This window comes from Embiotoca jacksoni, unplaced genomic scaffold (genome assembly GCF_022577435.1).
Source record: "Embiotoca jacksoni isolate LCO1_2020_lvr unplaced genomic scaffold, fEmbJac1.0.p SCAF_1, whole genome shotgun sequence".
In the NCBI taxonomy this organism is placed as follows: Eukaryota; Metazoa; Chordata; class Actinopteri; family Embiotocidae; genus Embiotoca; species Embiotoca jacksoni.
The window spans coordinates 13,801,979-13,874,067 of record NW_027185229.1 but is presented as its reverse complement, the minus strand read 5'-3'; the positions used below and the strand labels follow the sequence as shown (position 1 = coordinate 13,874,067).

Sequence of the window (72,089 nt, the reverse complement as noted above, 5' to 3'; positions counted from 1 at the left end):
TCGTGACAGGGCTGTCACACTCCCTCTCATTACTCACACATACCTCCTCCAGGTTACACCAAAGGTAGAGCTGTGACTGAAACTACAGCTACTTTTAAACTACTTTGTACACATTCTTATGTAAACATCCTACAATACTTAGAATTACAGACAAAAAGATTGCAAGTGCCTTCCAGAGGCCATATTTACACATTTCAAGGATGAGATTTAGTACAGGGCAGATACTTCAGTACCAAGTTAATGCAAAAATTCTGAAAACATGACAGTCTTTGTTTTTCTCGGCTGAATATGAAAAATGGATGGAGCCTCTCTATGACATCACCCATTGGTTTCCTGAAGGTAGGTTTTGAAGTTCAGTTCTGGGTGTCTCTGGCCGTCACTATCTTTGCAATGGCTGACTTAGCTATACTTCCAGCTCATCCAAAAATGAGCAAAGAGCTTGAGCGCGGATGGAGTTGAGGCGGGTCGAATGAAGCCTGGTTGCTGAAACCTGCAAGCAGCTGGCCAACTGTGACGGCACCCACCTGTCACTCAACGCAATCACGCTTTCTTCTTTGAATTCTCTGAATCTTTTAATGATATTATGTACTGTATATGATGAAATCCCCAAATTATTTGCAATTTTACATTAAGAAACATATTTAGATTGTTGCACTATTTGCCCATGCAGTCTTTCAAAGGGTGGTGAACCACTCTCAAGCTTCACTGCTGAGAGATTCTGCCTGTCTTGATGTTCTTTTTATACCCAATTATGTTACTGACCTGTTACAAAATTAACTTGACTGGCTGTGAGATGTTCCACCAGGTTTTACCCAGCGTCCCAACGTTTGGAAACAGGGTTGTGTTTATTATACTCTGAAAACCTGGGTAGCGCTCAACTAAATGGTACCACCTTAGCAACAATGTTAATGCTAAACTTATACAGCTTATAAATAACTACACACACAAATATTGTAGAAGGAAAAAATATTTTTCCTTTTCTGTCTGTCTGTCTATGTATTCTCTAAAAGGACTATTTTGTTCAAGTCCATAAGATGTTTTGTCAGATCATGTTCAGAATCAGAAGTGTTATAGCTTTTCTGAACAGCCAAAGTTGAAAATTAAGTGAATAGTTGTAACTACAACATAGAGTACAGTCAGTGTCAGTGATTCCCAGCACAAACCCATCTGTAACTGTTTTGCTGCTAGTTTGGGGTGAACCACTTCTTGGTGGGATGCCAGGTGCTGTATTGCACTCCTATTAATTATCACTCGTCGCCGTCATATCAACAGTTTTTATGCCTGTTTGCCACTGAGAGCACCTCCACCTGCCTCTAAAAGTCTGGTGACTAAGATTGACCCCTGGTGTTTATCTTCTCTGCTGTCTGTGTGAGAAGCTGTGATGTATAACCGGGTACCATCAGGCTCTATGTTGTTGTCTTTGCTGTGGCTAATCTCTCAGCCACAGTACTCCCAGAGATTTCAGGAAAGTGACAGTGCTTTCATCGCCTTCTTGGCAGGAAACAGGGGGAGGACTCGTGCGTCACATTAATGATGTACCGTTCCTCCCCAGACGGCCCTTTTGACTGATGGGGACAGCTCAGTAATTTTCCTGCTGTCTGAGTCATCAGAGTTCATGAAGACATAATTATCTCCTTTGCTGTCAGACGAAGGGCAAGCTTTGGTTTTTAGACTGGAACAACCACCACAAACATTTCTCTTTTTAACTTCTCTTTGACAAACAGGTGTGGAGGCACATCTCACTGCGGTAGATTAGACGATTGAAATAATTTAATTCAGTGCATTATTCCTTTGTGAGTGTGTTCACCTGCGAGTTTCCTTCTCTCAGCACATGCAATAATAACGACATCAATTTAGCTCCAAAATACAGCTATATGCAGGTGGTGACAGAAAAGATAAAACACTTTTTAAATGCACTCTATAATTCACATCATTTATGTCATTAAAGCCACCAGGTGCAGATGTGAACTGTGACCTTGATTTCTCATAATAGTCCTCAACCAATTTCACTATTATCAGCATTACAAAATAATTGGAAGATTTGTAGCCATATAAGCATCTATGCTAAATGGATGGTTTGCTTTTGGATTGTTGTTAACACCATATCAATTGATTTGAACAGCCTGTAATTGTGACTTCTTGCTTGATGCAAATTCCAAAAGATTTGAGGTATTGACTGTGGTCAGAAACAACAAATTACTGTTAGGTAACCTGTCCAATTCCAATCTAACTGAACTGCTTTGATAATTGGTTATATAAATTCTTACATAACTGTGCAGAAGAGAGTGTACACATTTCTGAAGGTAGGTAGGTAGGTAGGTATTTACTTTATTAATCCCTGGGGGGGGGATTTTCGCTACAGCAGCATACAGAAGCAATAAGATAATAATAGAAAAGTGAAGTCTGTATTCTGATCATTTGGGAGGTAGAACTAGTTTTGGGCAGAGTGAGAAAATTGTGGGCAACTTTTTTCTTTCCTCATGGTTCTGTTTCATAAATGTGTAAATGTCTAACAGGTTATTCTCAGGGTTTGACCCTTCTGAGGCTCTTCCTTGGCAATCTGAGACAGATTTCTGCACTCACTGATGAATTAGAAAGAAGCAACAACACAATAAAGCCCCTCTAAACCCCTCTCAGTGTTCTAGGATATCATCAAGTGCCACCTGCCGACAGCCTAGGATCTCCATGAAGCCTGCAACTGCTGCCTTCGTTGGCAGAACCATCCTGGGCTGGCTCACTCAGTGGTACGCTGAGCTAATTGCTAAGGAGACTGTCAGGGTCCAAACTATGACCAAAGCTGCTGTCTTCCACATGTAGGTGTTTGCCATGGATGAAAAGTCACATGTTGCACAAGCTAGTCACCTCTAGCTGGGCCTGTCTAGTGTGAAGGAGAATGAATGAACAGTCCCTGTTGGTCCCCAACATCCAACTCATGATTGACTGGCTGGAAATGCTGTCAAAGGGATTTGCACAGTTGGTCTTCCACGTCCGCTCCAAACAGCCTCCAACTTGGCAGCAGCAGCCCTGGGTGGATTCCACCGACAGAAAGTTCATCTATATTCCAATAAATCAGCCCCTCCTCGCACAGCAGCTGTGACTAATCTTAATGGGGCATCCAAAATCTCATTTTAGTTTATCCAAACTAGCATGTACTTTTTTTCTCATTCTAATTATCATTCTGACATGCCTCTATCATGGAACAGATATAATTGAGCACTTCCAGTGTTTATTGTAACAGGAACTAAAAAGCGTGTATTTATTTTTCAAGTTTTACTTTATGCCTTCTGTGTTACATTATGCATAATCTATATTATTATTTTTTTCTTTATCATTGAGTTTAATAAATTAGTATAGGAGGTGATAGGACTATTAGTCTTTTTGTTTATATTCAAGTTTGTTTGAGGACCTGCCAGGATTTAGGCTCTTATTAGGCAACTTGGTGTTCGTTAAAATGGGAAAAGCTGGATTCATGTAGTTTCAACTGACACAAGAATCACAATTTAGCTATATTTGATGCTTTAAACACCCATCCATTATCTATACCTGCTTTATCCTGAACAGGGTCACTGGAGCCTATCCCAGCTCACTTTGGGCAAAGGCAGGGTACACCAGGTTGCCAGTCTATCACAGGGCCAACACTTATAGACAGATGGAAACAAAGACCATTCACACCTAAGAGCAATTTGTAGAACCACCAATTAACCTGAGGTGCATGTTTTTTGATGGTGGGAGGAAGCTGGAGTACGTGAAGAGAACCCAGGGAGAACATTCAAACTCTGCACAGAAAGGCCCAGGCCTGGATTTGAACCCCTAACCTTTTTGCTGTGAGGTGACAATGCTAACCACTGCACCACTGTTCTTTCTACACAAATGGTATATTTAATTATGTCACGTAGTAAATGTATGAGATGGAACTAATTCACAACCTTTACCTGCGCAGAAAAAGAGGGAACAAAATCCAACTGGTTTAATTTCAATACATATTCTAATGATTCAATATCTCAGCAAAAATCCAAAAGCCAAAAACTTCAAATCACTGTTGCTGTAGATGGCTAGATGCTTCAAAAACTACTGGAGGAAATATCCAAAACAGTTAGTTTCAACCTGAACATCTGGAGATATACTGACCAGGTGAAGAAAATAGATCATCCAAAAACAATGCCAAAATCTACCCTGAAAATTGGTTAGTTGCAATTATTGGAGATTACCACCATATTTTTTTACTCAAGGGCATCAAAGAGACAATCCTAATCCTTCACGGCTTCTCACAGGTCCAATAAACAACTGCAGTTGCTTCTGATAAACATAATAAGGTTAAGTTGTTTTGCATTAGGAAAACAAGGACCCCAATATATGGATCCTAGAGCTTCAGGCTAAATTTCTCCTCATTTGTAGAGTTCAAACTCACGTATCCATGCTGTTTTAAATTCCTATATTATGTTCCATTTGGTCAGTTTAACCTTCTTTGCCAAAGTGTGTCTCTGTCCAAGGTGCTGAAAGGTTTGGTCTACTTTATATGTTCTCATTTTCTTAGCCACTTAAGGTTGAACACACATTGATGCTAATGTTCACATATCTGAGCTACTTCTCAGCCCTAATGGTTCAATGGCCACTGCTCTGGTGTCACCTGCACCGTCATTGGTGGTGAAGTATGGCGAGCCAAGAGAGATGGCCAATCCAGCAAATGCTACATCATTTGTGCGAGTTTGAAGGTCTCACCTGACATTTTTATAAATGTTAAATGTGTGAGCGGAGTGTGGTACTAAATACCCAGGCCCGAGTGGAGGAGGGCCTTGAAAAGCTGAGAAGGAAACGTTTGTTGTATTTCTAAGCATTTATTGTAATGGCTGAATGGAAATTGGCTGAATAAATCAGTTGAGAGCCTGATAAGTAAAAGAAAACAACAGTGAAGGCTCTCGGAGGCTCCTTTCAGCCCTTACAAAAGGCTCAAAAGTTTAGTCCGCCTCCCACTAGTATTCATCTCTTAAGGCAGCCAATTGAGCCGAGTAACGGCTGATGTTGGAGCAGATAAATGTGGGTTGTGTTACAGACATGTCTTTCCCTGAGAAAGGGAAAGTGGGGTACCAAAAAACAAAAGAAAGAAAGAAACCTTCAGGAAAAAACTGATAACTAATTTCTTTCAAAAGAAAGCTGAGCAGAACTGACACAGTTTAAGAAATGTGTCAGCTGCAAATATCAGCAGCTCTTTAGATTGAAGGCAGCCAGGAATCTAGCTTGGAGCATATTTGCATTTTGTGACAAATTGTTTCGTATCATAAATAAATCAGCATCATAGCTACAATGTTATATGATATACAGTATCTATTAATATTATCTAGCAAAGTGTAACATCAGGCTCTCCGTTTGAGAAATAGACACAGAGAGTGGAGCAGCAGCAGGTTCCTGATCCCCCCGATGATGCTACTGAGAGGTGAAACAATGTGAGCTCATATTGTGGCAACTAAAGTTATTCCAAACAATCATTTGTAGAGTTTCAAATGAGAGAAACCTACCATCACTAACATCAGGTTGTCTGTTTAACTAAATCAAACAAATGTTTTGTCTTTTACAACTAAAGCATGAATGAAATATTGTTCAGTTGTCGTTTTTTATGCAGTAAATTTGTATTTTCCCATTGTAGGGGTTAGAAAACTAAGATTGCATTTTTTTTTTCAGCTGTGTCTTATGGGTTGGGACTGATAAATAAACATGAAAAACTGAATTTTCTCTTAACTGTCACACTCCAAGTAAACCTCATTCAACCATGGTAAAGCAATTGTGGGCTACAGTATGTTGAGAAAGGAGGGAAGAAATGTGATGAGATTTTAAACTGCAGATTTAAGCATATATCACAGATTATCATTACTTGTTTAACTACTGGCAAATGTTCAAAAGTAATTGGGCACTCCGTGACTAAATGTTTCTATGTGTCAGTTCAGCATTAGTTCATGCACAACAGGGCTCACATGTAGTAGAGACTAATTGAGGGTTGTCATTTAGATTGAGTTCAGGCACTAAATCAGTAACTCGAAAACACTATTTAGATGTAGAAAGACTCTCATACCTCTCCAAATGTTTTTATTTCATAGAGACAAAATTGGGTTGTCTAAAAGAGAACTGATTGGTCGTAAATAAACATAATTTTTAAACAGGCAGCTGGAAACTATGCACATATTTACAGGCACAAAAGTAATGCACTGTAATAGCGTTTCTCACGGGTGACATGCCCTGAATATCACGTCTCCAGTTTGTATCATTGCACCATGATAGTGTAAGAACAGTCCACACGCTTCTGTCAGTAATTACTAGCAATCATGTTAAAACTTACCATCACCAGCGGTGTAACAACATCCTGAGCCCTCTATATATAAGCAGTATCCGTGGGCCCTCTTCCTCTTGTTCTTTTGATTTCTTTATTTTTTACACATATTTTGGCTCACAACTGTACTTATGAATCTGTAGTGGGTATTTGAGTGATCACTAATGAACTTTCCATAGTACAATTAAGTCTATACAACAGTAATAAAACTAACAACCAAGATTAATTGATTTTTTTTTTGATTGTGTTTTAAATTACATATTTGAAAAAGAGTTGAATTACTTTGATAAGAGCGTCTGAGTGTACTTGCCATGCTCATGTAGTGGATACACAGTTAATTTTAAACATTACATTTTAGTACAAAGACTTGGTTCAAAGTTAGGGTAAATTAAGACTAAGACCTAGGTTAAGGATAAGGTAAATTTGAGGATTAGGCTATAGTAGCTATGGTTAGGGTTAGGGGAAGTCAATGCAATGTCCTCTGAAGTGATTGAAACATGACCATGTGTGTGTGAGAGTGTGTCTAAGGTGTGGACAGGTAATGTGTGAGTGATGACACAGGATACACACAGCTGCCTGGATGGTGGTTTGACACTTGAGCTTTGAGGTGATATCCATTCCCCAATATTTTGTCTGAAGCTCTTCAAAGAACTTTAGCTCATGAAACACCTTCAGAGCTCTTTACAATACACAAAACATATCATCCTCTCCAATAATAAACACAGCTCAACCATCCCCAAACTCAAGAGTTAATGAAGAACACGGGTTTTTTTTTTCTTCTGGCCTCTAGTTTTCTTTATCTGTAGTATGTTCCAGGTATTGCATGATTCTTTTGTGTTTTTTGACAAGTAAGCAACAAACACTGAATCATATTTGATATGCATTTTGAAGCGTTACCAAAAACATGATTTACTCGTATTCATTGGCTTTTGGATATTGTAACCAATTTATTAACTGCAATATATTGATAACATATCAAGTTGAAACAATTTAAATGATTAAACTTGTAGAATGAATTAGCTTTAAATTTACAGTTTCATCTGATTGCAACTGACAAAAAAAAAATACAGCTTTTTGTTCTTCTGTCAAATCACTGGGCCATCCCAATCATTTCTGGCTTTACACTTCATGATGAAATAAAACTTAATCAACCATTCACTATAACTTCATAAATTAAGTTCATAAATGCAAATCAATCTCCACAGATTTCAATTGTGTACATCAGAGCATGTGTGTGAGAGTTGTGAATAGCCCTCAGTAAGTGAGCCTGCAGATGGCGCTCCAGTTCCTGAGCCCCCTTGATAATTGACCCATGTGCTGAGGATGTTACAAACAAACTCATGCTGGGAATATAGTCGTGATCAATCCATTTTCAATCAATCATCAGAGACATAATCAGAGGTAGCTTGATAATATTTTGACCCACATTATCAGTAAATGCACCCTTAAATCACCACTCAGTGGGAAATGGTTACTGGTGTTTTACTGGATAAGCTAGATGGACACATATAAATCTGCACTGCTGTGATATTTTTATTTTTATTTTTATTTTTTTTTTGCAGTCAGCTGGTCCATAACCGTATCCCTGTCCCTAATTTTAACCATAACCTTAACCCTCCCACAACAATCCCAGGCAGGGTGTCCCACCCGCCGATCCAATCTAACAGCAGCCATAATTGCTGGTCTTGCTGGTAAAATATTTTTCAACACTGAACAATGTATTGAAAAATAAGGAGAAGAAGCATGAACATGTGGCAATGTGAATTTCTGTCCCACAGCATGTAAATGGAACTGTGTTTGCTTGTTTTCAGATAGAAGCATCCTGTGTCATGCAGGGGATTAAGCCAATGTCAACAGAGAGCTGAGTTTTAAACAAACTGTGCTTTAGGGACTGTCAACTGGTTGTAATCCGGGGCCAACAACCAGAGAGTAAGGGTCTTTCAGAAAATAAACCCTTCAGTGCAGCAGTGCATACATTTAAGAGTGAGCCGCAGCAATCTTGACTGTTGTGGCTGCTTTCTGCACACTTATTATTGATTACTGTTAGTTGTCTAGATGGTCAATTCAGCTACTTTTCCACCATTGATTGGTTGTGGACTAAGCTTACCGAGGGCTGGGTAGGAGGTGGGACCTCAAAATCATCTCTCCTTACCCTCAGGAGGTACAGCACAGGTTGCAAATGACATCATCAGAGCAAGATGGCTTCTCTTATTTCTGAGATCTATTCAGACTTCTCGGGTGCTGTTATGTCTTCAACTTTAAACTGTATACACTTTAGAAGTTACACATGAGCCCCACATAAAGTGATGGACCTACAGACCTGTCATTGTCATGGTTTACATTGCCACAATGTACATCAGAGGGAAGATCATTTGATGTTAAATAACTTTTTTAACGCGTGAAAAAAGGAGGATTTCTGAGATATTTTAACATAAAGCAAGCTTGGATGTATACAAGTTAATAATGTGTCTTTTAGGGACATTATTAATGTTTGATAAGTTAAGTAAACAAACATCTTAGTCAACTGAACTTTTGATTTCAAGATTAAGTTGAAAAGTGCAGCCTTATCTGATTTTACTACATTAAAAAAAATAGAAATGTTATTTAGAGATTTATCATGACATTTTATACTGCAAAGGATAAAATAAGAAATAAAATTCGTTTTGACTAAAGACCACAGTTTAACTGAAGTTTCTGTTTAAACAGTTGAGGAGTTTAGAACCAAAAGTGCTTGATAAATGTCCATACGTTTGAATGTCTTTCGTAATTACAAATAATTAATTTTATGGAAAAGGCTCCAAACAATTATGCAATATACAATAAAACAGCAGATTTTTATTTGCAGCATTTAATAACTGACTGTGGAAAATACAACCGTAGCTTTACACTTTAGAGTAAAAAGGACAGTTACACTAGTGATACCACTGCTTAAAATCTAACCCCCCCATTGCTAGGGAGATTTTGCTCCCTGGCATTGGGAGGACATTATACTGAATGACTAACCTTGTCTGTGAGCTGGTCACCATGGCTGGCTAGCTGCCATTGGGAACACTGGAAGTGTGAAAAGGATAGCAAAGCCCCTCAATTGGCTTCCAAAGCTGGGCTTATAGAGGCCTCTTTTCTTCCTCAGTGTGACTAGTCGACGAGGCAGGATCTCCGAGAAGCCTGTCACTTTGACCTAATCCGTTTTCTGCCCAGCTGTGGGGGGAAAGTCACCTCTTGGTTTTATCACATTTGAATGCAAACAAGGCCGGAAGGGTGCTTGTGTGTCACGTCGGAGGGCCTGAGAGCTCCTCTGAAAGGGAGTCCCCGTAGTCAGGGAGAAAAATGTGACAAGCAGCTCTATCATTGCTCACCAGCCAGACAATCTGAAAATATTGCCTCTTCTTAAGGCGCACTCTTCTCTTTAGGGGCCTAACCCAACACACCAGACTGTTTAGCATCTCCACAGCCATAAGTCTGCTTCTGATAGCCACACTACAGGGCCTCATTGTCAGTGTTTAACATTATGTTGGAAGATTAACTAACAATCCAGCAGTCAAGAGGCACATACGTTCATTCATATAGAACCTTTTAAGCATAAATCACAGCACAGTCTTCTCTGAGGAAAAATCTGACACCATGACATAAACTTTTTGAACTTTCTGTCAAATAATATGAGAAGATGATGTAAAAATGTGCTTGATTTGTTACACATTTTGACACGTGTCTTCGTCTCCATCTCTGTGACATAGGGTGCTGCTTATTACTCATCGCATGTGCTTGTTCCACTGACATCAATGTATAAGCTTCTCTATAGCATTCTCTGACTTAATTATAAAGGAAAGCATGAGTTTGTTATTCGGACAATGATCGTGTGCCCATCGATCTGTCAAAGACATAATTGTATCGAGAGAATGATGAGGTCATTAAGTGGGAGTTACTTGAGGTCCAGATGTGGGGGCTCTGTCGTAAATCATGATGCAATGGACAAATTGGTGTCTATATAAGCCATGTGTGTTTCCTGTGAGATTGCATGTTCATTCCTTAGAGGTTTGATGACGACAGATCTAAAGTGTAGTTCAAGTATTTTTACTGTTATGTCAACATTTCAACACATTCAAATAAAGATCCACACATCAGTGACCTTCTACTTGCCTCAGACAGAAACAGAAGGAAAAGATCATTTATTTTCACACAAATCAAGACAGAATAAATAGGAAATATCAACAAATGCTGATTGTTCCATATCAAATTGTGTGTTTGTGCTGCAACAGTCTGCACTGGGTAAAATGATGAATGGGTTCAATAAGTCTGTGGCTCAAGGTTACACAACAGGGAGATGAGACAAAACAAACCTGTGTTTCCATGTGTTTTAAGTAGCATGTAGAAAACACATGTACAGACTAGCTTTATGGCTCTCTGGCTGCCTGTCTTTCTCAACTACCAACAGATCTCAAGTCTGCACTGCAAAGAAAGAAATTCAAGAAAGGCGTAATATATTAGTTCAGGGTGAATAAATCTTACGTTTTTCTCATGTTAATCGATAATTAATCTTGTCAAGCACCACATGCACTTCATTATTCGGCAAAGTGGCAACATCATCACGTGACACACACTAGGCCAAAAAGCAATTTTTCCCACATACAATCATTGGAAAAGAAGAAGCTGTAAAATAGTGAATACATTTTTCCGGGCATTACAACCCTCCAAAATTAAAGTTTTTACTGTTACAATTTGTTCCATTTGGCCTGAGAACATTTCAAAAGTTTCCAAGAGCTGTATAATTATATTATCTAATCCCATGCATGTCTGCAGTTGGTGGGATCTTCAGTCACACATACATATGAGCTTTTTAATCAGCATAAATCTTCATAGCCACTGTGACTGAATAGACAAGTAGAAGTGCGCAAGCAACAAAAACTCCAACGATACAGCTGCAACTATTTATCGGTATAAAGAGCAATGGCCACTGTGACAGAACAAACACATGAAAGAGTATAACTGCAAAAACTCCAACTATATCAACAGAAAACCTACCAGAGTTTTGAGGGAAACTTGGAGAGCGGAGATCTATGGCTTTAAAACTTTGTATTAGAAAAGATATGTGCATATCAAAGAAGGCAAAAGGATTAAATTCTTTCATATATATCTCAAAAATATTTTGTACGCGAACTGAGGACTGATTTAGACAAAGGAGAAGTCTTTGTTGTACCTGCAGCTGTAACCAGAGAATCCTTGGACCTCTGGAACTGCAATTTATTGTGATCGCACAAGTATCGTCTAACGGTGTCTTCGCCACATTTTATTTCAAAGAAGTACTGTAGCTGTGTCAATGGCTACTGGTAATAATGGCATGGCCCTGTGGGAAAAAAAGTGAATGCAATCTTGCCACACCATCTATCTGCTTTTAAGCCCCGCACACACTACTGACATATCACACAAATGCGTCTTTTATTACTTGACTCTGATTGTTTGCTGAATGGGAAATGGCCTCTAGGAAGCTGCTAAGCATTCCAGGGGAGCGCTGCATTATTCCAGGGGGAAGAACAGCCATTGTGTCTCGACTAGGTCAGCCTATCATGTGGCCCAAAAATTAGGGACTAGAGTGTAAATAGCTGCATTTGATCTGATTTTCTCTATCAAATCAGGTGCACAATTAGAATGCAGTCTAGTTTAATCTCCTATAGCCCTTTTTGTGTGGGACTGTTTAGGTCAACATTCGATTCATTGGCATTTTCTGCAGCAGTACTACAACGCACTTTGCAGAGCAATATACATTTAAGGGTTGGCTCACCTAATTTTGCAACATTGTAGAAGAAAACTGACGACACTTTAAAACTATGAAATAGCACATGGCATTATGTAGTAAACTAAAAAAAAGTGCAAACATACAGTGTGGTCAACAGTGTCACCACCATAGCCTCCCCACACCATCAAACCTCCTCCTCAACATAGTGGGAACCACACATGTAGATACCACAGGTTCACCTTCTCTGCATCTCAAGACCACAAGACTTTAACCTAGTATTAGCAGAGACAAATTCACTGTGTGAATCTATTTCTGGCCACGTTCTATTCAGGATTGTCGTGGCATCCTACTGGGCGTAGAGCTCGAGTTCATTTTAAAACTACTGGAGCAGTCTTGAACCAATTGGCATTCATCACCATGTACCATGTTGTGCACCAAAACCCTTTGCCATTGTTGGAACTACTTTATCATTATTGCACTTACTGGTCTCTGATTAGTCCACACTTTAGAGAGACTGAGCCAACCCTAATGCAAACTGGTTTTCCAGACTATAAATCATGCACAGGGGAGACTGAAGCTATGAGCAATTGTCAGATGGAGCCAGGCTCCAAAGTTATGGTAGCTACAACCTAAAATCTCACATTTAGACACAAAGTCTATATGAACTGGTATAATGTCCATTCCTTGATATTTTGGTCAAACAGTTCTCTTCTTATTATTATTGGTCTCCCTCAGTGGGTTTTTTTTCCACTTCCACCATGAGGGCCTAATTCACTCCTCCACCCAAAATGTTTGAGTTGAGATGTGTCTGCTACTTGAACTCCGGGAAGCAGTGACGTGAGCTTTAATCCGACATGCCATTAACTGCTGATTTCTGATCCTCCAATGAACTTCTCCTCTGCAGCAGAAATAACTCCTGAGGGCGATCCTCATGTGAGCCACTTTCATCACAGAGTTTGATGATTTTTGTGACTGCACTTTCAAAATGTTCTTGACTGACTGACCGTCTCGTCTTAGAGGGTGGCTGTGACTCAGATGGTAGAGCTGGTTGCCCACTAATCAGAAGGTTGGTGCTTAGCAGTTCAATCCCCGGCTCCTTATGTCCACATGCCGAAGTGTCCTTGGGCAAGATGCTGAACCCCAAGTTGCTCCCGAGAGTGTACTATTGGTGTGCATAATATTTAACTTGCTCTTGAAATGCCATCGTTTCTCAAGGAACATAGTACTTAAAATGAGTGGGACATTTGACTTTTTTTTTTTTCCAGATGCAGCAGTGAAGTCTCGTCTCTTCACCTGCACAGAACGTCCCCAACACGACAGCAGCACCTCGGGTGACCAGATCTCAACACACCAAATGTGGGGCAAAGAGTATGTTTGTGTGGGGAAAAAAGTAGGACATGTTATCAATGCTGAGAGGTAATCTTAAATTTATCATGTCTATCCAACTTAAAAAAAAATAATAAAAAAATAGACCTTGAGGGTTACAGGCTTGGCTGTTAGCATGTAAAGGACTAAACAAATGTCTTTCATTTCAACGAAACTGTCCAAACTCCCACGCGAAGTAAATACAGTAAGAATGTGTGGCATGCATCTTCTTACCATGGGTGGGTTCTCACAGCACGAACGACAATAGTCAGCTGAAGTCTGGTTTCCAAGGTGTTTTATTACACCACCAACATACAATATATACATCCACAATTTCTGTGTCATTCCCTGTCTCGTAGCCAACCTGCTACTCCATGTCCTCTCTCTCGTCTGGTGTCCTGCCACTCCCTTTTATCCAGCCCGAGAGGGACAATCAGGGATCAATTTCAGCTGGGGCCAATTAAGCCTCTCCCAGGCACCGTTCCCTGAGCCACTCCCCCAATCAAGGGACTGGTCAGATCTGCAAAGTTCGGGATGAACCGTCTATAGTAACCCGCCAGCCCCAAAAACCCCCTCACCTCTTTTTTAGTCTTCGGCAGGCTGCGATAGCAGCAGTCTTGTCCACCTGAGGGCGCACCCGTCTGCCGCCCAAGTGGTACCCAAGATACCGTACCTCCCTCCGTCCAACTGCACACTTTCCTGGGTTGGCGGTGAGCCCAGCCTGCCTCAGGGACTCCAGCACTGCGCCCACCCGCTGCACATGCTCCGCCCAGGTGGTGCTGTGGATGATAACATCATCCAGGTAGACGGCAGCATATGCAGCATGTGGATGCAGCACCCGGTCCATGAGGTGTTGGAAACCTCTGGCCCCAGCTCCTCTCTCCACCTCTCTCCATGCTCTTAAGAGGTTGAGGTGGTAGATCTGTGTAGCTCCGCCCCTGTCAGAACGCACCACCTCATAGTCGACATCCCCTACTCGTCGTGTGACCACAAAGGGCCTTTGCCACTTGGCGAGGAGTTCCGAGCTGGAAGAAGAAAGCAATACAAGTACCTTTTCTCCCGGTGTGAATTGCCTCAGCTTGGCCCCTCTGTTGTACAGCTGTTGTTGACGTTCCTGGGCCTGGAGCAAATTCTCACGTGACATCTGACCCAGTGTGTAGAGTTTTGCTCGCAGGTCCAGGACGTATTGAATTTTGTTTTTCCCGGGGCTCGGACCGTCCTCCCAGCTTTCTTTAAGCAGGTCGAGCACCCCCCGTGGTTTCCTGCCGAACAGCAGTTCAAAGGGAGAAAATGCTGCGGAGACCTGGGGGACCTCCCGCACTGCAAACAACAAGCCATTTATCCCAATTACGTTCATCTTCGTGGATAAATTTACGGATCATGGACTTTTAAATCTTATTCAGCCGCTCGACCAGACCGTCGGTCTGTGGGTGGTATACACTGGTCCGAATAGACTTAATGCCCAGTAATCCGTAAAGTTCCCTCAGTGTTTGTGAAATGAACGAGGTGCCCTGGTCAGTCAGAATCTCTTGCGGGATCCCGACTCGGGAGATGACCTGAAACAGAGCCTGCGTGACACTCTTTGCAGAAATGCTGCGCAATGGCACTGCCTCGGGATATCGTGTTGCGTAATCCACCAGAACTAATACAAAGCGATATCTGCGTGCACGCCAGTGAAATGGCCCGATGAGGTCCATGCCAATCCACTCAAAAGGGACCTCCAATAATGGTAGAGGACGCAAAGGCGCCCTTGGAATGGCCGGCTGGTTTACCAATTGACACTCCGGGCAGGATGCACACCAACGGCACACATCCCCCCGGATCCCCAGCCAATAAAATTGGGTCATTATCCGGTGCAGTGTTTTTTCGTATTCCATGTGGCCAGCCATCGGGTTATAGTGAGCCGCCTGTAAAATAATTTCCCGGCGGCTTTTTGGCACCAACAACTGGGTGTTCTCCTGTCCTGTCTGAATGTCACGACTCACTCTCTACAGCCTGTCCCTAATCAATGAAAAATGCGGATATGACTGTGCTGCGTCAGGGCGCACCAACTGACCATCAATTCTTATCACTTGGTCAAAGGCAAAGCGTAGAGTATCATCACGAGACTGCTCAAGTGGAGTGTAATTCGGGAACCGGCGGAGTCTCCATGGGAGGCTCCGCCGGTTCCCTCTCCCCGTCTGCAGTGTCGGACAACCTTGCGTCACCGCTGAGCACAGCACACATATCGCATGACCCTGTCTGCTGTGAACGCACCCCCGCACACTGCCCCATTAACTTATGAAACCCGGGCCAATCTGTTCCTAAGATTAGGAGGTGCGTAAGGGGGGAGCTAACCACAACCTTTACGTTATGCTTTTTCCCCCGAGTATCAAATTTCCACTGACACTATGGGATACTTGTGAACATCCCCATGCACACACCTGATCTTCACCCACAATGCCTCCACCAAAGCCCCGGGCCGAACCAGGCTCTAGTGAATCATAGACTGTGTACAGCCCGAATCCACCATTGCCTGATGTACACCCCCCTGGATCCTTGCCGGAATGCGGTATGTCGCCCCTGGACCGGGGGAGGGTGTTGGAGGGCCGGTAACCCGGATCATCTACGTCCATGAGTGGACACTCCTTCCGGCAGTGCCCGGGCTGGCCGCACCTCCAACACTCCTGCCCTGATGTCTGAGGGGCCCCCTGTAGGTTGGGAAGGGTGCCTGTAGCTGCTGGGACCAGTTGAGACAAGATGGGAGGGAGAGGGGGAGGCCACGGCACTGGCTGAGCCGGGAGCTGGGGCTGGAACTTCCTCCGAGGGGCAGGAATCGGCCGAGTGGACCCCGCCGCTCCGTCTGGCCCTGCAGCGCCCCCAGGAACTCCCGGTTGGCCTCCGCCTGGTTCCTCTGCATGGCCACGAGCTCTTCCAGCATCTGACCTAGGGCACTGACCGGCTGTGCTGGCATGCCCCTCCGCTATCCGTCCCTCTCCTCGCTGGGCCCCACATTGGGCGCCAGTGTGGCATACATCTTCTTACCACGGGTGGGTTCTCACAGCACGAACGACAATAGTCAGCTGAAGTCTGGTCTCCAAGGTGTTTTATTACACCACCGACATACAATATATACATCCACAATGTCTGTGTCAGTCTGTGTCAGTCCCTGTCTCATTGCCAACCTGCTACTCCATGTCCTCTCTCTCGTCTGGTGTCCTGCCACTCCCTTTTATCCAGCCTGAGAGGGACAATCGGGGATCAATTTCAGCTGCGGCCAATTAAGCCACTCCCAGGCACCGTTCCCTGAGCCACTCCCCCAATCAATCCCTCCTGCAGCTGAGCCAAACCACGCCCCGCCACCACAGAATGAAAGTAAGGTGAAGTTTCTCAGTAAATGGTTTTATGTGGTGCCAGATTACCACCACAGTCTGCTGACATGTACGGTTGGGATGCTGCAGAGTGTGTAAGCACGAGTTATTTCACCTACTGTTTCTTTATCTTTCTGGGAATCATCTTTGGGTTTCAATGTATCCACAGTTTAGCACATCTCTTTTTGCGCCACACAAATAATTGTGAAACTCATTTGTACTGAGTCACTTCATAACATGAATTTGAGACATAACTCAAGCTTTTTACTGTCTTCACCCAGTTATAAGTAGTATTCCAGCCACTGCATTTCCTTTTCTTTCTGGTAGTTTACATCGTATTCTGCACCTTAGCTTGTGACTTTGTGGTCATACTGATGGCAGCAAAGATGGTGAAAAACTAAACTGCACTTGATTCACGTATACATAGTTTGACTGACATTAAACAGCCCCATGATAACAGCCTTCCTTACTTTCTTCAGAGCCTTTAGACAGACTTTAAAAAAAGCTTCTGCCCTGCAGTGTTTACCAGAAATGAGAGCCATTCAAAATGTGGGACATTGTCTTAATATGTGGGACAAGGGACAAGGCATAAAAATGCTTTGCAGTCCAACAAATGTGACATCTAGTCACAGCAGGTGGAAGAGGGAAGGAAGCAGATTGAGACAGGCAGAGGGAGGAAAGCAGTGTGTTAATCTGTCGTTAACCAAACTATAAAATCAGGAAAACATCTGAAATTCACAAAGAACTGATGGGATAAAGAAACACACAACTACATTTGAATCCTTATTACAGACAATAATAACAGACCTAGAACGTGTCTCCTGTGTCATAACTGTTGCTGTTAAACAGTGTACATTTTTTCTCACCTGGGCCTGTTGCATTTATTACAGGTGCTCCAGTATCTTGAGATGTCCCACTATTATTTTTTGCGGTGGGTACATCATCTTCACCAGGCATTGAATTGGAGATCTGACAGTAGAAGGCAGTACAACATACCTGGAGAGTTTGTGCAATGCTCAAAAACTGTGTTGCTCTTCCTTGCGGTCTTTACATAGAACCTTGCTGTTGTGAGATGTTGTTCAGACCAGTTGTAAATATTTCCTGACACTCATAAAGTCTACTTCTGCTGTTCTGCTCTGACACTACTCTTGTGACATCATCAGATCGTCTTCTGTGACGTCATCAGATTTTCTTCCTTTAATCTCAGATAAAGTCCTAATGCTTCAGAGGCAGTTCTTTAGAATTCCAGGTTTTCTCTCATTACTTTAATAACACAATTTATTCAGTGTACTTCTCTGTGGATTATAACATGTTTACATTGTGATAAACACTGAGATAAGTGGAGACATGTGGCTGTGGCTCCATCTCCATCTCCTCCTGTCCACAACATGTCAAAGTTACCTTTTGGAAAATTCTGAACCTTAAAAGATGACCAGGGCCTTACATGGTAGCTCCAGATATCGACGTTTGAGTCTGTGTGGAATTGAAATTGGATTTAATACAAACAAGTGGAACACATTCACTCTTAATAAAGTTTTTATTTCCCAATGAACATACATTTGGTACATTTTTGATCAAATGATAAATAAAGTTAGTTATTTTTGTAGTTGTTGCTTTCATTGGTATGTATCTCTAGGTTCCTACTGGATGACCATTTTTTTAGTGCTGTGCTTTCCTGGTTTCCCTGTGTATGTGTGTGTGCACACGTGTGTGTTATGTGATGTATAAAAGCTATCATCAGTACCTAGAGTGTGGACTCTATGTCCTGTCGGGCTGGAGTTCACCATGAGGAAGAATTGTGAAATTGAAGCTAATATGACCAAAAAAGATAAACTCACACGGCTTCATCAAGACTGCACAGTGCTCTACGGCAGAGACGACTCCCTTCGGTGACGTAATGAGACATTGTGGGCAAAAAGGATTTTTAAGAGTACTGCATGAAATTCTTAGTTTCAAATGATTACTTCCTAAAAAGGTTCATGATAAATTTGGTGAAAAATTCAACCTGCAAGTTGCTCTTTAAATTAATGATGGATTGTTGTTGTTGTTACCATAACATGGATTACTACGGTATTTAGATCATGCTATTTGTTCTATACCAACATTTCCTCAACACAACACAACTGATGATCTCAAACATATTAAAGAAGTTTTGAAATTCCACCAGGTACGTTTTAATTAGTCTCATCTGTGAACTAAAAACTATTCCAGGTGATGACCTCATGAGGCATATTGCCAACAATGTGCAAAGCTGTCATCAAAGCCAACAGTGGCTACTTTAAAGAATCTAAAATTAAAAAAAAAAAATTGTTTTACTTGTTTTAACGTCTTCAACTTTGTTCCACAGTACCAAAAATAAATACAAATACCCTTGAATGAGCGAGTGTGTCCAAATTATTGACTGGAGCTATATGTCAGTATTTTGTGGATTGTCGCACATGTGGCCAAAAAATTGTTATTGCAGCTTATAATTAGAAGAGCTACATTACTTCCTTCATAAATCCAAAATTGTGTCGATGTGTGTGTGCAAACAATGCTTTGCAGTGCAGTTATTGTACCTTTTCTTCACTCATCCTCTGTCTCCTCGCAGCATATTAGCTCCTTGTCAATCATCCTAGCCGGCATCAGTTATTTAATTATCATCCTCCGTGTGACATCACTGGTCAGGCCAGCTGTGTTTTTCTGGGCGGAGGATGACACCAACAGACACCTCTGACCTCATGCTGAACCACACTCTCAGCCAATCAGGCAGCAGCAGGATATGCTCCCGCAGTTAGCTATCACTGGAACACACTCAAGGTCTAAATGGAGATGGAACATCTATCCACATCTATTGGAAAGAAAGATGAGCACTAAGAGGAACTTCATGGAAAATGTGTGTTAGCGGAGTGTTTGGTGACGCAGCCTGCCAGAGCTTGTGGGATACAAAAGACCCTGAGAAACCTCACCTGTTTTATGTGAAGGCCACCGCCTGAACCTTGTCATTTATTACCAAAGAGCTGTGAATAAAAGTTTGTGTCAGTGGTTAGCTGCCGCTGTCCGTGCAAAAGCATCTCCTGCTTATGGTCAGTCCAAAAGCCTCAACATAAATATCAACTTTCCCTTCTTGAAGAGGCCTCAAGCTGTCTAAACAATGATAGAGGGGGGACAGCAACAAGCAACATGAGGCAGCCATGGGAAAGCAGAATACACATCTCAGGGAGCAGAGGGAAGAAATAGGCTTTATTTTTGTTATTCTGAGAAATATGAACTGAGATCCCACATGTGTTTGTTTGAAACGTCTTACAGTCGCCAGGTGCAGAGCTTCACTGATCACGACATTGTGTTATTTACACGTAAACACATCCATGACCTACATGAACATGTAGGCACTGTGAGGTTGACAGACTCTTGTTTAGAGGGGCAACAATTTGCGCATTTAACGGTTTAAAAAATTCTTAGATGGGCTTCTATCAACACTGCAGGTGAGTGAACAAGTTAATCTTGTTTTAGGGGGTTCTATATTATTGATCAAGTGCTGGCTGTTGTTTGCAACACTGGCAAATTTATTGGTCTGCCTCAACTAAAGCATTAAAAAACATAAACCTATGGTCAGACAAAAACGTCGATTATGGACACCTCTGCAAAACCCCCACATCATATTTGATGATATTTTGATACCCACTCCTACGTTTTAAAACTGTCACTTTCTATAATATATGTGCATGGCAGCCAAAAAAAAAGGTCAACAACAGGTAAAATGTGTGATAATAGCAAATAAGCCACAGTTTAGGTGTGTCTAGATTTAGACTACTAAACAATTGTTTTAAAGGGACAGATCATGCTTGTTATTGTCTGTCTTTTACAAACTGTTACACTGTCTGGAGTCAATGTGACAGGTTATGTTCAAGATAACAGATCAAAACATATAATTATGCCACCTGACCAATACATTTTCTTGGAAATGGCATTAAAAATCAATGGAGATCCCGTGGAGCTTAGTGCATAAATAGTGAGACGGACTGTGTGGTCTTTTCCTTTACAATTTTTATATGAAAGATGTCGATGAATATAAACCCTGTCCTTGAGCTGTTGTATTACAGCATATCATCCTACAACAAAGACTGACGGAAGCACTAAAGGTTTGTACTTGTTGGATTTACAAGATGTGAAATTTTAAATGTATTAATTTGCTCCAAAGTCTGTTTGACACTTTTGCGGCTGTGGCTGAAAGAATAAGGCTAAAAAGGTTGTACACTGTAAGGCTACATGTATTTATTGCAATACATACACGTAATTATTGTCAGGTCCTCTGTGCTCTAATGAGGTGGCAGTGATATTATAACCCTATTAATTTACATATTCACACAGTCAGTGATTTTTTTTTTTATTTTTTTTTTGCAAGCTTTCCTTCCTGCATTTGGCAGCTGTTTTGCTTTTAGCCTGATTATTTGTTTAACTTCTTCGTGTTTTCCTAATATTATAGCTTGCTCTTGGTTTTTAAAATATGCCTCTCTGCTGCCAGTAGACTTGTCCATGTTTGTAATTTGATCAGATGCTGCAAGCACCACGGTTTAATGTGAAAGCGTTTGTGGCTGGTTTGAGAGACTCAATTGATGTAGTGAGTTACTGTAGAAGCAGGATAGGGGCTTCTGGCACAACTTCCCCTACTGCTAAGGAGCACTATGCCTGATGTTTCCTGATGAGGACCACAACCCAAAGCGTGTTGGTCTAAAATGAACAGTCTTCTATACACAATAAGTATTGCTGGAGTTTTGAAATCTGTTGACTTAGCAAGTTCACATAACCACTGTTGTGTCACCACTTAGCATGGTTATGTTTGTTTGGTTTAGTTACCTTCTGGGGCTTTTGAACCTGCTTTGTAGAATATGCCTCTGGAACTGTACAGGATATGATGACTACATGATATGATAGTTTCACCAGTAAATGTCTTCTCTTACATAACTTGCCACCTACTGCTTAGCAGGCTTAGCAAAAAGACTGTCAACAGGAAGAAACAGCTAACCCTTTGTCTGAGAGTGAAAACATCAGCCTACCATGTCGCTAAAAAATGTACATGTAAAAGCTATTTTTCATTGGGTGCTATGGTAAGCTAAGCTTACTGGCTACTGGCTGTATGTACATGGGAGTGCTATTGATCTGTCATCTAACACTCTGCTAGAGGGAAAATACAAATATCAGAAATGTTGAACATTTGCTTTAGAGTTAAGATTGTGCTCATGGCTAGTAAAAACATGAAATATCAACTGCACATCTGTCACAGGAAGCAAACTCACCTGACCTGCTTGAAAGTCAGCTGTGCTATAAGCCCACCCACCACTCTGACCTCCTCACCTTTATTTTTCCACCAGCATAGGCACTTCTACTGACTATGGAGAGTGGAATTGCCAAATATGGATTAATTCCATTGAATACTGCATTGAAAAATCGACTTGGTGTGCTGAATAGTGAGTGCCTCAAGCTCCTTCTCTTCTTAAAAGATTTCTGTAATTGCTCCCTAAACAATAACGAGCAGTAGAGCAATTCCACCAGCACTAGCTGCAGGTTTCAAGGACAGAGGCCCATACAAACTACAAGGGAATCTCTTTCAACTTGAAAAAAAAAAGTTCCAGAGCATAATTGCATTATAGATCTTCAGAGGGTTTTGATGTCTGTCTCCCTTTTTACCTCTGCCAGACTTTGTCTGAACATCAGAGGCAGCAGAAAGATGAAAGGTCACCAAACCCACAGGTACAGTAATGTTGTTGCTATTGTTTTCTCTGCAGTATCATTACCCTAACAGCTGACATGTAATCTGGTTTTTCATGTCACAGAGACCAACGGGGGAACTGCATAATGCTCACTGCCAACAAGTAGTCAGGGCTTCCTTGGCTTCCAAAGGATGACATTTGATGAACAATTGAGCTGAGGTCTTTTTCTCCCCTTTACAATCCATGTCTTGTCACTTGTTGAAACTTGTTGTTTTAAAGCAACACAGTGGCGAGCTCAACAATCCAATCCTGGGATATTGTTGCCAGCAGAAATGACTAAGCCTTGCAGTCATCATTATTATACAAATCTCATGGTTTCCACAGCCTACAAGCCTGTGTCATTGTAATGGCCTTGCTGTGAACCTCAAAAGTGACAAATCAAAAGATTTTTATTCTGAATGTAAAAATAAAAAAAAATAAAAAGATTGCTTATACAGTCAACATCTGGGCAGAAAAAAATGACTTCCTTTCACTGTAATAAAGAGCTCTGTTACAGAGGCTGCTGCAGTTTTGGTACAAACTCCAGAGTCATCCACATTTACAATATGAGCATGTCTTATCTCAGTAATTCCTCATGTAGCTCATAAAGATATGTGCTTGATGAATGCAAGCAGAATAGTTTCCTAACTGAAGCAATTCATGCATGAAAACAGACAGATGATTGCACATAAAGATATGGAATCACACCCAGGACACAGAGGAAAACAAAGCTCAGGTTTCTTGCCTTCTGCTGATTCTAAGGAGGAAATGGGGAACAGTCCCTTGCAGGTTTTAAGATCTGGAATTTGATCTGTCAGATGTAACTGAGTCTTGTCTGCTGTCTGGAAAATGATACACCTGACTATGCTATAAAAAAAAAAAAAGTAATGCTTACAAGGTCACCAGAACTGTTTGCCATTCAGTAAACAATAGCAGGAATCTGCAAACACTGTCTTTTAAGACTTTATAAGAATACATTTTGGATGACAGATTTTACAGCAGCTATACTTGATCTGTTTTTCACAACCTAAGGTATGAAATAAAAATGTAAAAGCAATTTAACAATATGAAAAGGGTTGCATATATTTGAACCCTTTTGTTTGCTTACCTTTTTATATGTAGCGACCATTACTAATGTTAACTACCACGATCCAATGGACATGGAGTAACGCAAGCAACTTATGTTTCTGTCAACCCAACAAATGTTAGTTAAATATTCAATTAAACTCTTTTTTGGTTTCCACCAACCCCTGAGAAAAACACATTCCTCTTTAGCTGCTTACGGTATAGTGCAGCGTTGACCAAATACACAAAAACGGAAAGTACATCAATCACAATAGTATGTGCATATTTTAAAAGCTAAAGAGTCTCAAAGAGAAAGTGGAAATGTCAATCAAATGTCAACTCCAATAGCTTTAATTTTAAAATATCACAGTACAAAGGTTAAATTGTCTCCTATTTTTGCTAGCATTGCTGATGCCACCAACCTGTTGTATGATTTGTCACCTAGCTTACTGTATGTTTATTATTTATATATGTACGTTTTAGCTCTGTTTTGGTCTCTACTAACTCCTTTATCACTTTAGATATTAAATACTCCATTATGTTTATTGTCTCATTGCCAAATTTGTTTGTGTGCTGTTTGGCGGCAGCACTCATTGGGTTTTTCTGAACTTTCTCAAGAGTTGTTTTTTTGGTTTTTTTCTTGTGAAACCAAGCCAAAAGAAAAGAAAATTCTGAGGGGAGTCATTTTCAGTGGCAATGAAGAAATAGTGTTAGATATTGTATGGCAGAGATTTATGTAAAAACAAAAGGGTATAATATAACATAAGTCAATAATTATATTGAGTAAATCTAATTTTTGAAAGAAATAGAGTTTCAGGCCAACTGTAAACAGTGTAAAATAATACCTATCTGTGTGTTAGAACTCACTTTCTAACAATGACGTTACTCTAAATGGCACTACATTTGCCTCCAGCATGAATGTGAAGAACCTCAGTTATTTTTGACCAAAATGTCCTTTAACTCACACACAAAGCAAGTCTGTTCTGCAGCCTTCTTTCACCTGTACAATATTGCCAAACCTCCCATGGCGCACTTATGTCCTCTCCTTTCCTTTCTTTTTCACTTTCCGTGCATTCATATGCCACCATTGCATGTCATTATCATTATGCCCTCTCTCTCCCAGAGCTTTGTTCTTTTTCTGCAGGTATCTGATCTGGGGTTACTGGCCCCCATCAACCTATCCAATATCTACTACTATTTGTTGTTTGTCTGTTCTGTTTTTGACTCTCTCCGCTCTCCCCCCCACTCTAACTAGTTGAGGCAGATGGCCGCCCACCTCTGAGTCTAGTTTCTGTCGGAGGTTTGTTCCTGTTAAAAGGGAGTTTTTCCTTCCAGCTGTCACTCATATGGAAATTGTTGGATAGTTGTGTTAATCTCTATGATGTTGTAAGGTTCCATTGTAAGGGCCTTTTTAAGTTTATTACCTTGATATGACTTATATTGGGATTTGGCAAATTAACTAATTTGAAATTCTACCAATCAACAAAAAACAACATAAACATTGACGTGTACTGACAGAAAACATTGCTGATAGCTTTAATACACGCTCTTTGTACGTTCTCTGTATGCTCTCTAATTATGTAGTTAATGTTCCTTGCAATGCCTTTCATTCATCTATCAAGAGGGCTCAGTCGTTCTAGATGTACTGATTTAACATTAGTCTGTCATCAGGCTGTTCATTACTCTAACTAATTTAACATACGACTGTCATGATTGTTTGCAGTTTCCAACGCCTGCCCTCTCTGCTTCAGGATGATCCACTGCATTCCTCGGCCCAAAGCAACTGTGAACGGTGCGAGGTGATGAAACCATCAAAAACGAGCCAATTCTACACAGGAATTTATGCACCAGTTAACGCATACCTTGTCCCTCTATATAAAACATGATCGCTGCTATGCTTTATCAGAGCTAAAATAGGAAACAGCATTTTGGATTAGCTGTTGATTCAACCTGTGTCTGCGTCAGGCTTCAGAAGTCAGAGTTTTCTCATCATTTAATGGCTCAATATGCTCCAAAAACCTTTAACATCCTATTATTTAGGGGGAAATTATAGCTTACTTGGCGTGAAAGAAGGAAGTCGTTTGTGTAGCTGATGCTTGCTTATTTGGTTTTCATGTCAGCATGGCCACAGGGACATACCGCCCATGTGCTGTCAGTACAGCGGTTCATACGGTGCACACCATGTGTCATTATTGCATTCTTCACACATTTTTACAGTCAAAGGAGCCCAGGGTGTAGTATCTGATGTAAACTTTTGTAGGGACAACTCATAATTTAGTTTCCCCCCTGTGCTGTAAACTCTAATAACAGTGCAATACTCTTCTATATACTCCACAAATTGGTATGAACTGCAAGCCAACACAAGCATGAAAATCATTTCTAATCCTTTTTGTACGTGGAATGTAATTTAAGATACACGCCACACATGTGGTAGAAAGCCCTGCAGGAGAAAAAAAAAAGTGTAATTAAGTGCATCTTGATGCTATTTCCTTTGGATTCTCTGGGATTAAGCTGCCTGTCAATCACTGCAGGAAACAAAAGAGGCCTGGGACCTCCAGCATGGCTTCATGTCTCAGTAACCACACCACAACTGCATGAAGTCTCAGTGCAGCATGCAGGAGATCTCTGCCTGCCCCACACACTGATCTCTGTTCAGACTGGGATGGAAAAAGTAACTGATACAACTGCAACATTAGAAAGACATATAATCCTTTAAATGTAGCTCATATATGTATGTATATTATATATGTATACAGAATATTTAGTATTCTCAAAATCACTATGAGAGCATTAGAGTCCACATTATGACACCTTTATATAGGGTAAGTATAAAGTGAATGTCAGTCAGGGCTGTAGAGAGAGTCTATATTAATGTAACACACAGGTTCCATTTGTCCTTTAAAGGAGTTATTAACGGCTGCGATCTCTCTTCCTGTCCATACTGTGTAAAAGCGATTGAGCCCCTGCTCAACTACACTGTAATGGATGGACAGAATCCATAATTCAAAATGCATTCCCAACTAGCAGTCTCAGTTAACCAGTTATGATATATTTGGTACCCTAAGTGTTTTGTGGTTGAACCACAGGGAAGGAATACCTCCTGGTAGTTGGTTGTATTGTTTGTGTGACGTTGATACTAATTATTCAATTATTGCAAAAGTAAAACCAAGCAAAAGCAAATTAAAAGAAAGTAAAGACAATCATAAGCCAAACCAACACCAGAGGATATAAATGAGCAGTCATTGATACCTTCAAATTTGAATTCAAATTAAATTGGGCCTAATCGGGAAATGCCAGCGAGAATAAACGTGTTTTAAATCAAGATTTGAACTATAATGGTGAAGTTGAGGAACTGAGAAAGTAGCTGGCAAAGTCCAGTAAGCTCTAAGAGCCAGTCCAATTCCCTGGACTACAGATGAGGGAGATAGAGTTCTGACAGAAAAGCCAGGCTGCTCCATTTAAGCACTCATAAACAAGCAATACAATTTTAAAATGAATCCTTTTCTGGACAGGCAAACCAATGTAAGGATGCTAGGATAGGGGAAATATGTTCACACTTGCATGTACCAGTCAGGTCCTCACTGCAGCATTCGGAACCATCTGCAACCAGGTTATCAGGTCATCCATACAAAGAATTGGAATAATCCAACCTCAAAATAATAAAAACATCAGTGATCTTTTTAAGATCTTTAAGGGAAAGCTAAAACTCCCAATTGAAAAGAAAATTGCAAAATAAAGAGCCTAAGGGTTTACAATGGTGGGGTTTGGTTTTTAACAATGAAATAATATAATCGTAATGATAGGTCTTTGTCAGCACCTTTTCAAATGAAAAATAGATAAACTGTTCAGTCTGCCTGCTAGTATAGTTGTCACGTTGCTTGTTTTGATCCACTTAACAGGGGAAAACAAGCACTCAACTCAGCAGCTTGTCAGCACAAGAGTAATGAGTGCTCAAAGTAAAAAAAACAAACAAAAAAAAAACATTTGGAAAAATGTCTTTGGGACAGGAGTAGAAAACCTTGATTAGTAAGGGACAGGAATGACCCCTTCTTACTTTTCTATTCATTTGCTGTACAGATAGTCAGTTCAGGGCCTCCAACAAAGAGTCCATAATGTGCACTTGGTGACCGCAGTCCCGTCTCTGGCCAAATGAGTTCCATGTCTACGGCTTACATACTGCAGCTCCGACCATTCCATATCAATTGCTCGTGAAAAGGTTCCTTAGTTCCAAAAGCTGTTTGTCCAGCAGAGTCATCCACAAAGAATAAATCCGAGTTGCACTGACTGGGTGCAGGTTTTCCAACTGTAGATGCGACATGAGACCCACTATACCCGGTCGAAAAGCTTCCTTTGCCAAGTCCCAGTTCTGAACATTGTCCTTTCTCATCACATCATCAGTAGGCCCAATGATTCTCTTCAAAAAGAAACATCTGCGTTATCTCTAAAAGTTTTAAACTCTCAATCAGATCAATGCATTGACACAAACAAAGACTGGAGGCTCATGGTTGCAAAGTCACTGACACTATACTCTGGGAAATGCCACAAGGAGAAGGAATACATCTTTTTTTTTTTGTTATTGTTGTTGTTGTTAAAGGAGACTCTTTATCCATTTTGTTCTGGCCAGAGATTTTTGTTTGCTCTGCTAGTGTCTCTAATCGTTCTAAGTTAAAACTCCACCCAATTAGTCCTCGTTGATCTCCATCTAATATCTGTGGAACATTCAAATTCAAGGCGAGGCCTGTCTGGGTGAAGTTCTTTCTAAAAAAACATGCATGACTGTTCATTCCTGTCATGATGTGATGCAGTGAGTTGAGAGCTTTCACACTGGCAGAAGTGAGAGATACTATGGACTTAGAGTAATGCAATAGATTTAAGCAGTGTTGGTTACAATGTGCGTACACTCTGTCAAGGAATGCGCCTGTCAGTATTATATACCAAACCTTTACTGCCAGCCATGACGGAGGCGCTGTCACAATTGAAGCCCACACTTTTCAGGTAAATGGTTTCAAAACCTTTCAAAATCTTATGTGACAAGTGTGCTATGCTTTAAGGTGAGATGCAGGCTGTCTGTTGCTGATAGAGTTATAACAGTTACAGTACAGTGGCATCTGAGTGTCACAGGGCCATGGCTGGAGCAGTTAATACTAGGCGGAGGGTGAAGGGTGGAGGAGCATCCCCAGCATCTGTGTCAGAGATTTCCCTCTACTGCTCTTTTCTGTCTGTCCCAGAAGAAGGGGCCGAAGCTGACAACACCTGCTTTACGTCCCCCAAAAGGTGCGTATAAGTCGGGCATGCATGTATGTGTGTTGGTCTGGTGAGAGGTGCTCGGACGATAGAGGGGAGGGGGAAGCTGCAGGAGCCAGGCTGTATTTTCAAATTCTGGCCTTTTTTCCTTTTCTAGAAAACCAAGTGAGAATTTTTCTTTCAAAACATCAAGAATAACACATAACCTCTCAAATATGGACAGCATATCATATTAGATCCATATGTGCTATGCTATCCATGCAGTTTTTATTAGATTTGGTTAAAGACTGAAGACATTTCAGCACTAAAAACATTTCAGAGCGAGACAGCAGAAGTTTCGCTTAGGGCTATAGATTTATCATTATCTGGCATGCTCCAACCCTGGCAAAGTTTAACCAACAAATACAACACGGCATTCATTATTCAATCACATTTGAGCCAAGTTCTGATTTATTGTCGATGCAGCGTTTAAAGTGCATGATTTAAAATGTTTGATTTATACGTGCTTCAATTAAAATCTTCATAACACCCTTTGCTTTTCCAAAGTATGTGTACCTTGTTTCTGCATTCCTCTCCAACGACGTCATTGTTGGCTGAGGAGGTTGCTGTTTGGGCCCTGATTGGCTCTCGCTCTCAATGTATGCTATAATGATAGTTATTAAGCAGCCTCTGTCTTAAATAATCAACATTCTGACAGATTCTCTCCCGCACAAACCAAGTGTGACGGCTTCCAGTGGTTTTCATGTAGCATCAGCCTGTCGTGCTAAAATACACTTATTTAGATATAAAACAATTCTTCATGAACACAAAAATTCTGGATTACAGTTTAGGGGATCTGCGAGGAAAGTCACAAATCGCTCCAGTATCAGACACAGAGATGAGGCTGCCAGATTACGAACTGGCAGTTATAAATCTTTGGCTACCACCTTAGTGCAGGTGTTCACAGGTGCTCTGCACACAGAAAGACCATCAGATACAGACTCAGTGGTGCACTTTGGGTTGAAACCACATTCCCCCTTTCATAGTATGTAGTCTATTTTTTTTCAATTTCATTAAGTTAAAACTTAACACAGTAAACAGAAACAATTTGATACCATAAACAGTTATATGCATTCTGCACTCCTGTGCCAGAAATAAATACTATGTACTATAAGTTAACATTGTTTTCTGAAAACTGTATTACCCCATTTGCAAAAGAAAAGTTTGAAGTTGAAACTGTTGTTAAGAAGACAGAAATTGATTGGCAATTATTTTTAAAATAAGATCATATTTTTACTCCAGCAATAATGCAGAAAATGTATCTTTTCTATTCAGCTTTGCCATTAATTGAATATCATTGGCAATTGATCAGATAAAATAGGATCGGCTAATTATTTACAACACCCTGGCTTACCATTCTTCGACATTTTAGAAATTGATTGGTAAAGAATAATGTTAGTAAGTCATATATACAGTATGTAGATGGTATTCTGAAGCTATGCATATATGTTGTATAAATGTATTTCAATTTTATTTATAAAGTACCAAATCACAACATAAGTCATCCTAGGGCAATTAAAACAGTTAAGTTGAGACCTTGAGACCTTATACAACCGCATTTCTAAAAAAGTTGGGACTAAACTAAAAAATGTCATTGTTTTATTTATTGAGGAATATTGTTCTTTGATTGTTCCACTAATTGCCCAGTCAGTCTTTCATAAAGTAGTAAACCCCTCCCCATCTGCGCCACTGAGAGACTTTGCCTCTTTTAATGCTCTTTTTATACCCAATCATATTACTAATATGTCATACTAAAATGCTAATAAAAACAAAATGTGATGATTTGGAAATCACGTAAACCCATATTTAATTGCATATAGACCAAAGACAGCATATAAAATGTTGAAACTGAGAAATGTTATTTGTCTTATGAAAAACATGTGCTCATTTTAAAATTGATGACAGCAACAATTTTCCAAAAAGTTGGAACTGCGGGACCAACAAAAGACTGGACAAGTTGGGTAAGGTTAGAAGAAACACCTGGTCCAACAACTCAACTAACAACAACTAATTATGTTAATTGGCAACATATTAGTAATATGATTGGGTATAAAAAGAGCATTAAAAGAGGCAAAGTCTCTCAGTGGCGCAGATGGGGAGGGGTTTACTACTTTATGAAAGACTGACTGGGCAATTAGTGGAACAATCAAAGAACAATACTCCTCAATAAATAAAACAATGACATTTTTTAGTTTCAACATTTGATATGTTGTCTTATATAGACTTATATATCAACTACTGTCAACTGTAAAACACACACACAAAAAGAAACAGAATTTAACCACTATTGTTTTTAAAGCAGCATGAGTTATCCTTGGTACCCTTGCCCACAGTTTTTTAAGATAAGTTTTAAGTTTTAAGTTGGTATGTAAGTTGACATGTGAGACATTAACTTAAAACTTGCCACAGTTCTTCTGTTGATTTAGGCTCAGTGTCTTCGGTCTCTTCATATAATCCAAAACTGACCCTTGTACTTCTTGTAGCTGAAGATAGTTTTTTTGTGACACTGGTTGAGTGTTGGGGCTTATTGCAGAATGAATTTGGGACCCATCAAATGCCACCCTGATGGTACTAAATGATGGACAAGAACATACAAACATCTAAAAGGGTATACACATATTAGGTGATTGAATTTACATTAATGAAATGTGGAATAATGGTTTTATAGATATGGATAAAGTTTGAGGGAAAAGAAGGAATGGTACTCATAAAGATATCAGTATATATCAGTAGATATTTTGACAGTAAGCATGTTTAGATATCACTTCTTCATCTGTGATTGTGTTTTGTGTCTATTTCTTCATGACAGAATTAGTTGGAAGGCATCATTAGACATGTAAATAGAAAAGTGAACCTGTAACAAGCCAGCACAGTGTGAGACACTCAGATAATGTTGTTGAGTTTCAGTGACAGATCCCTGGTGTTACTCTATCCAAGGCTGTTTGGCCAGCTGCCTTTTGTAAGCGTCACTCTATTGAGGCAAAGTTTAGCTGAGGAATGTTTTGTGCCGATTATTTCGGGAGTTAAGACCTTTTCTATTGCTCAGAAAGAAATCCTTCTAGACATCATCCCCTAGCAATTGTGAAGCCCCCTCCCCGCTTTCTTCCCATTTGCCATTTCCACAAAATAAATAGCATCCAAATTTGATCTGGGTTTTGCATGGTTACCATTTTGTTAATGGGCAGTCTGGTCTCTCGATGAGACGAGGAGCATTTTTGAGGGGCACAGTGGGGTTGTTGTGGCAACGTTGTTGAGGAGTGAATGAAGCAGATGTCAGAGTAATCCATCAGCCGGCACCTCTAAACTCCCACTGCTTGCTGAGGAGCAACACTACTGTGACACCCTCGGCACTGCACCACAGCTCACAATCACTCCCACTTCACTTCGATCTGTCCTCATAATAACACAAAGCTTGAAATATGAGTACTAAACACAAAGTTAATTCTGAGGCATTTATTAACCAAAACCAAGAATGAAAAAGACAATGTGCTTTTACATGCTATACTGTAAGTCAAAAGTCACCTCTGATTTAAGAGCACTACAGCAGCTAGTACAGCATCAGTTAAATTACATTGAACAACCTTCAATAGTATTAACTGGAACTTAAAAAAAAAAAATCACAATTCATGTAACCATTCTCATGTAATTCAGTCTCCTGTGATGAAGGCCTTTAACAATATAATCAACCTATCATGGTACTAATTTGCTGATATGACTGGTCACTAGTGTCCCTGTTGAGGTACCTCTAATTGTTTTATATGTAACTTTTAGGGTTAGATGTCAAACCTTAACACGGAAGGCCAATTCATGAATTCTGCATCCAATAGTACATGTGCAGAATGTGTACCCCTACCCCTCGCCGTTTTGAGTTGTAGTCCACAAAAGCCACAAATTAACCTCTGTGTATAAAAAAAAAAAAAAAAAAAAAAAAAAAAAAAAAATTTGTTTGAAGAAACAAGTATCAAAAACTATCACATAACAAAAGCTTGAACTGAATGCTGATATGTCATCATCTAAATAAAAGCTCATTTTTATTAACTGCGTTCTTTATTTTTTTATTTTTTCGGATTGTACTCAAACTCAGGGACCTTTGCATGTCACTGCCATTTCCTTTAGTCGCTCTACTGTCTAAAAATGCATTACATATGCCTAAAAAAAAGTCCATGTGAAACAATACTCGGGTCAAGTTGGTGTTAGTGGCTTTTTAACATTAAGCTACAGAGCCGAAGTGAGAGCGTAACTTCTGTTTCCGAAGTAATAATGCGGATACCGTCACGTTTATAATAACAGAAATTACTAAAAAAGCCAGCCTTGGAACATCACCTTGGACACAGTGTCAAGTTTGATCCATACGGATGAAATGTTATTTCATTTTTTTTGTTTTTTTTTGTTTACCTTAGCATTATGTATGGCCTTTGTGGGTCAAAGTTGCAAAGTCCAACATAAGATGACGTCGGAGTGTCTGCAGCTAGTAGGGGCTGAGACAATAGCAGACAGGCAGGCAAAAACAGCACAGATGATATTACAGCTAAAAAGATTGAATTATGGCAACAACAAAAAACAAACAAAAAAAAAAAAGACTGCAGGTGTATATCATAGGGATACCAAAAGTCATGATCACAATTTACTCAAATTATTTCCATGGGCGTACTATGCCTTTAAAGTTTTTAAAAGAGATAGTTTTTGCATTCTAACAAAATGAATGTTGTTTAATTTGATTATCAAGCTAAAACAAGTTCAAATTATAAGGATAAATGCTGTAGATGCTTGTTTATATCAGAATAAAAAAAAAAAGAAAGCAGAACAAAAAATAAACATGCAACCACACCTACAGGAGGTAGCCGTGAGTCACAGAGGCTAACGTTCGCCAGCCTGCAGGTGACATCAGAACTTTTGTCTCTCCATCAGTAAGGTTTTTTTTTCTGAAAAATACTGCACATTTCAGTGTAACATTATAAAACATTTTATGAAGGCACCTTTTTAAAACAGTGTTTCAGTGAATCATTTCCTTTTGGTACACTAAGAAACTGCACAGTTAGAAATGCTAAGGGCAAAAATATAAAAGAGAGAAAATAAATTAAAAATATATATATTTATAAAAATAATCTCTTACAAAATATATTCTATCAACCAACATTAAGGGGAATTTATGTCTGGAAGCACATGTTTACTCCTGGTGGGTTAGCTTGAAGAGTCAATATGGCTGCTTGGGCACAAACTCCATAACTTTACAGACAACTAGCAGCAAACTGGAGGGAGGTGGGACAAAAACGAATAGAAAACAATACTATCATACTGAGCCCAGAATCAGTAGTTCAATGCTATTCTGCTAGATTTCTTGCACAAAAGCTAAAGGGTTTCAAAATCTATCATTCACTTCTGTTCAGTTCTGACTGCCTCAGCTCCAGTGTTTAAGTTGTCTTGTAAAAAAATAGTCTCAAAAAAATCTTTTTGCTTTTAAGTGCACTTACTATTTTTTTTTTTTTTCTAAAAACCAGGCATCTACACCAACTTAAAACTTGTCTACATTTATTCCACAGAGGATTTTCAAAATAATCAGTAGTTTTCTCACTGAATAAATTATTAGTCTATGAAGATTAAAAAAAAAAAAAAAAAAAAAAAAAAAAAAAAAAAAAAAAAAAAAAAAACATATTACTGAGGTGAGTCATGCCAGTAGACCAATATGGCCTACAGAGAAGTTAAATGTGCAGCATGAAATGGAACTTGACTTCCAAAGAACATCTATGTGCCTACAGGCTGAGTTCAGTGTCTTGGCAGATGTCCATTGGCATCTTTATCACCAACACAATTCAGATGAACCAGTTGTGATTGCTGGGATGCTGAGACAACGAGGCAGTCACTCCACAGCCACAGAAAACCCTCATTCTGAAATACAACGCACGTCGTACTCACACTAGTCCAGTCTAGCTGTACGTCTAAATAAACATCCAATAAATATCTCTATTTACAGGTATACACCTCTGTCCTCTCGCTGCAGGTGTTGCACTTGACGTAGCAGCACCACAGGAATTTGCAGTTGCACTGCCAAACGCGCGAGTACTGGTGTGTGTTATATCCTCGACCGCAGCACATCAGGTCACAGCTGTTGGGCTGCTGAGCTGTTTTGTTGCACAGACGACCCTGCGTTCCCATGCTGCCGGTAAGAGCGTCAGCCTCGCAGTAGTTTGGCGACCTCTCAATGTAAACCAGCTCCGTGTCCATGGGCTTGCGGTAAGAGTGGGGTTTCTTGATCTTCAAGAAGGTGGGGCGCTTGTTGCGGCTGGCACGCACCGGCTCCACGTGAATGGCCTGGTTGTACTTGTCTTTGAGGAAGTATCCCAGCTGACGGAACTTGGGGAGTGTTGTCCAGCATGTCTTGGTGGTGCAGGATCCGGAAACACCGTGACACTTGCACTCCAGACGCATGCCCTTCTCCAGCACCTGGAGCATGAAGGAAAGGCCCAAATTAATTCACTTTATTTTATTTCATCATATCAAAAGGCATCTTATGGTGGTTTGTAAAGCCCCTTACAAACTGAAAACGGCGGAGAGCTACAACAATCAATACTTTCATCCTAATAAAAGAAGTGTGTAGAATTCAAATATTGATTATTATGCACTTTTGTTTCTTGCTGTCTTTCTATAAAGAGCAGGAAGGAAACATACAGCTCCCTCTAAATACTCAGACTAACATATTGCATGAATAGTTCAACAGGTTGAGACAAAAGTTTTCTAGCATTCCAGATGAATGTAAGCATTCCTGAGATCTCAGAGCCGCTACAGTATGTCACCCTATGGCTAGTAGCTATGTATGTGCCATTCTTTTACGAGACAGGGTGATCTTCAAAACACACTCATGGAACAAATGTACTCATGCACAGGGTATCGGCAGGTCCTGGAAAGCCCTAAAAACACTGAATTCAGTGGTCTCAAAAAGGCCTCTATTTAAAACAAAAACAAAAAACAATAATTCAATTAAAAAAGAAATACTTACATTTTATGTACAAAGGTTTTGGATATTTTTTTTTGTTTTCTCACGATAGACAGTAACATTTGCTATAAATGTTTCTGTATGCGGTTTTGGGTTGTGAGGAGATGCTGTACGACTATCAACCACTATAGCTTAGAAGCTCATCATAAAGTAAATGGTTAGACTTGAGCAAAACCTAGCTGAAATAAAATGTATTAACTATTTTGTAATTGGTCAATCTATTCCGCTTATCTGGGTCCAGTTCATGTAAATTGATTAATTACTAATAACTACTGTTACAGCTAGTAAGTATAAACAAAATGTTTCATGGGCCTTACAGTTCCTATTGGTTTCAGCCATTCTTTGGTGAGATGATTATTAAAAGGATATTAAATTATATAACACTACTAAGGCCCTTGAAAGCCTTTAAGTTGAATGATGAACACAGCAGAAACCCTTCATTCAAAAGCATGGAAAATCTATAATGTAATGCATGTCCTGTTATCCAGTGTAAGAATGTAACAAGAATTGATCAAATGGAATATAGTTCTGAAAAAATTACAGTAATTATTTTTCTAAGGTACCGCAGCATCCAGTAGAGGTCCCACAACAGATCAGCTGCAACTTGTGTAGAAAAAAGACACACCGAGAGTCATGGATGGTGACACTTAGGATTTGACCTATAGACAAATCAAAATCACTGCCTCACAGCCTCACAGCCTCCACCAACGAGTCAAATTGCAGTTTAGATCCTTGACTGTCCAGACTCATACAACACATGTAGTAAAGGTTTTGAAGGAATTCTTAAACATGTTTACATGTGAAGCCGATAAAGCTGATTCTAATAGAACAGAAAGTTGTGCCATGGCAGCAGACCATGCTTTAAATATAGAAGTTGCTGTAAAGAAGCTACAAATTCTGAAACGTGGATGCTTCACACACATCTTCAACCTGGCAGCACAGAAGATCTGTACAACCACCGCCGTTCCAAGATGGACCCCTTACATTAGTGTCATCAATTCAGTATCCGACCAAATGGGAAATATGGTCACAAGCTCCCCTTCTCTTCCTGAGTTACGCCATTGAGAAAGATGGCCAGAAAAGTGTTTGTGCAGGGCATAATAATGTCACATTGAAGTTTATCCTTGACCTCTTCGATAAAATGCCATCTGCTCTTCATATTATCCTATCACACGTTTGTGCGAAAATTTCAAAATAAGCCTTTGTGCCAAATTTGAAGAAATTCCCTGAATATGTGCCTGAGATATCACGTTCAAAAGAATGGGACAGACCTAAGGTCACAGTGACCTTGACCTTTCCCTGCCAAAAGCTACACTGCGTTTCTGAACGGTGTACTTATGTACTAACTAAGCGGAAAGGAAGGGAGCGCCAACCTAAAGCCTTCCCAAACTGAGGCGTCCCTGGAAACTGCAGCTGTTGCAGGCCATTGCACAAAAGTGTATATTGCACCCGAGAATTCTACGACTAATTTTTCACCCAAAAAAAGTTGTTTCCATGGCATGCGCATAACTAACAATCCCACAATGCAATGCACTGCATTTACCAAAAAATACCACAAGTGGCTGAAATCTCAATCCACTGCTTACTTAACTACTGAGTGTCCATAATGTAGCTACAGAGTGCTGAATGATTAAACAAATGATTATGTTGCAATAATAATCAACTCACAGACTTTGCAAAAGGCCTGCCCGCTATCTAGGTGATTATAAAATGCAAATAGAAACTATCCAGTCTGACTCTGCTTAACTTTACAAGTGTATACCATCTTGCCCTGGAAGTTACGTTAGCTTTTTAATTCATCCAACATTCAACTGGCTCCTTGAATAAAATTGTAAGTTGCCGTCTTGCAGTGACAGAGGGGTTAACGCTGTGTGTCGTATGGGGATTGTGTGTGCAGCTACTGTTTCATAAATAATCTGGCAACTTGTCTAACGTTCGACAACAGAAAACATTCCAAACTTGTGCATCCAATGATGATTATTCGTAATAAAGTTTGGGGGCCTCTTTCACTGGATAAACAACAAGATGGGAAGGCACCAGTAGATGGCCTTACATATGTGTTGTCAGGCATGTAATTGCGTCAACGGTTTTATGCATGTTCCGCCTTCAGGCACAAAAAGATACATATGATTGTTTTTCTCCTCTGTTTTTAATTCACATGATTTGGACCAACTATATTTGAGACAAGAACAATGAAACCACTGGCATTGAACGAATTCAGAATAATGCTGGATTCATTTAAGCGTTCCTGTGATAACCGAAGAGACAGTTTGGTTTGTCACCGCAGAAGGACATTTACAGCAAACAGACTGGTACTGGTATAAGGCCTTTTCACAGTTTCGGAGTGGAGCCTCTTGGTGTATTTGGCATTGCAGGTGGGGTGTTCTCTATGTGCCTCAGGCTAAATGACATCAACTTACCCTCCTTCCTCCTCACTGAGTGGAAACCGTCGCTGCCATTAGCGAAGCCTCACCCTTCTTTTTAATTATTCTATTCTGATGTGGCCTCAGACTTTCTGGAGTCTTGTGGGGTAATTGTCAAAAGCCTTGGATGCATACAGCTTAGTGTGGTCATGCCCCCAAGACCCGACAAACATTTGATTCATGGAGTTCAGTCAAGTGAAATCCCGACGAAGCTGACATTGTTTGTCTAACAGAACCCCTGTAAGCTTCCCATGGCACCTTTTATTCTGTTGTTTATTCTTCTCAAGAAATTTGAAGATTGGCATTTGAGACCCACAGACTGATATCATCTCCAACTAAACATGAAAGCTTTGCAACAATAATTACAGAGGTATCAGTTTAGTAAGTGTATATTAAGGGATTCACACAATGTATTACATTGTGACTGATGCTAGACCTCAAATATGAAGCCTCGTCAAGAGAGGCTTCACAGTGTTAGGTACGCCGCCTACCGAAAAGAACATTTCAGGTATCTTCCTCTGATAGGCTTTCAAACAGAAATCACCTGAAGGAATGACAGGAACTGGTATATAAATTTTTACTAAAAAGGAACTTAGGGTTTCAACATCACCATGCACATGTTGAAATCATGCTCTGATTACATGTATTAAAGGAATTAATGATTATTTTGATCATTTGATAGACTTTGTCTAAATTGCAGGTTGAGCAAGCATTTCCTCAGACCTCGTTGCCTAAGGTGGCTGCAATTAACTTTTCAGAATCTATTAATCTGTTGGGTTTTATTGCAATTTTTTTGTTTGCTCAATAAAATGTTCGAGAGAACATATTTCAGTAGCTTGTTTTCTCTGACTGACAGTCCAAAGCCAAACTAGAACTGACAAACCATAAAGATCTGCAGCTATGACAGCAAAGAAATTTCCCTCAAAACCACAAATGTCAATCTGCTGGTGGAGCTAGAAGTAAAATCAGAGGATCACCAAATTCAGTAGGATTCATCCTCTTGAAACCATCGATGTCTCTACAAAACAGAAAACATTGCAATAGCTGTTGAGGTATTACAGTCTGGTCAAGACCAATAACACCGCCAACCATAGAGTCACGACAATGGCGAATAATATTATTTTACAATACAGCATAGGCAATATATTCTCACATTTTAAAAATCTGTAGCCGGGTTATATTTGGGACTTTTGGTTGATAAAGCTTTTAAAAAATTCCCTGTAGAATATTTAGCAGCTTACAGTGGCAGTTACATGTGGGCTACATGTTACAGCTGTCACTTTAAATTTTTAATTCAGACAGTTGTTTGAGGGATGGGGGGGGGCTATTGAGACTGCATGATCGTTCAAATTCTAAATTTACAGTGTCTGAGCGCATCGGTCACGTTGTGGTACAGCAGAGCAATTTTAAAAAGCAGCATCAGCTTATCGTTGCTCTACAGACCTATCAATAAAGTCCGCTGATAAAATAAATTGGAAAAGGAAGCTAGAGAGCAAAGTTGTGCAAATCAGATAATCATGACAGAACACCAGTTACGGCAAAGGAAAATATGTAATAAAGGGTAAAGTGGGGGCCATTCGGAATATGGATCGTGCTCGAATTAGTTTGAATGGATTACAAGCCAGAAAAAGTGACAGCACTAATGCTAACCCTCCTCAACAGATAATATAATAAGCCATGCTTTTAACCTTCGCGTAGGCCAATGGACCATGCCGTCAGTCATGTTGAGCCCCGCACTGTGATAAGTTGAAGACAGAAGGTTTTGTGAGCTGTTGTGTTCTTTGAAGAGCAAGGACTTTGTCAGGTGACTGGTCAGTGTTAGGCCCCGCTAGTTTGCGGGCTAACGACTAATAGAAAACTAGTGAAAGCAGTAAATGGGCGAGCAAGAGAGCGGGGAAAGCGGTGTGGTTGCTATCAGGGTGGACAGAGGCGGTTGCACCAATCAGACACATCCGGTTTGCTTTAATTATCGTTGAGATCTGTGTAGAACTTGATTGAATTCCACGTGTTGCAAATTGAATGAACAGTCGAAGAGTTTAGAAAAGACATACTGTGAGATCCCACATTTCACACTCCATGTCAGGGCAAAAACCAAGCCGATACAAAACCGTGGCAAGGCGTAGACCGGGCCAAGTTTCTAAAACCATTTCCGAAAGCTCTGAGCGTTCCCGGGAGTTAAGTGGCTTCAATCAGACAGCTCACCAAGCAATAATGCTTTGGTCAGGGAGGTGGCCAAGAACTGTCACTCCTTTAGAACTTCAGACATCCTCAGCAGGGACCATCCCAGCACCCCTCCATCAATCCTGCCTTTATGTTTTATTGGCTGGAAGGGTGCCACTACAGTGAAAAGGATATGACAGCTCACTTGTAGTTTGCCAGATGGCATGTAAATGACTCTAAGAGCCTGGGGAGACAAATTATCTGGTCTGATGAGGCAACAATTTAAGTGTTTGGGCAGAACTCCAAGCACCATGTCTCTTGAAGGCCAGGCACTGCTCATCGCCTGGCTAATACCGTCCCTACGATGAGGCTTGGGGATGGCCCCGTCGCGCCACTGCGGTGCTGGTCAGCAGGGAGAATGGTGACAACTCAAGGAAGTGCGAATGCCGCAGAATACAGACAAATCATCGAAGGAAACCTGCTCCAGAGCGCAGGACCCGAGACTGGGGTGACGGTTCACCCGTCAGCACCACAATGAGCCAATTCTAACAGCCAAGGCAACACTTTATTGTTCAGGACTCAACGTTCATTAATTTGCTTTCAGCTACTTTCTTGCGGGGTCATTTTGAGGATATCAATGTAGTTTCAGTTGTTGTTTCATTAAGCTCCTCGCTTCTGTCCGCTGGGAATCAACATCAGATTCTGGCTCATGCTCTCCCCAATGGTGACGGTCTGGACCCGATGTCTTCTCAGACATATCGCTTCTTGACTCACAGTTCTGGAAATGGATTTGGGATCTGGCATTGAATACGCTCTGTCCTCAGTAGTTCCTGATCATTCTTTCCAATAATTCACAAGCTCTTTAACAATGTCATAAGAATGACTGCAAGCCAAATCCCCAAACTAGATCGTGTCATGGGCTTATTAGAAAATAACGGTGTAAACTCCAACTAGAACTGCATTGTCTAAAGTACATCTGATTACAGGAAGAAGAAAAAAAAAAAAAAGCCACAATCATTCTGGTGTCACATGAAATCTAAAGCTTTACATCAGCTGATGCTAGCGAGTCCGTGAAGATCTGCGTAAATGTACTTTTGTCATCTGTCTATCCCCTCATGTGGCCTTTCACATACAGACCAAAATTTGAGACTGCGCTCTGTTGAACAAGCTCGCTAACTGCACATGTGCCAGAACAGTGAACAGGGTGTTCGTTTCACTCATCGTACGCATGTCATGATGTTTGTGCTGTACTGCACATCCTCAGCTGTGTTGTTGTTAACGAGTTCCACACTGTGTTTTCCCTTTTTGACTTCGTGTTGTGCAGCCAAACACAATAAACAAAGAAGCTGTTTTTTCTTCTTGCTGTCGGGAGGCTGCCATGTTCTGGCGTGTGTGGAACGTGCCTGCGTACGTACTACCTCTGATCGCAGCGCCACTCCACTGGTCCTCAGTGCCACCAGCTCAACCTTTAGACAATGTCCGTAATAACCCAGCTATCCTTTTACGAAGTCATTTTAAAGCTAAATTGACCTGACTTCACACCTGCTGTCGCTGCAAATGACTCCGTCCACGTTAAAACAGCAAAACAGGTAGATTCTCTTTGTACTGTGCACACATGGAGAACACCCAAACAAGCTTCCCGCAAAAAAAAAAAAAAAGTAGCAAACAAATAACTCTATATATGCTATTCCTGTTTCCACGGCAGCCTCCTGCCGCCTTTTATTAGAGCAGATTCTAAGAGAGTCCAGATTTTTATTTTAGTTACAGCAGACCAACCAAAGGTTTAACTGCTTGTAGAGGTTATCAAAAAATTATTAAAGCAAGGATGTAATCATGAAAGCTGGATGTGCCACCATGCATTGCCGCTAATTTTTCCCAGTGGTTATGTGTGGTATTGCAAAATAAAAATCCCCCGCAGCCCAGAAAGCATTTTCCATATATGCCATTACAACTGTTGACAGGACACCTCCGTCTGTAAACAGGGCTTGGTTTCATTCCTTTTATTTTTAATTTTGTATCAACAGAGGTTTTTACATTGATTTAATCTAATCTAATCTCATTTTATTTAATTATTTCATCTCTCTTGTCAGCAATATGCCAGTGTTTCTGCAAAGCTCAGTTTCCTCGGACAAACTATTACACTCAGCCAGCATTTTTAGATTGACACACTCGAAAGGCCATTTTGGGAGACGTTTTCAAAAGTCTTGATGTAGAGCCAAACAGAGAGGGAAAAAAAAAAAAATGCGTTTTACTAATTTACCCGCTTTTGTGGTCTCAGAATTGCCTTAGTGGCTCAGTTATTAGCACCTCATTAGAGACTCTGAATTGTCTGTAGGCATCTGCATGCGTAGACTAAAAATGCACCAATCCTGAATGCTGGTCCTGATATCAGCCATACCGGCTTTTAGTGCTACAGTTCCCCGTCTCCCCATGAGTCTCATGCAGTGAGGTGTACAGGTTTTAGTTTCAGAAAAAAAAAAAAAAAAAAAAAACACTTCGGTAACACATCAGTACAGCTGAATTGAGGTATAGACGTAGAAAAAGTTGGATGATTGCACCCTAACGTCAGCCGCCTGCCGCCACGTCCAGAGTGCACCCTGCCTCTGTTGCCCAGTGCAAGCCTGGGAAGCTGCTGCAATGTGAACAGCATGTGGAGCAATGCAAGCAGAGAGCACCTGTGCATCTATCTCCTGACTTGGCTAAATTGTCTTACAGATTATCGTGTAAAAGTTTGCGAGTTTAACATCAGACGCTTGCGAGCAGCTCTGTTGCAGCTATGCTGTGTGTGCTTATTTGGTAGTTTGTGCACAATGTTTTTTTTTTGTTTTGTTTTTATTGTACCAGTGCTTAAGTCCCTCTGAATCTCCTGTCAATGATTTACTGTTATCTGATTATAACGTACTACGCAAACATACCTTGCGTCCCACTTCATTGTTATGTAAATTCATGAGAGTCCTGGCGTTCTGCTTGATCTCCCGCGCATCCACAAACACCTTCGAGAAACCCAGGCCGTAGTGAATGTCTGCAGAGCAGCCACCCCACTTCCAGCCCTCCTCTTGATTGTAGAAACCATGTTTCTCCTTGTCGCAGCCGCAGCCGCTGAGGCTCCCCTGGGTGCAGGCCGCGGTGACGGCGTGGGCGACCCCGGCTGCGATGATAGCGTAGGTGAACGCTGCCTCCTTGCTGCCTGCGATAAAGAGAAAAGGCTTTTTTTTTTTAATCACGATCGCAGACAACAGGTTTCATTATTTCAGGCACTGTCAGGCCTCCTTACATACCTGGCATAGCAAATCATGAAATACATTAGCCAAACCAAGTCCAGTTCATTAATCAAGCTTCCTTTATAAACAGATAAACTTCAGGGGGGGAAGCAAAAAAATTTGATGAGGCAGTTTGGACATAAAGGAAAGCTCTTCTAGAGAAGCGGGACAGTTTTATTGTATGTATGATGCATTATGAAAAGGTTTATTACCAGTCTCTATGACAAGGAGTGTAACTTCACAGTCTGTTGAATATGTATAAGCGATAAATAGGTATTTTTGAAAGTATTCAGTGAAGATGGAGGATTATATGTTTCGGCATTATTTTGGCTTTTGTCCCAGCCGCCGTCACTCTGGGATCCACCCTGCGGAGGTGAATCCAAAAGGCATGCACAGCCTCCCTTCATGAGCGCATTTCCACTCCATAAATCTGAGTGCTTTAGCTCAACTGCAGTTTTTTTTAATTAAAATGGAGATAACTCCTGTTGGAGCGCACGTGGAGAGCATCCAAAAATGACCAATAAAGTCGTCAAATTTAACTCTCAAACTGCCATCGAGACTTTTCAGACGTTTACGGTTCACCTCCACACACACACACACACACATTTTCTGTGCAGCTTTGCTGGAACAAATGAATGTGGTTCTGTGAGCGCTGTGCTCGATGTTCACTTTCAGCTTTCAGTAAAGGATAATCTCGATGCAGACAGAACGTGGGACGCAGCGGCAGTGTGGCTTTACATCTGTAATTTCTGCATGCTTTATCAAATATTTGCCTCTACAGCTGGCAACGGAGAAGCCAGCGCTCACTCATTTACTTCAAGAAGCCAACTTGGTGGGTGATCCTAATACCAAAATACTGTACACTGCTGCGCCGCTGCCAGCAACAATCACAAAATTTATATTCTGTCAGTAATCAGTGTTCCAGTCTACTGGAAGTAAACAATGGATGCGGACCGACTCTGTGCAGGGCAGCTGGACCAGAGCAGCACCGGACCTGGAACTAGGTCCTGAGTCTCATCGAAACTTGGGGAAAACATGGATTCTGTTCATTTCTGTAATGCTTGCGATCATCTTTTCCCACCGACTTAAATCTGATGATTCGCATGAAAAGTGCAGCTCTGCCCTGAAGCACTGGACTAAAATCATTCTACATAAAGTGTCGCTTGCCAAAGCTGCAGAACCTGGAGGTAAATTTGTAAACCAAGTAGAAGCACTTGTCTGAACATGACAGATTTTTGTGTGTGTGTGTGTGTGGGGGGGGGGGGGGGGTGTACTTTGTGAACATACATGAAGGTGGTTGAGCCGAGAGAGGATGAAAAAGAGCATAAAGGTATGTGTGTCTTGCCGCTGTTTACTGTGTGCATAACATTAAATCACAGTAAAACAAACTGGTGGGGTCATTCAAATTCCACTCATGTGTTGCACCTAAAACCATTTCAGCTTCAACACAAGTCCGTAAATGCACCAAGAGTCAAACAAGGCATGAACTTCTCAGCCGACACCCAAAGTGAAAAATGATATCCTCATTCTGTCTGTGTGTCTCTGGGATGACAGCACGAAGTTACAAGACAAGACAGTGGAACACCGGCCCGTTCAAAAATAAGCTCTACTTCCGCAGCGCAGTCTCTGGAGCAAGCATCGCCTCCAGCCTTATTCCACGCACAGGATCAAATCCGAGGCTTATTTTCCCACCGAGAGCAGATGCACCGAGCCTGGCTTCAGACCCGCAGACATCTGTCCAAGCAGCGTCAGAGGTCGAGTACCTCGGAGGAATGTCTCCGCTGGACTATTTTTGGACAATTTAGAGCAATTTTTTTTTTTTAACAAGCACTGTCCAACTTATTTTACGAGTATCTTCTGTAACGACAAAACACTCGAAATATAATGCACAAGTTTATAAGTAAAAAAAAAAGAAAAGAAAGAAGAGTTTGCAATAACTTTAATAACTATTAGCCTTTATGGACCCTTTGGTTAAAATGAAGATGAAGTGAATCCCCCCCCCACCCCACCCCCCATAAGAAGCATTCACTTTTGTATTGTAGTAGCCCTTCGTTGGTTATTATAACGGTGTAATAGTAGGCTGGTATAACATTAGAGTGATGCTAAAGTGGGATAAAACTCCACAGCAACTCCCTCGCAGAACCCCTTCGAGTAATGTGGGAAAATAACAATTCAATGACGCACAGCCCCAAAACAATCAGTATTTTCACCCGAGTAATGTGTTTGCCCGGTGCACAGCTTGTACAGCTACATACCCACTTTGAGCTCTTTCCCGAACACCGTCCTCTCCCCCAGGGCCGAGCAGTTCCAGCGCCCGTGTCTGAACTGAAACTGGCACTCGTTGATCCCCATCTGAACTCCCTCCCCGATCACTATGATCGCGTCGGGTCGGCTCTGACAGATAGTTCTCTGACGGGGGGCCAAGCCGGGGATTTTATTGCAGATGATGCTCGCTCCCAGCGCGACCACCGACGACAGACCCCTGCAGTAAAGGTGAAAGGTTAAAAACATGGCATTTTTTTCCCCGATGGAACTCCCGCAGGTGTTTCTGCACAAGACGCTCGCCGACTAGTTTGGCTTTCGGCACATCTAGGTAACTTACAGGTGCTTTCGTGGGCTTCTGTGTATATGTAATAACATAGTTCATATAAGCCTACTAATAAATAAAAGTGACCCCCCCCCAGATATACACTTTGGCTGGCCTTGACGGTTTTAAGATGAGAAGGATTTACTTAAAAATCTACATTTTTTTTTTTTAATTTTTAATTTTTCTCCAATTAAGCAACACTTAACCACTTCCGTTTAAAACTACACAATCACAACCTGCAGGTCATCCAACCATCCATCAACAACTTACCCGATTTTCAAATACACCATCCCCAGGCACAGGAAAAAATGGAAAATCCAGCGCCGCGTCTTCCTGCTCATGGTGCTCAAAGCCAGCCGCCGGATCAATGCTCTGCTGCCGCAAACAACCAGCTTTATTCCTCCGACCGAGTCCCGCAGGATCTCCAGGTGTTCCGAGCTGCAGACGTCAATACGCAGGAGCTCCAGAGTTCGTGGTAATAAACTCGTCCTGATTTCATTTGGTGAGAGTCCGGTGGTGGGAGCCTGCGGGGGAGCATTGGGGCTGTCGTTTTCAGGTGAAGCAGCTCGGCACAGTGATCGGGGCGCTGAGTGTGTGTGTGTGCGCGTGTGTGTGTGTGCGCGTGTGTGTGTATGTGTGTGTGTCTCTCTCTCTCTCTCTCTCTCTCAGTCTACCTTTTCTATCAAAGGGCGTGTTCTGTGGAGGATCTGCCTCTGAGCTGCGCACACACGGTCGGGGGAGCCTGCAGGTACACGCTCAGAGAGCAAGCAAGCAAGCAAGCAAGCAGACCCGGGTCCGGCCGGGAGAAGGAGCCGCACAGATCCTCCAGCTCTCTTCGCGCGATTGATGTCTCGTTTCCCCTCTCGACTCTGGAAGAAGTCTCAGCCTCCGCTCCGGCTCCGCTCACGCTCCGCTCACCTCGTGTCCATCGGTCACTTGCAGAGAGGCGCTTGTCAAAGACTGACAAAACAAGCCAACCGGCACTTTTGATGGAATTTCCAACATTAAAACGCCCCTCCCACCGATTCATGTTATCTTGGCGTGTTTTAACCCCTCGCGGACGGATTAGGAGACAATGGGCCCTCGCTCACACAGTCAGGCTGATTTAAAGAGGCGTCTGCATGGCTGCCTGACGCATCTCCTTGTATTTTTTTTTTTTTTTTTTTTTTGGTCACATGTTTCTTTTGTTGTTATTTTGAGACTATAGCCTATTTTGATTGCATCCGTTTGTCATCTTCACTTCTTAAGTTGTTTTTTGTTTTGTTTTCTTCATATTTGTGTCTCCGAGTAATGTCTCCCACTGCCTTATGGCAGCCCATAGTTCTGGCCCACGGGCCCTTATACCCCGTCGGCCAATTCAGTAATCCTTTCATGCCCCTTTCCCGATCTCCATTCCAATTCTCAATCAACCGACTGACATGACACCAGTAATGGATATGTTAATTTACTTAAGACTTTAAAAGCACATTTGTGGTGCAGGAATTTACTTGGGTATTTTGGTTCAGAATTGTGCTCTGTGGCAGTTCAGAAATAAATACTTTGCACTTAGTGGCCAAGAAGTTTTTATTTATTTTTTGGTAAATATCTCCTCTTAAAAAAAAAAAAAAAAGTCAACTAAACATTTAACCAAAATAAATCAGCTCTTTAGCTCACCAGATGGTTCCTCAATTCAGTACACAATGAACACTACATTAAATTCATCAACACAAAACTCACAAAGTTTAACCAGCATAAAACAATGGCAAAAAAAACATTAAATCAATGTCATATTTAAACACTATTTTCAGTTTGATGAGCAATAAACTAATTCTATTTTTGTTCCACAAACTAAAATAGGCAAACTTTAGAGAAGCCTACATGTTACATTGAATTTCAAACTATTTTTTTTCCACTAGGCATTGGTTTTAAGAGTGTACAGGACTTTTCACTTCAAGTAACAGTATACAATCTTACAGTAGATCCACAAAATGGCAAAGTGCGTCCAATTGATTTTATCTATGCAAATTCTGAAATTCGTCACAAAAAAACAACACTTACTCATCCTCCATGGTTGAAAAATTCAGTTTGTTTTCATTTCACAAGTTTCATCATAAGATGAGTACAAAATGAAACACTTGAAGTGTCAAACTGTGAACATCCTTGTCTGAACAGGGAAGCTCAGACATACACTGCCCAAAACCCCATTTTTAAGTGAAGGGGAACTCTATAAGTATCTGTTACATGACTTGTAACAGACTAATGTGTGGTTTGGAAGGATACTTTCATTTAGAATAATAGGAGTGGGCTATATACCTCCTCCGCCACACGGGGAACAAATAATCACGTCTTTCAATATGCTTGAGCAACTTCATTACTTTAAACAGTTACGGGTTCATTAGAACCAAAACTTCATACATGAAAACTCAAAGCAGGCTCAGACCTGTTCCATACAGTCTGTGTGTCCGGGATAGAAACAAAGCGGAGAAACTGGTTTAAAGCCATAAAAATGCTTTATTTGTTTATGGAACTGGCATTGACAGGAAGTTTTAAATCTGGCCCAACACCAGCGGCTCTGATGTGTAACAGCTGCAGAAATATTGTCCGGATCGGGATGAGACATCATTTTTGTCCAGTAAATGATCCACGGTGGTCTTGTGTGTGCAGGGGAGGTTTGAGCTGCGAAAGGACTAGAGCGCCATCTGGTGGTAGAACCGTGGGACTTTTGATCAAGAACAGGTGTTTGGTCAAATTAACCTATTGCTTTGAAAGAAAAGAAAAGAAAAACAACAACAAACTGTAGTGCTTTGTTGTCACCAAAACCCACAAAAAAAAAAACATGGGTCCCCTTTTACAAGAAAAATACTTCCTGCGCACAACATGTCAGTTAGCTATTATTTATTTTTTAAGAAAGTTTACTGAAACTATTTATATACAGGGAATACAATTACCTGATTGCATCAGCAATAATCCAATATTTAACATCAGGAGTCATCCTGCCTGGACAGGGACATTTCACACTTAATATTTATGTTAATCTACACTAAAACTGCATGGGCTTTATTTAAAATTATTATTTTTATTTTTTAAAATCTGTGGTACTGATACTTTTACTTAAAATTATTTCCACCAATCTCGGGACGTTTATAGTTGAGTCTCATGCTGCTAATCTATCGGTCCACAGCTCTATCAAGTACTGGTAAACTCCAGAAATTCATCATCTACAAAATACAAGTAACAATCCCCACGGGGTGGGGGTGGGGGGGGGGGGGGGGGGGGGGGGAGGGGGGGGGGGTTGCTTTTAAAATAAATCAATTAAGGAAAAAGAACCAGTTCAGGAAAGTGGAAGGACTTTGCTTTCTAAAAATCAGATAAACAACAAATCACAGTGATATGTTTGCTTTTACTCAATGTGTTAAGACAAACCGTTACATGTATGGCAACATATTAAACAGCAGTACATATTTTATTACAATTGTATGTTCCTGAAATTACAAAAAAAAAAAAAAAAAAAAATGACATATCTCAATAATCACCCTAAAATAACCCATCCAACATTGTACACCAAACAAAAACAGGATTTCAGTAAAGCGGGTATTATTTTGGAGGCATGGAAATATACCTTAAGTTCTGCCACCGCTCGTGCTCTGTCAAAAAAAAATGTACACATGAACACAATTTGAACAAAAGACGAAGGGATTCCACTCCTCAGGGAAGGCAATAGATTGTATAGTTATCTCCTAAACAGGGCAAAAATCACTACCCTAAAACTATACAATCTACTACCTCACGCTGTGGCAGCAGCTGGAACACTACTAACTGCTGATGAAAGCAACATCTGGATCCGTTAAACCACTGATGTCGGGAGGGGTCGGGTCGGGTGGGCGGGGGGGTGGGGGTGGGGGGGTAGGGGGGGGGGCCTCCAGAATCCAGAGGGGCCGCTGAGACGCGAGTGTGTGTGTGTGCGTGTGTGGCACTTTGAGAAAGACAGTAGGTTGAATAGTTATCTCCCAGTGCGGGTGTGACCCTAAAACTATACAACCTACTACCTCATCCCACAGTGGAAACAAGACTTGGCCGCACGCCGGTGCCCCGTGTCGTGAAGGCGACCCCTCCGGAAACCAAAAATCCGCCGGCGGCACCCAGGAGTTCTGACACCGCGAATGCCTGTGGAAAGAGTCGGATGGAGGGTGAGCGGTTTGGGGAGGGGGGTGAGAGGGGTGGGGGTGGGGGTGGGGGGTGGGGGGGGGGGGGGGGAAGCACAACACCGACAACAGAACACCGGAGGGGCCGGTATGAGGAAAGAGCAAAGAGCGCCTCAGCCGAGCGGCGCCGAGTTTACAGAGCACGGGGTGCCTTGAAACGAGCGGTCTTCATCAGCCAAGTTTTAAAAGGAGGTAACCGTTTGCGTCGGCACATTCCCGAGTGTTTAGCGGAGGAGATCCGGCACCGGTCTCAGCTCTCTTCCAAAAGAACCGTTGTCGGGACTTGCCCGAGGAAGAAGCTGCCGGGCTCCGAGCCAATAAGAACCGACCCCCCCCCCCCCCCCCCCCCCGGAGGAACACGCGGTTTAACGAGGGCGCGGACGGCGGCCGGCAAGCTCGAGACGGGAACGAGGACCCTTCCCGGGACAAAAACCCGGAGCATGAACTCCGGCCTGCTCCGCGCCGGTTCGCCAACGCGTCGACGGCCGAGCTGCGAAATGAGACGCTTCGCTTCCCAGTTCAGGGAGGACTTCAAACTTTTTCGCAGTTCTGGAAACGGCCGGCGCCGCAGAAACGGGAGGGCCGTCTTTAGTTCGCCGAAGGTCCGGCGGGCCTTTTCAGCTCCGGCTCTAAAAGGCAGGTAACTTTCTCGGCACGAGAGGAAACTGCGGGGACGTAACCGTACGGTGGCGGAAGTCGTGCTTTACGGTACCGCCATCAGGGAGTCTTTACTCGCAGAGAAACCGCGGGGGTTACGATCACCTGGCAGAGGGAGGGGAGTTGGGCGGTGTACCACTGGAAAGAACACAAACTGACCTACCGGGCGATCGATCCAATCCGAGCTATCCCTTATCGTTTGCCTTTAAAATGGAGGGGGGGGGGGGACACAAAAAAACAGACAAATGGACCGTCTTATGTCGAATACGTTGCCATTCCAGCGCGTGCGGATGCAAAACGCCTCGAAGGTATTTATTTCTTGGGGGGCGGGGGGGGATCGATTCCCACACCTATGAAGCATATAAATGAAAAACTGCGATTTTACAACAACAACAAAAAGGCCTCCTTTCCTGCGTACAGCGACAATGGCAAGCGAGCGCGCTCATTTTATGGGAACCTGGAAGGAAACATCTGTGAAATATACGACGCTTGGACGAGCCGTCTCGAGACAAAGGTAGAAAGTTTTCCACATATACGTTGGGGGAGGGGAGGTGGGGGGGTCTTACTGTGCAGTAGGAACGTGACGCATGAAAGCCGTCAAGTCTCAAAGACAGATTCCCTCGGAGATGTTGGCATTACAAATCGTTTGGACCGGATTCCCTTAAAGTAATGTCGTAAATGTTAAAAAAAAAAAAAAAACTAAAAAAAACTAAAAAAAAACATCATATAATTGAAAATATTCTTATATTTAAGAAAAAATTTAAACAGTAAACTACTGTTTAATAATTCAACATTGTGATGATGCAATTTTATTCTGGGGGGGAAAAAAAAAAAAGGACAGTTGTGGATGTAAACAGATGTGGTTCAAACAAAGAAACCAATGACGTGTTTGAATTCTCAGATGACTTAAAAAGAAGAAGAAGAAGAAGAAGAAAAAAAAAGACTGATCAGAAGAACGGATATAACGCCAGTGGTGATGATGAGGAGTTACTTCTGTGAAGTCTGGAGGAGAGGGGGGGGGGGTAGCCAAGTTTTGAGAAGAGAGCAAATCAATGAAAGATTTTTTTTTTTTTTTTGGGGGGGGGGGGGGGGGGGGGATGGGCTTGTGGAGGCGCAGACATTTTGGATTGTTGTATTGAATTTACTGGACATGGGTGGTGTTTTTTTTTTATATATATATATATATATAATTTACATCCTGGCAGAGCACCCCGCGGTCTTCCATCAGCTGCAGCAGTCGAGCAGGTTTAGTGGCCTTTAAAGCTGCAGACGCTGAACTTGAAATCGGTCCCGACGCCGCGCGGCTCGCCCGTTCGCTTTTGCGAGGCGACATTAACATTTAAGTTTCTCCAAACACGGACGGCGCGAGAGAGGCGTCGTTACTTTGCTCGGGCTCGGGAGATAAAACGGCACCGCCGGGTTTGAAATTGAAGTCCGCGAGGAGTCGGTTGCACTTCTCTCGATAAGGGTACCCGTCCGCGTGCTTTATGGAAGCGGCAGAATTGCTTAAATCCTAATCCGGTATAAAAAAAAATATTAAATTTTTTTTTTTTTTTTTAAATGCCTCGTCATTTAGTATGGAAATTTGATACCTCGGTTCATCCCCGCTTACACGATTTAGTTTCAACACGTCACTTTAGTCAGTGTTTTTACGCCAGGGGTAAATCTCGGCGTCAGTTATCCCGTGCAGAGGTTCTGCAGCTCTACCTGAGCGGCCCCGCCCGGGCGGACAGAACCACCAAGTTATTACATAGAGTTGTTGTCGTTTTCCTTTTACTCTTTATAAACTCATTTTCGACCTCAAAATTCGTCCCGAGCGGAGTGCGTTACATTAACGGGACCGGGGGACGTGGGGGGGGGGGCGTCTCTGTGCGCAGCTATGAAAAGCCGGCGTCCGCAAGAGTCGCGAGCGTACGAGGCGTTTCGGGGACATCTGTGTATTACAGCTAAAGAAAATAACCTGGGTTACAGCGACCTCCTCAAAACTAAAATGAGTCTCTGCACCCGCCGCCACCAACCACCAACCAGGAAGTTCTCAAACCTGTGGGAAACGCTGACCACACTATTGGTATTATTGAACAGAAGGTCGATATCCAGCGTTAAACGCTGACTATGGACAATTATAATTTACACTATTTTCATTCTGTAATTTGTATTGCTTTTTGCATGCTGCTGTAACAAAACAAAACCAAAAAAAAAAAACGTCCCCTTACGAGATCAACACAGTATGTCTATCTATCCGTCTGTGTAATTATAATTTGAGAAAATAACCCATCTTTCAGATATCAGTTAAGTGTCTCTCATAATATCCCTGAAGGAGAAGAAAGGAGGAAAAAAAAAAAAAAAAAAAAAAAAAAAGGGACTTGCTGCATTTTTCTGACCATCAGGCCTAAAAAAATAAATAATAATAATAATCTTTAGATGACAGCGCTCAAGTCAAATTTGCATTTGCTTGAGAAATGAATAATTTGATGTCATCAGAAACTCATCAGCTGCCAAAACTAGTGGGAAGTTTATTTGTCCCTTCTGCCCCCCCCAAAAAATAAAACCACACATATCCTCCAAACCTTCAAACGAAACGCAGCTCCGACCCAGCGTTCATTACGGAAAGGGAAGCGACTCCCAACTCCTCTCTGCCCGGTGGTTGTTGTTGTTTTTTGTTGCTCGGTCCGGTGGCGTCACGACAAACAAACAAACAAACAAACAAACAAACAAAATGTTCTCAGCGCGCTGAAGGTTGAACGTTCACGAGACTCTCCGCTTTCAACCGGTGAACGGACGGGGGGGAGGCTTACCGGGACCGATTTCTCCGTGAAGTCCCCCGAGTGTACGAGCAGCGGATTAAAAGACGTGTAACCGTGAAGCGGGACCCCGCCGGGGTCGCGCTGCGGGCTGCGTCAGCTGACCACTCCTTACCCCCAACCCGCTAGCTAAACCCCGGTCGAGCTATCGGCTAGCTAGCAGCACGTTCCAGCATGGTTGTTCCAGGAAAAAAAAAAAAGAGACCGTGAGAGGAAAAGTGCAGCAGCCGCCTGTTCTGCTCCGGAACAACCTCGGGTTTAAGGGCGGAGGATTCCTCCCCACACACATACACAAAAAAAAAAATACAAGTCCAACCGTGAAGAGATATATGTTTTAAAAAAGAAAAAAAGGGTTTGGTTAATAACGGTGTACCCACCTGTCTGCCATGTCGAAACGCTTCTCCACCCTCCGACTGCTGCTGCTGCTTCTTCTTCTTCTTCTTTTTTTTTTTCTTTTTTTTTTTTTTCTTCTTCTTCTTCTTCGTGGGTTGTTGGTTGTTCTTCTTCGAGCTTGAAGAATAGCGTCCATAGTTTTGCAGTGCTGCCATCTGCAGGAGGACCTTTGCAACAGCAGATGGTCGGTACTGAGCGTGGGAGTGAGAGAGAGAGAGAGAGAGAGAGACAGAGAGAGAGAGAGAGAGACAGAGAGAGAAAGTGATGGATGGATGGATAGATAGATAGATAGATAGATAGATAGATAGATAGATAGATAGATAGATAGATAGACAGACAGACAGACAGACAGACAGACAGACATAGATAGATAGATAGACAGACAGACAGACAGACAGACACAGATAGATAGATAGATAGATAGATAGATAGATAGATAGATAGATAGATAGATAGACAGACAGACAGACAGAAAGATAGATAGACAGACAGACAGACAGACAGACAGACACAGATAGATAGATAGATAGATAGACAGACAGACAGACAGACAGACAGACAGACAGATAGAACAAACGAACGAACGAACGAACGAACGAACGAACGAACGAACAGGAGCTTGATGCCTCTGGTACTCTAGGAGGAGCTTCGTGCCTCTGGTACCATAAGAGTAGCTTTGTTCGCTTTGTACACTCAGAAGAACTTTGTGCCCCCGGGTCCCTAAGAGCATCATGGTGCCCCTGGTACCCTTAGAAGAGCTTTGTGCTTCTTGTACAATAACAGGAGTTTTGTGACTCTGGTAACCTAACGGGTGCTTTGTGCCTCTAGTACCCTAAGAGGAGTTTTGTGCCTCTAGTACCCTAAGAGGAGCTTCTTGCACCTGGTTCTCCACCAGGCACCCAGGTTTTTTCTTTGTATGCTGTAAAGACAAGGAGGGCAAAAGCTCGCACCGCCTGGCATTCCCAGGTAATCTCTCACCCAAGTACTAACCAGGCCCGAACCTGTTTGGCTTCTGATATCTGACTGGATTTGGCCCGTTCAGGTTGGTATGGCCGTAAGCTACAGCCTCGTGAACAGAAAGGCCTTAACGAGACGACACGTGCAGAGATGCATGCAACTCGTCCCTGAGTTCAGACTTGCCGGCCCCTTCTTGTTCCTGTGGACTTAAACACACTCGGGTGTTTATGATGGGGATATATGGGAGACTGCCTGGGAGTACCGGGTGCTGCAGGGAGCTGCTGCTCATTCAGTGCACAAAGCTTCAGGAAATAGAAAAATTGTGCTTTCAAAGTTAATACTTTTTCAATTATATTTCCCCCTAAAACTCAAAACTACCAAAAACGATTGCACTTTCTTTCAGCCCCTGTTCCGCTATGATTGTATTTGATAGATAGATAGATAGATAGATAGATAGATAGATAGATAGATAGATAGATAGAGTGCCCTCCAAAAGTAACAGATTATATTGCTAACATACCTTTAGATAAGTACATCACTTTCAGATGCTTTATACGCTATTTACCAACACTTACCTTGAACTAAAAGCTGAAGCTGTTCTACATACAGAATACATGTGTGGCTCAAACTGGCTAGCTTGACCTGAGATATTTTGTTATAAAGAGGAAAGTGATAAATAGATGTCTCATAATCACACAATCGCAACCAAAGTCATGAGGACAAACTGAGGAACTTGCTATTTGTGTGGCTGGAAAAAAAAAACGCATATATTGAACTGGTTTTCTCCCATGGCTCATTTTCCTTTGGTCAAAAATTAAAGTGAACGTAAAAACTCAGACCTGAAGTCAGTTCTGTTTAATTCTGTAAGAAGTAGCCTGTTGTGACAATGAAAAAATAGTGCTGGTTTAAAATTGCCTACAATACATCTACTGTCCTTCATATTAGTATTACCATCAATGTTCCACATTCAAAATGTGTCAGCAGATATACATTACATTGAGTCCATATGGGACACGAGGTGAGAGGCGGCACGCTGACTGGACTCCACACACACACACACACACACACACACACACACACACATATATATATATATACACACACACACACACACACGCACATACATACAAGCACAGGCCATTTCAGTTGAGGCAGACAGAATTGTGCTAAATGCAACAGTAGAGGCAGATTGATGTTTTACAAATGCATGTACAACAGAACAGTACAGTGAGAGGTTTTTCTCTTCTTTTTTTTTTGGTTCACACAGTATTAAGGACATTAATTGATTGGAAAACCAAATGGACTGTGGCCTGTTATTTTTGCATTGCCACGGTTTTGCATTTGACTGTAAAAAAAAATACACCTACAGGAACAAAGCAACCTAGCAATTTGTCATCAGGTTAGAAACCTTAAACCACATGCTGCATTTCAAATAAAAACATCTGAATAAATAAGACACGTTGTAGCATATCTGCACAGTGTAAAAAAATCTTTTGGTTTAAATAAGCTCCCCCCTCCCAAAAAAACAAAAATAGCTCTGACAACGAATGACAATGATTCTTTGTCATCTTCCTACTAGCCTTAGAGTTATATAATAAAAGCAATATCTGGTCTCGCACAAATATTACAGTGGAACCGGTGAAAAACGAATGTTTCAAACTGACCGCAGTGGCACATGAACACAGATAATGGCAGTACATAAAGTCTATTAAGAGCTTTCAAAGACAAACAGAATGCAGAACCTTCAAATCGCACAGTCTTGTGTCAAATATCCTCAAAGACTACAGATTGGCAGATCTCAACAGTATCTGGTGCAAGAAACTGGCTTTAAATGCAGCAATGCCCACGGATGAGAGTGGAACCCTGTTTGTTGACTCTTTCGTCTCACGGACTGGTCGCGACGAGGCTGATCAGGAGTCCTCTTTCTCCTCCGCAGCTTTGGCGCGCAGCTGGTGCAGAATGGGTGTCAGGATTGCTTTCAGGGTCGTGCGCAAAGAGATGTTCTTCTCCGAGGCGGCGTCAATCTGCGGACCGAATGAAAAGCCTCAGTGCCTACGAAACGCATATCTTAATGTCTTCAACGTGCACCATGTGTTAACACTCACCTTCGTAAACACTTCAATTGTTTGGTTCAGAAACCCAGTCTCCACTTCTTCAGGCACTGGCAGGAGGTGAGCAGCACAGTCAAGGATACACAGCAGAGTGAGCCGGTGGCCCTGTTAGTGGGGAGAAGGAGGCATGACGCTCTCATCATCATGACAACATTTTCACTGTCGCATTCATTTAAAGCAAAAAAAAAAAAAATCATCTGAATAAAACAACAGCGTGGTGACGTCAAACTGCTTTTTATATTCCTGCTCTTCTCAGTTATGCGAGCGATGAGGTTCCGGCTCATTGAATATTTACAAATCTAAAAAGACAGGTTCGTGTGAAAATAAAGACTTTTCTGTTAGCACCTGTATCCAGGTCAAAACTCTCATTTTCATCCTGTTATGCAAACAAAATGTCATAACGGAGTTAAAATAAACACTTGATTGAGGCTAATGAGCTACGTATCTTGTAGACTTCAGAGCCCCTCTTCCTCTCCACTACCAGTACCCATCTGCAGTTCGCTCGTTTCATCCAATCAGCAGCAGACAGAGGAGGACAGAGGAGAGGACGACCGACGCCAAAGGGCTGTCAGCTTTAGGGAACCAATATAGAGTCTGGCAGTATGGAAAGTTATTCTGATGGTTGTTGTTTTTTTTGTGGCCATTACCTGCTTGTCTGACTTGACATCACGTGCATTATAAGTCATCAAAATTACACTAGTTGTCCTCCTAAAAGCATACAATTTTAAATGCATGTGCCTCTGTGTTTATTATCTACACTAACCGCTTAAGTAAGTTGTCTGTCACAGATGTCTGAAATAATACAATAACGTGAAATTTAATTTCCAAAATAAAATGATTTGATCATTTTAATAGAAGGCAAAGGACAGATGAGGAAGAAAAAAAAAGAAAAAAAGGACAAACTATTTTCAAAGATGGGGACACTAAATCTGTATGGACAAGTTTAAGTAACTGCCAATGTCTTGATATGAAATTCAAAATCCTTATGGGCACCATTGTCTGTCAGTGTGATTTTCTCACTTTTCCCGCACATTAGCTGTATAGGCTGCGGATGCCACGTATGCTCTCCAGCTTTTGGCATTTTTGTCGCAAGAAATCCAGGGGAATTCCCGAAATGTCTTTTAGGACATTAACAATCAGAGCAGCACTCAGAGAGTTTGTGTCTGTTCTCAGCGTTTGCTCCCGTTTTGAGAAGATTTCCGACATCGCCTACCTTTTCCAGTGAGTCGAGGGCCTTCTGTGGGTTTATGTACTTCTCACTGAGAGCCTTTACGTCCTCACTGCTGATGACTGGATCCCTGAGCTGCGCCAGCCACGACCACATCAGACTGGAGAGGACTAGAGGGTCTCTCTCCATGCACAGCCTCTCCCACGCCCCTTCTCTGGAGTTCAGCTCTGTCTGCACACGTCACACCAAAGAACAGTCTGACAATGAACACAGTGAACTCATGCACCCGTAGGAAAAGAAAATGCGGCTTCCAGTCAGGGTAAACCAGAGACCAAAATGCCCTCCACAGTTCATTGATTCAAAATGAGCCCATGTAGTCTGATAGATTTATTTTGTGCTGTGTAAACTTATATTGCTCATACCTACACTGTGAATAAAAAAAAAAAAAAAAAGGGTTCTAAGGAGCTGAGAGAGATCAAATGCCACGTGGTACTTCAATCTAAAGTAGAGGAGGTGATGATTAGAATTGCATCTCCTGCCGGTGTTGTGGTAACACTGAGTTCTATTCATTCGAATGTTTCCTGCTGATCTAGCACATCCACCTGGTGGTGCTCTGGGAGTGTTGCTTTTCTCTTTGGCTTTACTAAAAACACATCAGAAGGGATTTCTTCTACCGGTGCAGTATGTCAGTCCGGTTATCTGACATTGTAAAAAAAAAAAAAAACATAAGGCCTTATCAACAAGTATGTCTCCAGGCACAATAACATCTAGGTTGTGAGAAGGGTCCCGTCTTTCCTTACAGTCAGTCTTACTTGGACTTTGGATGGAGTTGTTTAGAATAAGGGGATGTATTGTGATTAATGGCCTCTCCTTTCATCCTACTGGTCTGCTGTCAAACTTCACATATAAACAGACAATTGTAAACGCAAATCAGCTTTCTGCAGGAGAAATCTGGCTGAAACATAGCTCTCATTTCATTACAAGTTTAAAAAAAAAAAAAAAAAAAAAAGATGAAAGTCCTACCTGCCACATTGAGACCTTGCAGGTGAGATCCTTGTCTGTCAGTTCCATGGCCAGAGCTTTGGCCACCAGTAGGCGTCTGCTCTCTGGGGTGAGCTCCGACTGGACTGTGATGAAAGGAATCCCTGTGAATTCTCCTTTGTTTGCTTCTTCACCCACTGACAAATCCTCCGCGCTACATACCAGTTTACTATTGGCCAGTAAAGCAGACAGTGAGGCATTGCAGTGGCGCTTTCTTCCGTCCTCGGGCAAATCTAAAGACGAACTCTGATGCCCCTTGTGCTGCGTCTCTTCTAAAATGGGGGATCCAGCGACTTGCTTCGCTTCTATGCCGGGGTCCTGAAAGGTGCTGATAATGCCCTGAGGAAAGACGTTACAGGCCGGAAGGCTGCTGTGAGACAAGCAATGTTTGATCATGTGTTTGATTTGTTTGCTGCTCATCAGATTTCCTAAATGGCGCTGCCGTTGGTCAAGTTTGTAAAGGACCGAATCGCTGTAGCTGAGTCTCCTGCTGTTGGAGAAAGAGAACGTCAGAGGGCGCTCTACGTGCTGCTGCCTCCACAGAGGGTCCAGCTCATTGTCGCTGGCGAGAGGTTGATCGTGAGCATGTGTGGTCTGTGGTGCAGGCGGGCTGAGAGGGTGAGATGAACAAGATGGAACAGGGATCCCTTTCCCTCTCATCTCCTTCCCAAGCTGCTGGAGAGCCTGCTGGGACACCGTCTTCTCCACCTCAGCTGTGAGGTCGGGAATCTCCAGCCACTCCTCCTCGATCACCACCTGTCTGTTGGCCGCGATGTCGACGAGGAGTTTGCACACCAGCTGGACCATCTTTGGCACGTTTTTCATCTGCCGCGCCTCGTAGCCGTGCAGCAGGTGGCGCTGCCGGGTGAGGTACTGGGACAAGGTGACGGCACTCGCTTTGGGTTCTGCGCAGGAGAAGACGCTTCGCAGCGGAACCAGGAACTGGGCGAACTCCCTGACGCACAGCAGCTGGCCTCTGGTCTGGATGGAGTTGGGTCTTTTGGCTCGCACAAACAGGATGGCTTGGTCAGCATTCATTCGGGTCGTGAAGACCAAGTAACAAGCCAACAGCACGCCTGCGCGAAGGAAAACCCAAAGCAGAAAAGGGATATTTTTAACAGCATGAATGATGATCTATGCCATTCTGAAATGCTGCTGCTGCCAACCTGTTCTTCCAAGACCGGCATGGCAGTGGACACCGATCTTCCCCTCTTGGACAGCAAATGACATAACTTTCACCATGTCAAGGATTGTAGTCAGAGATGCCACACCATAGTCCTTCCACCCGAAGTTGTAGTAATAGACTGAAACACACAAAGCCACACAGAATAGAATATCAGAGTTGTTACATATCTGCCTGATATTTGGTTACAAATGGGTCGTTTTTTTTATCCTTTGTAAACTACGTGTTCATTAGAACGCTTTGGGGCTGATTTAGTAAAGGTTTGGCGTGTGTAAAATCACGTGCAAACTTCACATCACCCGCAAAAAACACGTCCGAGCAGATCTACCACGGACGTGCTTGTATGCAATTTAACACGCGTTGTCCATTTTGCGTGTTTGCCTGAATGCATACGTAATATTGGGCGTTTCTACTTGAACGTGCAAAATACTGGGAGGGGAAATGCAAATAGATAAATTTAGCCCCCCCCCCCGCGATGATATTTACTAAACCTGACAGTAGAAACAGGAGAAGTGATTGAGTGTGTATATTAGTGCCGAGGGGCATGTATTAATCAGATGTGCACATCAGGACAGACGGCTGCTCTTATTATTGTGAGAAGGAAACGCAGGGGAAACCAAAGAACATGTGGAGAGCGGGTTTTTCCACGTGTAAACATTTTTTGAAATGTCAAAGGCAAAAATTATTCAGACATATCTGTCTGTCGATGACATTTTTTGAGTTCTTGAATGAACTGAATGATGATTTGCAGCCAACAACAAAGAGGACCCGCGTAATACCAGCAATTAAAAAAAACTTCTTACGACTCAGCATTGTCCTGCCTTTTGGGTCATTGCTGTGTATCGCTGCTTGGATATCCCACCCGGTCCCGTTATACAGGTGTGTTGTTCGGGTCCCACAGAATTTCACATTTGCCGACGATTCATTAGGAAGCCTTTTTTTTTTTTTTTTTTCTCCACCTAATATCTTGCCATCTTCTCTTAATTTCATCTACTGATCTTTTTGTTATCCCCACGGTGTCGGCTTTGTTGCTGATAATCTCCCATATAGCATTTTGTTCCCGTTATATTTACATTTCTTGATTTCAATGCTATCAATATTCCTTTTCCTTTTGTTGTCGTTCTGTGTTTTTCACACGCAAACACCTCAATTTAAATAAAGCAATTTGCACCTGATACCAGTGACGCAATTGCTCTTAATAAATCACCTGCAAAACGGGTGCAAAATAAACGTGCAAACTTGGAATAAACACAATTTAGTTTTGACAGGTTAAACCAGGTTAACAAGTGTTTATGCCACAGGCTTTTGACTGAATGTGAAATGAAAGAGAGCACTTTTCAAACTCCAGCTGAGGCTTTGACATCTCAGAGGACATTATTAGGATGAAGAATAGAGATTGCCTCCCTCCCGAGACAGAACATAAGTGGAATCCCCGAGCAATTACTTGGTTACTATGGAGCGCATCACATCTTGGATGATGGAGGAGTTCAACCAGTACTGCTACAACACTTAGTAAGCCCTTTTCAGTTGAGTGATTTTATTGTTTCTGAGATGTGATATAACATTTCTGCAGTTTGTGTAGCATTATTCTGGGCCTCTTTAATGAGAGCAACACCATTATTACACCTTTTATTTAAACTCCATCGATACTTAATGCATCTTGGGCAGGAAGGATAGCAATCCGATCTCAAAAAGACAGTGAATGCATCCTTCCTGCTGAAGTTAGGAAATGAATTAAATTAGGTGTTTTTCCCCCTTGTCACTTAACACAATGATCGACACCTGAAACAGCACAATGAGCTGTTGCAGTGTGTATCTGTTCCCTGATCAGATCAAACACTGAATGATCTGTGTGGGTAAATGTCACCACTTATTGTATACGTTCAGCTTTCCGTGTCTTTTTTCGTTTAAAGCCGATGTCGGTGCAACATAAATACTGTGACAGTGTCAAATGCTCAGTCCATCGAAAAATGCACAAAGCCTGTATTCAGCATCTGTGAATAAGCCATTTGAACTTAGGTAAGTTTGTGATGTCACAAACTCACGTTCTTGTCATACGTCTGCCCTCCACGCAGCACACTTTCCAACCTTTTAAGGAAAGAAAAAAAACCTGTGGTTGGCCTTGGCATGCGTCACTCAGAAAAGGCAGCCAATCTGAGGAGAGGGTCATTGATATCCCGACTTAAAGACGCAGACACAAAACACCCTGTTCTTGGCAGAGCTCCAGAAAGAAGCATCCGAAAGGAGGTGTAAAACTATACTGACATGGTCGTATTTTCCCTTAATTTGGATACTGTAGCTCTGTGGGTCATGCTAACTTCACATTCATAATGGTCCACGAGGAAATCCGACATTGCATTGAGCTGTTGATTATTCCAGTGGGAATGGATGAACAGGGTGATGCAGGGTGATTAAAGTCAGCTGGCAAGTAACCCCGGGTGGAGACCTCTAATGTCGTGAGCAGAATGGCCATTCCAAGGTGGCTAATTTCTGTGTTAACTTTCAATAAGACTTGAAAGCAAACTTGTTCGATTCACGTTTTCGGAAAGCCGTAGGGAGCGAGCACTTTTTGCCCACGACACGCGCCATTCACTCAGCGTTTTGTGCGACTCCTCGTTTCAAAGTTAATATCTTGGTTAACAAAGTTAGTTGCGCACCAAAGCCGTTTTGTTTTAATTGGAGAAAAAAAAAAAATCGCATGAGCTTTTTGTCAAATAGAAAATCATTTCAACCCTGCGGATATATTAACATTTTGAACATTGACGTTCGATGTCTGTCTGACATTTTGTGCACTCACTTATCCGGTCACTCGATAACGACACGTGCGCGCTGGTTTGGGCCGTTTTGCAGAGAGTGCGTTATGTTCGTGATGGTGGATGTAAAAACTCACTGCCTGCCTCCATGAAAGTTTCGGGCCGATAAGTGAAACCGCTTTCCTGCTCCAGCGGGTTGCCACAGCTGGCGTGTTCTCCGGGCCGCTGCAGGTTTATGACCGTCTTCATACCACACCTGGGCGCAGCAATCCACACAAAAAGTCAACACAACGCGCACATTAGCAAGAAATATTTGCACCCGGACATCTGACAGCACCGCAAGGGACTATAGGCAACGAGAGCCAACCACTCGACATCCTCTCTCCATTTCCTCGTTAATCAAAGTGTAAATAAACAGCAACAGAAAAGCAAACCCAACAACAATGTTCAAATCAAACGAGGTGTGAAAGAAGGAGGCCGTACCTTTGAAACTGTTGGATTATGTCGTATTTCTCTATGATTTCAGTGGAAGGCCTTGCCATAGCTAGCAAGTTGTCAGTAATCCTGTAAGTTGACAATGTCAGGAGTTAGAGGGAGTGTTGGCACATACCACACAAAGAAGGATACAGTTTGATGAGGACCGTTAAACAATGAAGTGTGGTCTCTTTCAAAAGGTAAAACACAACTGCAGACATACTTAATGCACTGAAACCAAAGACGTGGCTTGTTCAATTAGTAGCAAACATGGCGCAAAACAAAAAAAACGGAACTTTTTACGTAACTAATAATGTGGAGCTGAGTAACCTGCGCTGACCGAGCACGGCAGTAAGACTACGTAACATACCAGGACGAGTAGAGTCCCTTGATGGCTTGCTCCTCATCGCTCCAGCGAGAAGGGTTCTCGTATTTGCAGGCTTTCCCTCCACAAGCCATGGAGCACTGCATGTGACCGGGGATTACGTGCCTCAGGGTCTCCCCCATCTTGGTGTACTTTGCTGTCGGGACCCTTGCTTTGGCTGAGGAGGAGAAAAAAAAAAGAGAAAAAAGAAAAACAAAAGAAACATGAGGACAGTTTATCTGACAATGTTCAGAGGTGCTTAGTTCAGTGGTTATTTCTGCGGCGCGGTTACATCTCCTGGTCTTGCGCTCAGTGTGGGGCTGAGGCTGGTTCATGCTGACGGCCACCATGAGTCTGTGGGAAGAGGACGAGAGGATCTCGAGGGCAGAGCTGCGTCTGCGCTGCAGCACCTTCAGCAGAATGTCCGAGGCGGAATGCCTGCGGTCGTGCCTCCTCGCGCTGGCCGTCGCGTCCGCGGCCAAAGAGCGGCGTCCTCCGTGCTGCAGCATCTTCAGTGTGACTGTGCTGCTGCCTGCACTGTGGGCATCTCTGGCTCAACTGCCCTGTAGCTGTGGTGAATCATCGCTCAACAATAACCCGGTGCTGATCAGTTCATCAGCAGCATTTGAAGTGTCACCATGACAACCGTCTCCAAAGTTGTCGGTGGGAGGTAGACACAGACGCGCGCGCGCGCACACACACACACACACACACACACACACACACACAGACACAGACACAGATCTGAGGCTTGTAAATGAAAGAGGAAAATGCTGTTCTTGTTTGTTTAACAGCTGTACATCTGGTGCAGCTGTAAAAATGCTGCCTTAACCAGATTTATCAATGAGACACCTCCTCAGCTTTTGATCGGACATGGTTGGCATTAATAACCAAGGGGTTTGCATTAAACTAAATACAGCAGATTAAACTCTCACACACGCACAAACACAATAAATACAAATAAATATAAGGTGTATGCTGAGATGGAAGTATGGCATTTAGGAGGCTATTTCAAAGTTTAAAGCAATGTCAATAAAACATGGCTTCTGATCCTGAAAAACGGGAACATTTTACATCGGTTGTTTGGTATCCGTAAACACTCTGTGGACGCCAGCAGCAACTGAAAGTTGTTCAGTTAATACAGTTTGATCTGAGTCAAGGTCAATGCCAAGGATTTTAGAGGTTTTTTTTTCCATCACTGCCGAACAATGATCAGAAATCTTCTTCTTCGAGGATGCACAGCAGAGAGAGAGAGAGAGACAGAGTAATCAGGAGGAAAAACAAAACAAGACACGTTCAAGCCACACGTAATGATAAGAGCTAATCAAGGTCAAACTGTAGTGCGACAGAGGTCGCTGTGAGATATAGAGGAGGGCGACAACATAAAGAGATATATATATACATATATATATAGACAGACAGAAAGAGACACACACACATAAATAATATCGTCTCTCTCTCGTTTAGCTTCATGTAAACAACTTTCTTATTCGTCAAGCGATTTATTTTTTGTCAACAGTCGACAACAAAAGTCAAGTGACGTTATCGGAGCCCACAGAGAAATGATTTGGTCAAGGAACATTTAGGTAAAAAATAAAGTGGAAAAAAAAAAAAAAAAAAAAAAAAAAAGAAGCTGGAAAATCCACACCAGCTTAAACCAGCAGGACCTAACTAGACTGTTTTATGGGCTTGAAGCCCATTTTGTTCACACAGTGACAACGATGTTCATCAATTATAGCAAAAGATGTGTATCAACAGGACTTGTATGCACTCGGTTAAGACAAAACATTGTGCTCGTGGGCCACTCGACAATTCAGCAGCCAGTCCATCACCTAACCGAAGCCAAAGGGTGACGTGGTACCGCCGGCTCACTGAGGCTTTCAGTGCGTGGGAGCAGCAGGAAGCATGACTAACAGCAAAGCTGAGAGAAGGCTGCAGCAACACAAAGTAGGAGCTACAGCCACAAAAAAAACAAACATGCATCCTAAATATCCGGCACAGTCGTCCTTCGTGCTCTGTTTTTACGACTAGTTATTCAACTGACACTTTATGTAGTCTTGCGGTCTGCCCCAGATGTTCTTCTGAAGCTAATGACAAACCATTTCAGAAAGCCAAAAGGATTTGGACAAAACAATTGAACTGAAAAGAGTATTTCATGAGGACAAATCTTAAATTCAGTTTGTTTTAAGATCCACCGTGTAGCCTGCCGGATGTTTATTAAAAAAAACAAGTTTGATTAGGTTTTTTATCAAGTAAAAGAGTTTGTAATAGGACTGCAACTAACGATTACTTTAGTTCTCAATTTCTCTGCGGAATATTTGATCAATTATTTAATTTTAAGTTTGCATGTAAATGACAAAAGCAAACGGTAAAAAAAAAATGAATATTTGGATTTTTTACAGTGCAAAGCAGCACATATATGTATCCTACATATATGTATGCTGTTGTTGTTTATTCTCCAATAGGAGTAAAGAACTCTGAAAGACGGCCAACCCAGGACAAACAAATTGATGAAAACATTTGACCGATTGTTATTACGTATTTCCTGCAAGTCTCTTTAGTTATAATTCTTCACAATACCTATTGTCTGATGATAGACCTGCTGACACCCTTCATCAAATCCAAAGTACGCTATTTTCATTTTGTGAATCTTACTGTTAATATATACTTGCGGTGCCTGGCATTCAGAACAATAAATCAGTTTTGTGCCTTTCTGCTGCAATTAATATACATTTTGTCTCAATGCTGAAGCTGGCCTGCAATTTATCAGCTCACCTAAAATACAACCTCAAAGACTGACAATTCATTTGAAATTCAACTCGATATATATATATATATATATATATACATATATATATATATGTATATATATATATATAAAAGGCTGTTTAACTTTAGCGAATCAAACCATTTCAGGTTCCCAGTCCCTGCACAGGTCTTTGCCAAATAAAAAGCAGCAGACGTCCCGTCCCCCCTCCCTCCCTGTTGTTTTTGTGCTGCAGAGCTCCCCTACCTCTCTCCATCTCTGTGTTGATCTCTCCACTGCGGGCTCCACCGGTGGAGTTAGGCAGGTCACTCAGTATGCTGACACCTGCTGCCATGGCAGGGGCTGAAAGGTGTGAATAAACATTGTGTCAAAGGCAGGTTGGTTGGGGGGGGGGGGGAGAAAAAAAAAAGCCAGAAAAAAAACAAACAAACAACATAACAGCTCACAAGCAGAATCTTTTGTTTTGTGCCGCGAAAACGCAAACAGTCACAAGGGGTGCGCGCACAGATGAGATATGAGGAGCACCGGAGGCGTCGCCCGGCCACGGTAACCCGGGAGGGGGAGAGGGTGGAGGGGGTGGAGGGGTGGGGACGGGGACGGAAATGTTGCAAACTGAGCCGCCATGTGAGCAGCTCGCGTGTCAGCCGGACTCGCGCACCTCTGGGAGCGAGGTGGGCGTGGCCCGAGGACAACGGTGGGAGCCGGGAGCGCATCATCACGGCGGGGGTCGGGGGGGGGGCTTCAGGATGAGCGCGCAGTGAAACGGACTTCGGGCGCTCTCGGCCGAAACTCTTTGAGTTTCTCACCTGATTTACGGAACCTAATATCACAGTCGGTGTCACGCAGGTCTCGCGCACGGTGTCAATTCAACTCCCGGGACCGACTGTTTCTCACGTTACACCCCCGCGGTGAGATGAATAGTCAGGCCTGCTTTTTTTTTTTTTTTTTTAAATGGATAGAATACACACATGAATTGAGTTTTAGATTTTCAAAGCCGAAGACGTGCCTCAGTGGTTCAGAGGGGTTAATACGTTTCTACTATATGTTATAGAAAAAATGAATATCATGGTGAGAAAACTAAAACTTCAATCCCTCCCCCCCCCCAAAAAAAAAAATCATCTAGCTGCCATATGTCCTCTCTTTAACGTCACACAAAGCTGAAGACAAAGGAGGCACACAAAAACAAAAAAAACACCACTACAAAATTTCCGTGGTAGCCTGTTGACAACCTGAAAATGAAATTGAGCAGAATGAGATATTTAATGTTAATGGTGCGTGTGACACATTAAAGAAAGGGTGCACGGCAGCTGGGATATAAACAGCAGCGCCGCAGCGGGAAAAGCACAGGTGAACTACAGTCAAAAACAAACAAACTGATTTCTATTTAGGTGAGCCAGTTCATGGTGTCCTGGTAGTCCCCGTGTTGACTCACCGTCATGACTTCCCGCAACACTTCAAAAACATATTATTTTGTTTGGAACATTTAAACTTAAAAAAAAAAACACTAAGAAAATGAGTAATTTCGCTTGAAAGTCAAAGTAAATGGGACTTACTTTTTTTTTGATGCCGAATGCATTTCTACTAAACTCTTGACATTTAATTCAAAGATCTATTATATTCATTTGCAGTACAGTACTGAGGTGATCTGAGCAGTCAGAGCAGCAAACACCTGAGCCGGTTGTTCAGTGTGTTGGGCTTTAAGGCTGCTATATGCTCTTTAAAACCTGTAAAAATAAAAAAAAATAAAAAAAAAAGTGTCTGCGTACAGAAAGCAGGAAGAGAGTGTTTTCTGTTATTTAGGGTATCAGCCTGAGAAGTAGACTTTGTAAAGTACGCTTTATAGTGGATATCTTTTAATGATATGATTTATTTTCTGCAAAAAAACAAAAACAGTGACAAACTGCATTAGTGAAAAGCATCTCGCAGAGTTTGTACATTTAGATCACAACGCTTCTTCAGTTAAGAGTAGCTGGCTCCTGGAGCCTCTGAATAATTGACAGCGTAAAGCTAGAGCTTGTCTTTTTCCATCCACAACTGTTTTTGGACTTCTTTTACACCGTAATCCACACGTCTCCTTACAAACTGATATGGCACCAAAAACCTAGTATAACACTGGCTGAAGTGTTTCCAACATCACAGCCGGAAAGAAGCCTTATCCAATCAGTTCTGCAGTCTGTCCGGCCGGAGCCCGACACCACTTGGCATTGTCTATGGGAAGCTCTCGATAACACGCCAGCGAATCAGAAGCTGTTCTCCATGACATGTGTGACGTACGCGCATCAAATATTAAATACTGTATGAAACTGGCCCTCCGTAGTGACAACGTGTACATCTTTTCACTCAGCCTGTAATCGAGAACGAATTACCGAAAGGCTTCACACGTTTGTGGTCGATCCATAAGCTCGTGTCCGCTGGGAAGCCAGTGTTGTCGGCGGACACGACTGAGACGGTGTGAAAGCTGAGAGTTATCTTTCAGAGGATGCTGCTAATTAGTGTGGGATGTGAGAGTCATTTCCGCCGAGTGCTAATAAAGAAATATGGCAGGCGAGGCGGCGTCCTCACACCATGTTTAATTTATTATAATGTGCCTCGGCAACAATACGGCACCGCTGTCTGTCTGAGTGCAACAAGCAACATGACCCTCGACCGCTCAGGAACAGAGTGGTGCTGCTATTTATTGTGAGGTGGTGCAGGGCGGCAGAGCAGTTCACACGGCACGATGTTGTTGTTTTTTTGTTGTTTTTTTGTATTCAATATACATTTTTCAAATATCGCCATACCGGTGCGGCATCGAAACAATTACTGTAACACCGGGCACACTGGTACAGCTGAAGTTACAGCCAGGCGACCACCATCTTGTTGCATTGAGCACTACATGGGGGGGGGGGGGGGGGGGGGGGGGGGGGGGGGCTGTGATATTCAGAGTGACCCCTATTACTGCAACTCATTTAATATCCAACCTGAGGGGAGATGTGATAAGAGGGATCTTGTTAACAGTAGACATTGTGGCAGGTGGTATTGTGCATGCTGGCATACTTCAACAGGTCCTAATGGGATACGGGTGTGTTGTTGTTGTTTTATTATTATTATTGTTTTGAGTGCAATCACTCAGTAGCAGCTTTTTTTTTCCTGCTTTGACAACCCAAAATGTCCACGGTGAGAAAAAAAAAAGATCTATTATTAAGGTTACGGTATTTACACATCTACAAAACATCACCGTGATGTGACGTATGACAGAAGAACCGGTTCCGGACTGAAGATGCACGTGTGGAGGTTTTCCCCCCACTTTCCTTATCTTACGCAATAATACTCCAGTATTTTTTTTGCGGTCCTCCTTTTGAAACCGTCAGTGCGGACGGTGCAGCTGCTGACGGACACGCGGTCTCCCGGTTGTTGTCATCGTTGCTCTGACTTCCGTCTGCAACGCGCCGGCGGATGAAATCTTAAATTGCACTAAAACAGCTTCTTCTTCTTTTTTTTTTTTTTTTTTTTTTAATTATTTATTATTATTACTATTATTATTATTTGTATTACCGTTATTACCTCTAGGTCATCTGCTCATTCGCTTAAAAGTCGCTGCCGTGCGGCGTCCGGAGGACCGACCCGCTCGGCGCGGATGAGCCCCCGGTGTGTCCGGTGCTGATGCTGCAGGCTGCGGTGCCTCTGAAAAGGGCCTTAACTTACCGTCGTCGCAGCGCCGAGCTGTCTTTGCGGGTTCCGACGAAGTCGATTCATCGCTCCAAAGCCATTTGTTGCTTTATCGCATCGCCAAAACCAGAGGGTTTTTTTTTGTTCCTCTCCTCTCTCAGCCACATCATTCGGTCAGCTAAGTCCAGCTAGCTCGCGAGCTAACTTAGCAACCAGACATGTTGTCGCGCGGAACGGTCCCGTCGGGTCACGTGACCAGCTGTGCACCGTTTGCATATTTTCGGACCATCGAGCTAATGGCGCGGATACAATCCGCTGTTTGTTTATTTTTTTTTCCCGGGAAAAAAAAAAAAAAAAAAAAAGATGCGTTCATTATTTTCTTACACAGCAAACTTTAAAACAGAAGATTTGAAGGGTCTCTAGCGGTAAATTGTAATTTTCATTTCACCTTTGTTATGACGTTATCTGCGTTTGCGTTCATTTGTAGGATTATCACTCGTTGCCAATTCTTTTGTATTTTTTTGTTGTTGAATAATTCTAGAAGATATATTTCAAATATATTGTAGTAATTCCAAATGAACTTGATGTCTTTGCACCTTCAGTTGTCACATTTTTCCACTTGACGCTTCAGGGGCTGTAGGCTACGCGGTAAATATTAGGATGCCTTTTTTTTTTTCTTCTTCTTCTGCGGAGTGCTTAGCCTACTAACAACGGGCTGACAAGAAAGACAACCCCTTAGAAACAAGAGAGGTGACTCATGAGAATCTATCCTTTTCTGAAGCCCTCATGTGCAACCTAGTGGCGGCTGATAAAAGTGACGGTGTTCAGAGTAAAGGGATATCAGCGCAGGATGAAACAGAACAGTGCATGCAAAAAAAAAAAATGAATGTGATCATGAACAGAATATGACAGTGAGTATAAAACACACTCATCATCCAGATATATGAAAAAAAAAATGTATTGATAAAATTCTACTTCAAAAAAGTCAGTCATCAATTGGAAAAATGAACAAAGAGGTAACGGTCTTCATTCATCCTGGTAAAATCAGATGTCAAATAATTTTTTTTTGGCACAAAACTTAGTCTGGATTTTCTAAAAAAAGTATTGTGGGTGGTAGTTTTTATTGTAGTAATGAACAATCTTGGCTTCCTATAAACAGCATAGAGTCAACATAATAATTTATATTAAAAAAAAAAAATCCTATTAATATTTAACTGTGATTGTAATAATCTGATGCATTACTTGAAACTAGTTAACTATCAAATATTTTGCCTCAAAAATGCAATGTTTAAATGATTTTATTCTTGAAATGTGCCATGGCAGGATTT

General features: G+C 42.0%; 2 protein-coding genes across 6 annotated transcripts; both read right to left on the bottom strand.

The window, feature by feature from the left end:
- Window positions 1-34,503: 34,503 nt before the first annotated feature.
- wnt7aa (wingless-type MMTV integration site family, member 7Aa) lies at window positions 34,504-47,422 on the bottom strand. The gene is made up of 4 exons (XM_069177452.1): window positions 46,534-47,422; window positions 45,932-46,158; window positions 43,332-43,603; window positions 34,504-35,283 (listed from the first exon to the last, which is right to left on the bottom strand). The coding sequence occupies exons 1-4, from the start codon at window positions 46,602-46,604 to the stop codon at window positions 34,804-34,806; spliced, it is 1,050 nt and encodes a 349-aa protein (XP_069033553.1). The 5' UTR covers window positions 46,605-47,422; the 3' UTR covers window positions 34,504-34,803.
- An 8,670-nt stretch (window positions 47,423-56,092) lies between these two features.
- Window positions 56,093-71,056, bottom strand: ptpdc1a (protein tyrosine phosphatase domain containing 1a). Of its 5 annotated transcripts, none has more exons than XM_069177018.1 (10): window positions 70,798-71,056; window positions 64,639-65,569; window positions 64,353-64,524; window positions 63,992-64,072; window positions 63,646-63,764; window positions 60,739-60,876; window positions 59,555-60,648; window positions 58,577-58,762; window positions 57,358-57,468; window positions 56,093-57,276 (listed from the first exon to the last, which is right to left on the bottom strand). In XM_069177018.1, exons 2-10 carry the CDS (start codon window positions 64,853-64,855, stop codon window positions 57,163-57,165), a joined length of 2,232 nt encoding a protein of 743 aa, XP_069033119.1. In that variant the 5' UTR covers window positions 64,856-65,569; window positions 70,798-71,056; the 3' UTR covers window positions 56,093-57,162. The 5 variants fall into 5 exon arrangements, with proteins under 5 accessions (XP_069033119.1, XP_069033274.1, XP_069033357.1 ...); XM_069177173.1 differs by lacking the exon at window positions 64,639-65,569 and adding an exon at window positions 67,360-67,455 and having other exon boundaries at window positions 70,798-71,053; XM_069177256.1 differs by lacking the exons at window positions 64,639-65,569; window positions 70,798-71,056 and adding exons at window positions 67,360-67,455; window positions 67,560-68,158.
- Window positions 71,057-72,089: the final 1,033 nt, after the last annotated feature.

What these genes read in the sequence shown, in the direction of transcription:
- wnt7aa (XM_069177452.1), bottom strand. Translation starts at nt 46,604, where the DNA reads ATGAGCAGGAAGACGCGGCGCTGGATTTTCCATTTTTTCCTGTGCCTG. An exon ending in ATGGTGTATTTGAAAATCGG is followed by an intron (nt 46,159 to 46,533) that starts GTAAGTTGTTGA and finishes CCTTTACTGCAG; the next exon opens with GGGTCTGTCGTCGGTGGTCG. An exon ending in ACAATGAAGTGGGACGCAAG is followed by an intron (nt 35,284 to 43,331) that starts GTATGTTTGCGT and finishes TTCATGCTCCAG; the next exon opens with GTGCTGGAGAAGGGCATGCG.
- ptpdc1a (XM_069177018.1), bottom strand. Translation starts at nt 64,855, where the DNA reads ATGCTGCAGCACGGAGGACGCCGCTCTTTGGCCGCGGACGCGACGGCC. An exon ending in TGAGCGCAAGACCAGGAGAT is followed by an intron (nt 64,525 to 64,638) that starts GTAACCGCGCCG and finishes TCTCCTCCTCAG; the next exon opens with CCAAAGCAAGGGTCCCGACA. An exon ending in CCCTCGACTCACTGGAAAAG is followed by an intron (nt 57,469 to 58,576) that starts GTAGGCGATGTC and finishes CCCCACTAACAG; the next exon opens with GGCCACCGGCTCACTCTGCT.